The sequence below is a fragment of the Trichosurus vulpecula genome, chromosome 4, assembly GCF_011100635.1.
Source record: "Trichosurus vulpecula isolate mTriVul1 chromosome 4, mTriVul1.pri, whole genome shotgun sequence".
Lineage (NCBI taxonomy): Eukaryota > Metazoa > Chordata > Mammalia > Diprotodontia > Phalangeridae > Trichosurus > Trichosurus vulpecula.
Window position 1 is genome coordinate 184,252,949 of NC_050576.1, and position 72,089 is coordinate 184,325,037.

The following is a 72,089-nucleotide window of genomic DNA, read 5'->3' on the forward strand; positions in this document are numbered from 1 at the left end:
AAATTTTGCTGCATTTATATTTTGACCATACTTGCATCAAAGTTAATGTCTAGACTGGAAAAATGAAATAGGAATGTAGCAGATAAAGTATTCCTTTCCCAACTAAGATTATACTCTCAGGTAAATTCCTTCAGTCCTTCAGTCCTGCAGTCATGCCCTTTTTCCCCCTGACCCTGGAAAGCAGGTGTTTCCAGGTACCCCAGAGACAGAAGCTAGGGCTCTAGATCTCTGCTCCCTCAACTGACTTTGTCTTACATGGAGTAATATGTTCATATGATGAATTACAAAGTTAATTTGAGGCCCTGTTTTGTGTTAGTTGCCCCAGGTACCAAAATTACGAGTTATAGTTCTGCTTATGGATAAATCCTGGAATAAGGATTAAAAATCAGAAAGTACAGGTCAGCCTTGACATTAGCATGGCCTGTGATTTGTGTGGGTTCTTAACATTATCTTTACTTATTTGTCTCAAAATTCTTGAAAATTATAGGTTTCCCTTATCTCAGAAAAGATTGTATGAGCTAACTCATGCTTACAAAATTCTTAGAGATCTAGAGATTGCTATGTTAATAATACTCTATGTCTTTACAACACCTTTCATCTAAGGAAGTCCAAGCAATTTATAAAGTTCCGCATTCATACTCATAACACTCTCATGAAGGGAATGTGTGTGTCTGTCTGTCTTTCTCTCTCTCTCTCTCTCTCTCTATATATATATATATATGTATATATATATATATATATATATATATACATATATATATATATACACATATATATAATACATGTTACAAACTAAGTTAAGAGCAGACATACAGTTGAGCCAAGGTGTCTTGACTTGGCATTCATTTTTCTGTGACACTTTGCTCTACCATGTATATAAACAAACAAAAAGAAAGAAAAAATTCTGTAGAGCTAATTCTAGTAAAATATTTTTATTCGAGAGCCGAGGCTGGTTACATATTTGATTATAGTCTCACATCCTCAGATAGCTTATAAATGTGAGTGTATTTCTTTGGACAAGTCACTTAAATTCTCTGGGCCTCAGTTTCCCCATCTATAAAATAAAGCATTGGACTGATAGCCTCTGAGGTTCCTTCTTGGTCTCAGTCGATAGTCTTGTGATCTTTCTGCCAAAGATTTCCTGATAGTCTGATAGTACCGGAAAGTCAGGGCTTCTTTTCAAAGCACTTTATCTCTCTGACACTGAATTTCCCATTTAGAAAAATAGTACTTTCTGAAAGACATAGGCCTCTAATCAGCAAACAACAGTAATGATTTCACGATAATTGATGGGGGCCAGCCACTATCTGACAGAGCCAACTTTATTATAGTAATTTATATAATTAATATGTGTATCATGTTTGTGTCCTTTCAAATGGCTTTATGGGCATTAATTAGGGAACCCAATCAAGGTTCATTTGAAGATACTCAATATTATTATTTTCATTTGACCATCAAGGAGTCTGAAACAGTAGGTTAAATAATTAACCACATGTTTCAGCTAAGACTCAATTGTAGAACTGAATATTCTGTGGAATATTCTTTCCCTCACCAATGGTAGGACAATCTGTGGGAAATTGTGCCCTTGGCTCATGGAAATTTTCGTTGTGGAATGGTCTTTTTTCCTTTCATATTTCCTTATAATTCTGTCTCAATTAACAGCTTTGCTATTTGAAAAAAATTAACCAGAGGCCATCCAGTTAGTGGGGAGCCCAAAATTAAAATGATCTTTTTGTGATAATCAAACCTTTCTTTAAGATGTGAGGACTTACGGACTTGGAAGCAGTGTTAAAAAAAATATTCGTATACTTTTATTCATGATGTTATGCTTACTATCTTGACACTATGAGCACACCCAAATGAGCTCCATGTGTCACAGCATCCTTTTCAAAAATGAAGAAAAAAGTTAGTTGAGCTAGTCAAAATATGTTGAGGTTAGAAAAACAGGAAAAATTAATGGCTCTGCAGTGTGTGTGTGTGTGTGTGTGTATAAGATGCCCTAAATGAACACAATTTCAGGACTCTTATAGGAACATGTCTGGAAGGAGCCAGGAAGACCTGAATTAGACACTTATTTGCTGGCTATGTGACCCTGGACAAATTACTTAACATCACTAGACCCCACTTTCCTGTATTAAAGGTGCTGGCGTCACAAGAGGAAAAAAACAAAACAATCCCTGTCCTCGAGAAGCTTATTTTCCACTGGGAGGAGAGGAGGATAAAACCAGCATACAAAATAATATATAGAAAGTAATACAATGCAAATTTCAAAGGTGGAGGGGGAGTACCAGTCACTAAGGATATCAGTCCAAAAGAACAAAAAATTATTGAGCATGTTAGGACCACAAAATCACAGAAATAAAGCTCAAAGGGACCTCAGAAGTCTTGTGGTGTCTCCCTCAATTTTTAGATAAGGAAGTAGAAGCCCATAGAAATTAAGAGACCTGCCTAAGGTCACACAGGTAGTAATAGCAGAACAACATTTGAACTCAGGTCCTCTAACCCTAAATCCACCACACTTTCCATGAGAAAGCAAACGTTAATAAGAAAAGGCAATGGGAATCCTTGTTGGGAAGACGGGAAAAGGCAGCCAACATTTCTCTTTCCAGCTCCTACTTCTTTTCATGTGAAACAATATAGTACCTATTGCAGAGGTGTAAGAATAGGTATGATTACTCATCTTAAAGTCTGAAGGTTAAGGTCATAATCTAAAATTACTCCACCTGGCACCTTTTTAAACATAGAAAAATACCCTCAAGGCATCTTTCCACCTACTGGTGGATACCATTTTAAATCAAACAATTTATGGAAACTGATAATTAGGGAGAAAATAGCGTTTTACTAGACATTGGCCTAATTAAGACTGGTGTCTTGCCAATTGGTTATAAAAAGGCGAATGACACCAGGCGCTGCAAACTTTGACTCCGCGCTCTCCTCTGGGAAAGGGTTGCACATCTATCCTGACTCGCCATGTCCTTTCGTCTTTCTAGTGGGTCCCGGCGGATTTGCTCTCGCCCTGGGTCTGTGAGGCTGTCTAGCTGCGGAGCTGGCTTTGGTGCTGGAAATTCATGTGGTGGTGGCTCTGGTGTGGGCAGTAGTTTTTCTGGTACGGTGGTGGGAGCCTCATCTGGAGGGAGCTATTGTGGGAACCTCAGTGGGGGCTTGGGAAGTGGTGCCTGTACGGGCTTTCTGGGAAATGAAAACGGGTTGCTCTCTGGCAACGAAAAGGTGACCATGCAGAACCTGAATGACCGCTTGGCTTCTTACCTTGAAAACGTGAGAGCTTTGGAGGAAGCAAATGCAGATTTAGAGCAGAAGATAAAAGGATGGTACGAAAAATTTGGCCCTGGCTCCTGCCGGGGGCTTGATCATGACTATAGCAGATATTTTCCGATAATTGAAGAGCTTAGAAGTCAGGTAAGAAATCAACATTCCCATATTTTTCCATTCATTTTGACAGGGTGTAGAGTGTGGGACTTAGAGTCGAGAGGGACCTGGGTTCCAATCTTGCTTCTAATCACAAACAAGTCATTCATCCTTCCAGCCTCAGTTTCCTTGTTTGTAAAATGACAATAATAATAGCAAGGTTATTAGGGGGGTCAAATGAGAATATGCATGTGAAGCATTTTGCAGCTGTTAATGCACTGTGTAAATGTCAGCTATTATTATTATCTTAGGGGTTATTTTTCCTAAGTATAAAAGGGGAATGGCGTGAGAAGGGTATTATGATCTAGAAGGAGCCCTGGAATTTGAAATCAGAAGTTGTTGTCTTTCAGTCATGACCCCACATGGGATTTTCTTGGCAAACATACTAGAGTGACTTGCCATTTCCTTCTCCAGCTCATTTGACAGATGGGGAAACTGAGGCAAATAGGGTTAATTGACTTGCCCAAGTTTACACAGCTAGTAAGTGTCTGAGGCCAGATTTGAACTCAGAAGGATGCATCTTCCTGACTTCAGGCCCAGCAGTCTGTCCACTTTGCCACCTACCTGTAAGATACCTTGCTAGCATTTATCTACTAGGTCTCAGACACTTGGTACAGGGACCCTGACCCCCAACCCCCAATGCTGACAAAATCACAGATCCTTCCCTTGTTTATATATTGCTTGCAGAAATATCCACCAGTTTTGTGCAAAAATGAAAAAAAGTTTAACTACTAAAAAGCTATTTCAAAGTCTAAGAAAATTCAGAATGGCTTTGGCATCTGGAAGGTTATTTGGTTTTTATTTCCTAAGTCTGAAACACATCAAGTCTGTAAATAGATGCTTATCTACTCAATTATTTCCTAGATCATTTCTGCCACTGCCTGCAATGCCAATATTGTTCTGCAGAACGACAATGCCAAACTGACTGCAGATGACTTCAGACTGAAGTAAGTGCAGACACAGAAGGAAACTGGAGGGGAGGAAAGAAACAAGCTTTTTCTTTAAGCACCCACCATGTGCCAAGCACTGTGCTTTACAAATATTATGTCACTTGATCCTCACACAACCATGGGACGTAGGTGCTATTGTGGTCTGTTTCCTTCTTGGTAAAATAAGGATAATAATAGTACGCAACTTCCAGGATCATTGTGGGGATCAAATAAGATAATCATCGTAAAGCGCCTAGAACATTGTCATCGTTCGGTTGTGTCCGACTCTTCGTGACCCTGTGGACCAACAGTCCGTGGGGTTTTCTTGGCAAAGATACTGGAGTGATTCGATGTTTCCCTCTCCAGTTTTACGCTGTCAGGGGTTAAGGGTCCTGCCCAGGGTCACACAACTAGTAAATGTCTGAGATCAGATTGGAATTCTGGTCTTTCTGACTCCGGGCCTACTACTCTACCCACCGTGCCACCTAGCTGTGAGCCTGGCACATAGTAAGTGCCATATAGATGTCAGCTATTATTATCCCCAGCTTACAACTGAGAAAACTGAGGCAGGCAGAGGTTAAGTGGCTTACCCAGACTCACACAGTAAGTGTCTAAGGCTAGATTTGAATTCAGGTCTTCCTGACTCGGGGGCCACTACATTATCTACTGCACCCCCTAGCGTGTGACTTAAGTTTTTATTCCTATACATTATCTATGATGAGGGTGTTCGTGAGAGGCAAGGTGGTAAGGGAGAGTGCTGAACTTGAGGTCAGGAAGTTCTGGGTTCAAATCCAGACCCTGACAGTTTCTAGCTTTGTGATTATGGGCAAGACATTTAACACCCCTGAACTTCAATTTCCTTATCTATAAAATGAGGGTAACGATCTTTGTCATGCCTACATCATAGCGTTGTTGTGAGACATGAATGAGCTAATGTTTGTAGCTTTCTGTAAATGACAGCTATTACCACTTGGAATGCAAATTACGTCATCTGGAGAGTGAGATTCAAAACTTTTTGAAGAATGACGAATGTCTTCAATCTTTAAAAGCTCAACTAGAAGTAGTCCATATTACACAGTTGTAGCTCTCGACAAAATGCAGTATGTGAACATGAGGTAATGTAATTATACCATGAGAAATAATAAACACAAAAAGAAATATGGAAAGTTTCACCTAAAGAGGGAAAAAATGCACAAAATAATAACCACAAAAATTTTAAAGGTGTCACTGTTTGGTCATTTTTCTATCTTGTCTGACTCTTCATGACCATTTGGGGTTTTCTTGGCAAAGGTACTGGGGTTGTTTGCCGTTTCCTTCACCAGCTTATTTTACAGATGAGGAAACTGAGGCAAACAGGGTTAAGTGACTTGCCCAGAGTCATACAGCTAATGTGTCTGCCGCATAGTGGACTTTAAAAGGGGATATGAAATTTTATAGTACATTCAGGCTTTTTATCTTCTAAAAGGTGATGTTTAATAACATGCAGCTTTAATTTTTTTTAAGTTTAATACTTTACTAACTGCCAGCTTTGGTAGCACACAGCTACAATTCCAGCCATGGAAGAGGCTGAGGATGGTGGATCACTTGAGCTAGAGAGTCTGGGGCTCCAGTGGGTTGTCAATAACAAAGTCTGGCATTAATATGGTGACGCCCTGGGAGCTAGGGACACCAGGTTACCCAAGGAGGGAAAAATTGGCATGTCTTAAAAAATGGCAGGTCAAACTCTACAGCCAATCAGAGTGGAGTTGGACATGAGTAACCCCTGCATTACCAGCCTGGGTGAGGCAGGAAATCTTTAAAAAATATTTTTAAGCACTTTATTGACAAGCAATATTGTGTAGTATAAAAAGTACCTTGGGGTCAGGTCCTTTCTGATGTGCAAGTGAATTGGATTTAAGTGAGGCAGGGCTGTGCAAAGTCACCAGCCTCACTCTCTTCTCTGGAGCCATCTGGATCCAGTGGTAAGATATAGATCAAGATGGCTGGAGATGGCCCCAATGCAGTGGGAGACGTTGGCCTTTTTAAGCTCAGTTTGTCTGAGGTAACACCCGTTCAGTGATCAAGGCTAGGTAAGAAATGAGGCAAAGAATGGCCTCTTTCACCTAGTAAAAAAAAAAAAATCAATCTTGGAGAGGAAGATCCTCAGGGTTTCTGGCCAAAACAGAAACAATTGCTATTTACACTCATCTGCACCATCAGAGCCCAAACAATGACCAAATAAGGCTTGGGCTGGGATCTATCAATGAGAGCCAGAGTGATTTGGGTTTAAGAATATATGTTGTAGAAGACAGATGATCTGTGTCAGTGAAGAGAGTTTCCACACCGGGAGTTCCTTTTAAGGAGGAGGTGGGGTAGACTTCAGATTTTATTGATTTAGGGAACTCTTGGAGTGGAAACTCCCTCTATCAATGAAAACCAAAAACAGTTCTATTATCTATGGTCTTGAAGAATTGTCTGGGACCCTGAGAGATTAAGTGACTTTCATAGGGTCACACGGCCAGTATGTCTCAAAGGTAGGAATTCCTTGTACCAATGAGATCCCAGATCTGACCAAAATACACACACACACACACACACACACACACACACACACACACACACATATACACACATACATACACACTACATTATTGTATATCCAATAGTTATACTGATAGCAAAACATGAATAGGAAGTTGCTTATTGTATTAAAAGGCACCCTGGATTTGGAGTCAGGGGACATAAGTTTGAAGCTCTGTTGTTCTACTTAGGGCAAGTCATTTAACTTTTCATTGCCCATGAGTTGTTGATCTACAACAGGGGAGGGAGTTTTCATACCAGGATTTCCCTACATTGATGAAATCATAATGTGATGCCCCCAAAAACCCCCAAAATATTTTATTCACAGAATTTCATCATAAGTAAGAAATGATTCAAAAGCAGTCTCTGTATTACACTCAGCATTGCAAGAATATATAGCTAGGGATTGGGCAGCTAGGTAGGATAGCGTACAGAGTGCCAGGCCTGGAGTCAGGAATACTCATCTTCTTGAGTTCAAATCTGGCCTCAGACACTTCCTAGCTGTGACCCTGGGCAAGTCACTTTACCCTGTTCGCCTCGGTTTCCTCATCTATCAAATGAGCTGGAGAAGGAAATGGCAAACCACTCCAAGTAGCTTTGCCAAGAAAACCCCAGACGGGGTCAGGGAGAGCTGGACATGACCGAAAACAATTGAACAACAACACAATACCTAGAGATCAGGACCAGACATGTGATTTCAGTGCTATAGGGAAGAGACAAATGGGGGGACTGACTCTTATCAATTCAGGTCACTTATATTCTATGTAACTTAAATTCTTAGAGTTGTCTAGTATGCTCAGAGGTGATGTAACTTACTCAGGGTCACAAAGCACACGCATGTCAGAGGCTGGACCTGAATCCAGGTCTTTCTGGCTCTGAGGTCAGCTGTCTATCCACTATACTACATCACCTCTCTCTTTCTTCCATAGATCAGTGTGAACCTCAAACTATCTTTAGAGTTTTCCACACTAAGGAACCTCAAAAGTGAGCTTTCACTTCTACAGATTCCAACGTGTAAAATAACATGGCAAGTCAATGGTAGGTTTTGCAATCCTCTCTGCCCAGCAAACTCAATTATTTTAATATCCTTTAAGGTATGAAAATGAGCTGGCCCTGCACCAGAGCGTGGAGGCTGACATCAATGGGCTCCGCAGGGTGTTGGAGGAGCTGACCTTGTGTACAACGGATCTGGAGATCCAGTGTGAAGCATTCAATGAAGAGCTAACCTTCCTCAAAAAGAACCATGAGGAGGTAGGGTGCTCTATAGAGACACTTCTACCCAGTTCTTGATTCTCATCCCCAAGCATGAAGTTCATTTGGTAGAAATGTGTTTCCCCAAGTCATTCAGCATGAGCGTCTTCATCTGTTTTCAGGAAATGAAAGTTCTGCAGTGCTCTGCTGGTGGGAATGTGAGTGTGGAGATGAATGCGGCTCCAGGAGTGGACCTCACTGTTCTGTTGAACAACATGAGAGCCGAGTACGAAGATTTAGCTGAGCAGAATCGCAAAGATGCCGAAGCCTGGTTCAACGAAAGGGTAAATATCTCTCAGGGAACATGGCAAGTGGTAGCTCTCTTGAAGCAATCCTATTAATTATAGACAATAAACCATCTTGTTGATTCTGTTTCAGAGTGCCTCACTGCAACAACAAATCTCAGATGATGTTGGTGCGGCCACGGCAGCCCGAAACGAACTTACTGAATTGAAACGCAATCTCCAAACCCTGGAGATTGAACTCCAGTCCATCATGGCCATGGTATGTGAGTGCTGTCATCGAAGTGACTTTATTTCACCGATTTCCTCCTACATCTGTCAACTTCATATTCCAAAAAACAGAGATCCAAACATATGACACACCCCACCTCAACAATCTTCAATGGCTTCTCATTGCCTCTAGAGATTAGACTTTATTCTGTTTGGTCCCCAAAGGTCAAATTCAGAGCAATGGGTGAAAGTTTAAAAGAAGGAAATTTAGACTTGATGTCAGGAAAAAACTTTCTAATAATTAGAGCCTTCCAAGAGTGGGATAACCTGCCTAAGAGACAGTAGGTTCCCCATACTTGGAAGTCTTCAATCCCTGGGTGGACCATCCCTTGTTTGGCATGTTAGAGTGGGGAGTCATTTTGTGTAGCAGTTATGCTAGGAGGCTGCTGAGGTCCCGATTCTCATGTGCCCCACCCCCATTCTCTCCTCCTTCAAGTTACTTTGCCTTTCTTGGTATATACTTTCTATTTATGCACATACATGCAGGTTGCCTGCCTCCAATTCTAGCTGTATTCTTCATGAGGTTTTGTTATTCAGTCATTTTTTTTTCAGACATGTCTGACTCTTCATGACCCCATTTGGGGTTTTCTTGGCAAAACTACTAGAGTGGTTTGCCATTCCCTTCTCCAGCTCATTTTAAAGATGAGGAAACTGAGGGAAACAGGGTAAAGCCACTTGCCCAGGGTCACACAGTTGGTAAAAGTCTGAGACTGGATTTGAATTCATGAATCTGAGTCTTCCTGACTCCAGGCCCAGCACTTGATCCACTGAGCTTTGTATCCCCAGTGTCTAGCACCACTTCTGGCACAAAATAGCACTTAATAGAAATTTATTGGATTGAAAAAGTATAAGTAGGTCCCAATTAGTGTGGATAATGAATCCCCTGAAGCGATTGATGTGGCTTATTTATATTGGCCTGAAACTAAGTCCCATCTTTTCCATTGTTATAACTTCGATTAGTGAAAATTCAAATATACATAACTACTTCAAGCGATTCATTATTCATGCTAATACTTTTACATTTAAAACTGATCACCAACACCATTGCATTTGCATCCACAAAGCCAAGAAGGAAAATAAAAAATGAAAAAGAAGTAGGAAATTTAATTTAGAAAGATTTTAAACAAAGAAAAAAATATTTAAAATCTTACCAAGATTTCTGATGGAAATGCAAACATTTCGTCTTCCTATATTAAACAAATATTTATCGTTTGAAGATGTAGAAGAAAAAAATCTAAAACCTGTTGTTTCCATTTTGAACACTTAGTATGTTGTTTTATTTATTCTCATTTCAGAAACATTCCTATGAGTGCTCCCTGGCAGAGACAGAAGGAAACTACTATCTTCAACTGTCCCAGATCCAGGACCAGATTGGAGCCCTGGAGGATCAATTGCAACAGATCCGAACTGAAACTGAGAGCCAGAAGGTGGAATATGAGCAGCTCTTAGATATGAAGATCCACCTAGAAAAAGAAATCGAAACCTACTGCTGCTTGATCGATGGAGAAGAAGGGTAAAAAATACTTAGAGATAGAACATAGGGTCTAGATCTGGGGACGTCATTGAGGGAAATTTCCCTTCCCAATGCAGATTGCCAACCTTCTGGTGACTTTTAGTCATACAGGCAGTTGCCTAAGGCTCTGAGAACTTAGATGATTTGCCCCAGGGTCACACAACCAGTAAGTATCTGAGGCAGATCTTGAACCCAGGTCTTTCTAGCTTCAGCAGTTACATCATGCTGTCTCTGAAGAAGGTTTATTAGGCAGCAATAGGACTTGTAAAAAGAACAAGTCCTGATCAAATTGCACATTTGTTTTAGTCTGGACCTGAGTTCTCAGAACTGGAGGGTACTCCTTGTGTGGAAAGCACCTCCACCTAGGCAAAGTAACTTAACTTATCCATAACTTAAAATGGTCTAAGAGAATAAATACCCCTGGGGGGCTTTGAGACTTCAAGCGATTCATTTGTGGTCACATAGCTGGGATGTGTCAGAGACAGGGCCAAAGCCCAGGTCTTCCTGACTCCAGGATTGGCCCTCTGGATTTTTTTTTGGAGGGGGGAAGGCAGGGCAATTGGGGGTAAATGACTTGCCCAAGGTCACACAGCTAGTAAGTGTGTCAAGCGTCTGAGGCCGGATTTGAACTCAGGTCCCCCTGACTCCAGGGCCAGTGCTCTACTCACTGGGCCACCTAGCTGCCCCAGCCCTCTAGCTTCTATTCCACATTGGGTTATCCCAATCAAAAAATGATGCCAATGTTGAAAGTTGGCCTATATGTGTGTATGTATATGTGTGTGTGTATATATATATATGCATGTGTGTATATGTGTGTATATATTTATGTATGTATATATGTATGTGTGTATGTATATGTGTGTGTGTATATATATATGTATATTTACTACAACTTACAAAATGCTTCGTCTAATTTGATTCTCACAAGAAACCTGTGGGCTAGGTAGTGCAAGTATCATTTACATATGAGAAAACTGGGGCAGAGAGGTAAGTAATGTGACTTTCTGAGGGTCATGTAGCCAGGATTTGAACTCAGGTCTTTTCATTCCAAATCCAAATCTAGTGTTCCTCCCATGATATCTCATATATATTAGCTATCTATATTTGTGTAAATACAAATGCTTTCATATATACATCATATATAAACATTCACATATGTAAATATTTATATGTTTATGTACAATCTATATATGTAAATGTACACAAATATACAGACACAAATACCTATTTGTGTTTGTATATAACATATAATACTATCTATTATATATGTATATAACCAGGATTTGAACCCAGGTCTTTTAATTCCAATTCTAAATCTAGTGGTCCTCCCATGATACCATATGTATCAGCTATGTATATTTGTGTAAATATAAATATTTCATATATACATTATATAAATATTCACATAAGTAAATACACATTTGCATGTATAATCTGTATATATAAATATACATGAATTTGAAGCCACAAATACATATTTGTGTTTATATATAAAGCATATCATATAACCTATTATATATGTATATATGCAAGATGTCTCAAACTTCTTAGTGTAACTTTAAGCTTAAAGAGCTTAAAACTGCTCTAAGACTTTTGGAACACCCTGTATATGTACGAGTATATACATATGTGTGTATATACCAAGAGCTTATTAAAAGCTTCTATCACATCTAAGAAAAATAAAAGCAGGTAGCTGAATCAAATTTCCTTGATATATTAGTTTTTACGCATTTTGAAGATACTCAAATACAAATATAAAAAAGTTAAACTACCCCAGTCACAAGGAGGATTTTTTTTAATGATCTGCTGTGTATTGCATTTTTATGTCAAATTCTATATTCTACTGCTATTTTACTAGTTTCTCAATCTACCTACTCTTTTTGGTAAGTCATTGTTATTTCCTCTTAAAATATAAGTGAAGAGAAGGATTCCATAAGTTATTCATGGTCATCCAGTGGGCCAATGGAATCCTTAAAGACTTAAGTCTTTTAGGAAGCCATCCAAGCCTCCCTAATTAGTCCACAGTGCTCTGTCCTTCCTCCAACATCTGTGTCTCTCCTCATTCACTTGGCAAAACTCCACATTATATTGTTAGCTACCTTGTATTATATATTATGATGGAAAGATCCCAGATTTAGAGCCAGAAGGAACCTTAGATGTCTTATAGAGGAGGAAATTGAACTTCAGAGAATTACCCAAACATCACTGAGAATTTATTAAGAGCTTGGTATATGCCAAGCACTGTGTGAAGCTCCTGAGATTCAAAGAAAGACAAAAGCAGTCCCTGCCTTCAAGGAATTTGCATTCTAATGAGGGAGACAACACTCAAATAAATAGGTACATAAAACTCATACAAAATAGAAAAAAAGTAATCTTAGATGAGAAGGCTCCAGAAGCTAAAGAGGAGGCCCTCCAGACTGGAGGAGGGGCTAGGAAAGACCTCCTATAGAAGATGGCATTTGAACTGTCTTGAAGGCCTTCAGGAAGTTCTCGGTGGCTTACACAACTTGTAAATTACCACCAGAGCTAGGATATGAACCCTGGTCCTAGAGCTACAAATCCGTAACTGTTTCTTCTATACTAACCCTGCTCCCTTATTGTAATCTTTTTATGTATATGTGTCTTGTCTTCCCAAACAGATTACAATTTCTTGGAAAGCTAGGATTGTGACATACTTTTTTATTCTCCCATAGTGCCTGGTATACCACCTTGCATATAGTAGTATGCACTCAACAAATATTTTAATAAGTTTTATTGATAATATATTATAGTCTTGCATCATAGTCATTTCCAGGTATAGCCTTCAGCACCTCCTCCTTTGTAATGAAGAGACATGTTAAGTAAAGATGGCTTATTCACAGATGATACTTGACAATGTATACCACATTCTGCCCACATAATTCCCCATCTCTTTGCCAAGAGGAAGGAACTATGCTTTAAGCAATTTTTTGACCAATTGATCAAAATGAAGGAATTAGAACTTTGCCATGCTAAGCTATTGATCTCCACCCAATAAGACATGAGCTCTAGTTCTAATAACATAATGATTTATGAGTATAAACATTCTTGTCACAGAAGATCTTGGGTTATTCAGTTTACCTGGTAAAAACTGATCAAGTCCCCCTAAAAGTAACTGGCAGAAAAAATCCTAATGGAATTTCCATAGACTTCTTACTTACCAGATTTGTTTCTGGGTTCCCTAATGTAAGAAATAATGAGCATGGCCTTCTTTCCTTCACAGAACCTGCAAATCTGCATGTCTGAACTCAAAAGTTTATGGAACAACAAAGTCAGAAAATCAAGTCAAAGGTATTTAAGTTTTCTTTGATTGGGGATAGCCATGTGCCCAAATTTAAGGTGACTCTCATCAAGGAATTTGTCAAAATAAATGATTCATATTTTCAGGAAAGGGTATTTTTTTCCTCCACTAAGTTTATGTATGTAGTGAAGACTGGATGGTCATTATTACAGGGTTGGCTATTTGTCATCTATTTGGGAGTATTTGGTTAGAGCAAATTTGACCACATCCTAAAGATACTAAAACAGCGACTCACATAAAAGTCTTATTACCTGAGGACTTTGTCATTTCCAAAGTTTGGTATAAATCTTTGCCAGAGTTTGATATTGACATCATTTTAGCACAAACCATAGGATTAGGGGAACAAGGTGAGACGCTAAAGACATTATCTTTCTGTGTTTCAAATCCAGATCACCTAATGTCCATCTTTGACCGAGCACTAATGCTTTTGAATCCCACAAGCTCCATAATCACAGGGGCTGAGTAATTGATCTGTAGGGACAAGGAGGCAGCAGCGCCTGACTTTTAATGGCCTTACAATAGCCTTTCTCTCAGTTTGCCTATGAGCAATGATTTTGTAGTGTTTCTTAAGTCAGAAAAATTTAGAACGTCGGACTGGGGTTTGTTAAAAGCTAGCCTGTTAACAATGGCAATAAATACTTATATAATACTTTAAGGTTTGCAAACCACTTTACAAAGATTATTTCATTTGACCCTCGCAACAGCCCTATGAGGCTATCTCCAATATACAGATAAAGAACCTGAGGCTGAGGATGGGTAAGTGCCTTGCCCAGGATCACACAGCTATATCATATTGAAACCCAAAGATCTTTTTTTAGACCAACTGCTGTCTAACCATGCCTCCCTTATCTTGTGCTTTTAGGCTGACTTTGTTGAACCCAAATGTAAGACATTACATTTATATTATATAACGATTATAGAGTCATTAGTCTTGGAAAAAAGGAAAACAAAAGAACCAAGTGAGACTTCTCACTGCAGAGGAGTCCAGCTGCAGGGATCTGGTGTTCTTGGGTGGTTTTCTCCGAGTGTCATACTTGTCCCTAGGGAAGACTTCCGACAGGTTGTAATGTGGTCTGCCAGATATCTTAGACACAATGTACACCAAAAGGCTGGGATCCAATCCACAATCCACAAGCACTTATTAAGCATCTGCTGTGTGCCAGCACTGTGCTGTATGCTGGGAATACAAAGACAGAAACAAAATAGTCCCTGACCTCAAGAAACTTACATTCTACTGAGGGAAAATAACATGGATACATAAATAGAGTCAAGGGTTGGAGGGAAAACTAACATGCCAAATGACAGTATGGATAAAAAAAAAGATCTGAATATATTAGACTATTGTACTCAATTTAACAAGATGAAATGCAGCAGGCACAAATATAACGTCTTAGTTTGGATTCAACAAAGTCAGCCTGAAAAGCATAAGATAAGGGAGATATGGTTAGACAATAGCTGGTCTAAAAAAGATCTCTTTGTTCCAATGGACTGTAGTCTCTGATACAGTCAATAACACAATGTGGTGACCAAAAGAGTTAATTTGATCTCATGCCATGTTAAAAGAAGCATAGCTTTCAGGAATAAGGAGGCAATCATCCCTCTGGTCTTTGCTCAGACCACTTCTTTGTTCAATTCTGAGAACCACAAGTTAGAAAAGAGATTGATAAGTTAGAGAGAATGCAGAAACTGACAACCAAGTTGGTGATTGGCCATGCCCACATAAAAAGTGGTTAAAGGAGTTAAAGGGAGATTATAACTCTGTATCCCAAGGGCCTTGACAGCACCTTTTGAATCTTTCTTCATTAGTTCATGTGTGTATACATGGGAGGTCACAGGACCCTTGCAGTAAGAGGCTGTGGGACTCTGGCACTTTATTTTGCACTTTTAAACATCTGCTAATAAAAATGAAACTGTCAGTGTATAAAAGTCAGTCCTGAATCTACATAAGCATCAATTTTAATGAATGTATTTTTACATATGACAAAAGATACCCTATCCCAAATGGATATAATTATCCAAGGTCAGATACAAAAATAGGACTGCCTCTCAAACCCACCCCCACTCCCCATGATCTGGTGGTCTCACTGGAGCATGAGCTACATGAGAACTAATGCCATGTTTGGTTCATTTCTAGACACAGCACAAAGTACTGTGGTCACAACAGTTGTTGAGGAAAGAGATCCGAATGGTCCGGTCCTTTCTGTCAAGGTCCATTCAGTTGAAGAAAAGTCTTCTAAGATAAGCAACATTACAATGGAACAGAGGGTGCCTTCTAAAGCACCATAAAGCTGACAGGTGAATGAAGAACTTCGCTCTGCAAAATTTCATATATGAAGTAACATACCTCTGGTTGCACTCTAAGACCAGAAGTTACAGAAAAGGTGCCAGTCTTCATTGGTAGAAGTTTCTCTGCAGGAGCTTCCCTATATCAGTGAAATCACCAATCTGGTCAACCAAAAACAAATTTAAAAACAAACAAAAGTTACACAAAGAAATCATTTCTGCTCCTGAAAATAAAAGTTTCCAGAAATGTCTCTCTGTTCTTCCTTTGCACTTGTTCTTGGCATATAGACTTTTTAGAGTAATAAAAACCTTACTCTTTCTATGCTTTGATTTCAATAAATTTTCTTCTGTTGCAAGTCACTTTGGGTGATCCTGACTATTTTAAATCCCCTTACCCTACCAACCAAAAAGGATTCCAGTAAGTCTGTACTGAGGATATAATAGGAAATAAACATGGGACCTCAACTCTCAAATTCTTCTTAATTCCATGTCATCAGCATCATTCATACTATTGGAAAGACTAACATATATTCAACATCTCATCAGAGACTTAGCACTAAAAACAGTGAGGGACCACTCGCAAATGGCTGCCTTTCTCTAGCACCTATGATGGTGGTAACTGAGCCCAGCTCTTGGAACTAATTACTCATGATTTAAATAAAACCCAGATATTGAACTATAAATGAATATTCATAGGATCATGGGTGCGTGGGGTGGGAGAGACCAGTTTTATGGATGAGGAAATGGAGGGTAGAAGCAATCAACAATTGACAGAGACAGAATTCAAGTTCAAGTCTGCTGCTCTCAGAGTCCTCTTCTCTGTTAACTTAGCCATTCTGTCCACCTCTTGGTCATGCTCATGGCAAGTTAATACAAATTATGATCCCCATGATTCCATTGGCCAATCCAAAATTCTCTCCAAATGTTCTGATGACCTGGCAAAGTCATATCCTTTATGTCACACACACACGTCACTTACAAAGATTCTAATTAAATGTCAATTACTAATTTACCCTGGATTAATTAAGGTGACTCACAGCACATGGAAGCCAAAATGAAAATATGTTGATTCCCACAATGACCTTATTCCACACCCTTCACCTTTTGCTCCTTTTTTAAACCTTATTAATATCCTATCCATCCTCCAAAGCCTAATGCATATGATCCCTCTTCTATAAAACCTTTCCTGGTATGTTCCAACCTTTCCTGATCCTAACTAGTTGTTAGTGACTTCTCCCTTTCCAAATTAACTGCATTTACTTAGCTATTCATTTATTTGTATCTTCCCTCCCCTACTCACTGTAGGATATGAGATCCTTGTTGGATTGGATGGGATGAGATGGGATGGATGGGATAGATGGGATGGATGGGATAGGACTGGGCTGGATTGGAATGAAATGGATTGGATTAGACTGGACTAGATGATATTAGATTAGATTGTTTTCAGTATATTGGTTGGTTATTGTCCTTTGTTCTCGAAGAGGATCAAAGTGACATCACTATGCTAGAGTCAAGTTACAGTGTGTCTGACTGTGGCTGATCAGACCAATACAAGCTCAGAATGCTCTCTCACAGGTTGAACACAAATGTGAACAATTTGCACATCTCATGTTTCTTTTGAGCTACTTCAATTCTGCTTTGCTCATAGAACACAGCACCTTCTCTGATGTAGGCATGCCATGCTGAGAAGTCCTTGGCTAGTGTCTCTCATGTCACACAATCAATTCCAGAGTTCTTAAGAAAGACCTTGAGAGTGTCCTTGTATTGCTTCTTCCGACCACCATGTGAACACTTGTCTGGTATTCATATGAAACAGTCTTTTTGGCAAGCATACGTTTTGCATTTGAACAACATGGCCAGACCATCAAAGTTGTGCTCTCTGAAGTAGAGTTTGAATGCTTGGCCATTTATTTCAAGAAAGGACCTCAGTGTCTGGTATCTTATCCTGCCAGGTGATCTTCAGAATCTTTCTAAGACAATTCAAATGAAAGCGATTCAGTTTCCTGGAATGGTGCTGGTATACTGTCCAGGTTTCACAGGCATACAACAATGAGGTCAGTGCAACAGCTCTGTAGACCTTCAGTCTGGTAGTCAGCCTAATACATCTTTGCTTCCACACTTTCTTTCAGAGCCTCCAAATACTGAGCTAGCTCTGGAAATGCAGGCATCACCGTCATTGTCAATGTGTGCATCCCTGGAAAGTACACTACAAAAGTAAGTGAAGCTATCCATAGCATTCAAAACTTCTCCATTTGCTGTATCCAATGGTTCCACATATGGATGGTGGGGTGGTGGCTGATGGATCGCCTGTGTTTTCTTGGTGTTAATTGTAAGGTCAACATCATCACAAGCAGCAGACAATCGATCCATATTTCGTTGTCTCTCAGCTTCAGTGGCTGCATTGAGTGTACAATCATCTGCAAACAGAAAATCATGCATCAACACTCCTTCCACTTTGGTCTTGGCTTGTAGCCTTTTCAAGTTGAAGAATTTACCATCAGTACAGTAGCTAACCTTGATGCCGTGTTCATCCTCACTGAAGGCATTTGACAACATGGCTGAAAACATCATGCTAAAAAGCATGGGAGCGAGAACACAGCCTTGTTTCACTCCATTGGTGACTGGGAAAGCACAAGAGCATTATCCACTATCCAGAACACAGGCAAGCATGCTGTCATGCTGGCATGCTCTGGGCAACGAAATTTTAACATAATTGTCTATAAGCTCTCATGACTGACAGTATCTAAGGGCACAACCAGAAATAATGAGTGGAGATTCCATCAAGGAAAGTTTCAACTCAACATCTTAATTCTTTGATGTGACTGAGGGGTGAATGAGGGTAAAGAATCCAAGAAAACACCAAAGTTTTCAACATGGGAACAGACCATAGTGCTATTGGCAGCAAGAGTGAAGAAGAGATAAGCATATGTGCTGGATAGTTTAAGGAGTCATCTGCCTCAAGGCAGGGGCTGAAATCAGATGAGATCTCAAGATCCCTTCCTATTCAATGATTCTGTGATTCTCAGCAGGATTAATTTGCCCTAGATCATCAAAATCACCAGAGCACACAAGAAAAGTGATGAGAACCAGCTTTCCCAAGTTCCATATGATAGACAAGGCTGGTCCCCCTCCATTTGCCCTGCTACCTCATATAATAAGACTCAGATGGATCTGGAATCTCACTCATGTCACTACTCTCTCTCTGCTGGTCCAATTTTCCACATCCACATGAATTTCCATGTTTAACCTTCTGCTCATTTGCTGACACTTGTATTCCATTTTCAAAGAGAGAGAGCTTATGCAAATTTTAGAATATGATAAATTATCAAGTGCCTCTAACCATTCATACCCAAAAGGACAAGCTTCCAACAAAGAGAGACAGGGTGGTAGAATATAAAGAACAATTATTCCAGAGGGACTCTAGAGTCAGAGACCTGGGTTCAAATCCTACTCCTACCACTTACCACCTATTTGATGTGGGTCCAGTCACACCCTCTATGTATCTTTGTTTTGTCATCTATAAAATGAGGGTATTGGACTAGATGGCCCCTGAAAGTTAGGATTTCATTTCCCAAGAGGTTGGTACTTGGATTTAGGGGATTTCCATGATGAAATAATCCTGCACAAGACTCTAGTGAAATGAAGTCTTAGTCTTCTGGGTTTGCATAATCCATACAGCACACTAAGATATGTAGGCTTGCCATCCAAGACCCTGTATGTTTATCTTAATTGTAAAATAGAGACAAAGGAATCCTGAGTTATCAAAAGAAAAAAGCAAATCAGACATAGTCAAAGATCATAGGAGAAATATGAACACTGTCATGTATAAGGTAGATTAGACTTGTTCAGTTTTGCCCTATAGACAAGGTCCGATTGTTAAGAGTGGAGGTTAGGGAAAGATTTAAACAAGATGTAAAGAAAGACTTCCTTAGAATTTCAGATATCCAAAGGTGTCTGAAAGTGAAATGAGTTGTCTTAGAAGGTCATCGGTTCCCCTCCTTTAGAGATCACAAAGCAGGAGTTAGAAGTTATTGGAGATGTTTTCAAGGTCATTTCTGTTCCATCATAGGTCAGAATGAAGTTCCATCCAGCTCTAAATTTCTTCTATTCTATGAGACCATGAAGCCAAATTTTCATTCTGCTCATGGAATGATGATTTTAAACTTCCAAAGGTTGTAAGAGAAGAATTACTCATCCAAAATTAAAAGCATAATAATAATCTGACATTGCTCCACCCAAAACCATTTTGGAGATAACAACCAACCTAGGGGCAACCACCCACCTACGGAAATGGACCCAGCAAAGTTATTTGCTAATTATGAAAACAAAAAAACATCCAATTAGGTTAACTTGCTGAATAGGCAAGCAGTGTTTTACTCTTGGTAGGCACAATTCAGGCAGAAACACCCTAAGGAATTGGCTATAAAAAAAGCAAACCAAATCATTTCAAACACCAACACTCCATTTGGACTTCTGGACTACACAAGAAGGCTCTGCACACACACTCCATCAGCCATGTCTCTTTGCCTTTCCAGTGGTCCCAGGAGATCTTGCTCCCAGCCCACAACAGGCTCTGTCAGGCTCTCTAGCGGAGGATCAGTCTTTGGAAGTGGAAATGCTGGTGGGGTGCCTGGTATTGGAAGTGGCTTTTCTTGTGCTTTTGGGAGCAGCTCCATTGGAGGGAATAGTGGTACTTCCTGTGCTAGCTTCTTGGGGAGCGAAGGAGGACTTCTCTCTGGCAATGAAAAGGTGACCATGCAGAACCTTAATGACCGCCTGGCTTCTTACCTGGATAACGTGCGTGCTCTGGAAGAGGCGAATGCTGATCTGGAGGAGAAGATCAAGGGCTGGTATGAGCAATTTGGTCCTGGATCTTGCCGGGGTCTTGATCATGACTATAGTCGATACTTACCGATAATTGAAGATCTCAAAAATCAGGTAAGAAAATAATTTGGAGTGATTTTTATGAGCCCTTGGTGTAATGAAAAGAGTGATGAATTTGGACTCAGAGGACTTTAGATTCAAATCTCAGCTCTAATATTTATTATCTTCGTTAGAATACTTAACTTCTCAAGGTGTCACATTCCCCATCTTTAAATATGAGCAAATTGAGATAGCTTGGTGCAGTGGAGGCATTACTGGACCTGGAGTCAGGAAATTGGAATTGGAATCCAACCTTGGACATTAGCATTGTTACTTTGGGAAAGTCATTTAACTTCTTTGAAACTCAGTTTCCCTGTCTGTAAAAAAGGGGGGGAATAATGATAGGATCTACCTGGGAGCATTATTTTGATGATCAAATGAAATTTTATATATACATACATATATATATATATATATAGTGTTTTGCAAACTTCAAAGAACAATGTAAGTATAAGCTATAACTTCACCTTCCAATTAATACAATAATAAATGCTTATTGAATTCAATTGAGTTGATTTCCAACTCTAAATCAATAATCCTATTATCATTTATTTCAAAATACAGTTAGCCATAGTATCTAGCCAGAAAAGTATTTTGAGGGGCAGGGTTTTTAAAAAAAAGTTAATGCTCTTTGTTGTTCAGTTGTTTTCTCAGTCATGTCTGCCTCTTTGGGACTCCATTTGGAGTTTTCTTGGCAAAGATACTGGAATGGTTTGCCATTTCTTTCTTCAGTGCATTTTATAGATGAGGAAACTAAGGAAAACAAGGTGAAGTGACTTGCCCAGGGTGAGAGAGCCAGTAAGTGTCTGAGGCCAGATTTGAACTCACAAAGATGAATCTTCCTGACAACAGGCCCAGTGCTCTATCCATCTTACCACCTAAGCTCTCTTAATGTCCTTACTAAAGTTTAAAAACAAACCAGAAAACTTTGATATATCAACAAACATAGCTGTTTTTTATCAACCTGAACTGATTAACCCATCATGAAAATGTCTCCTAGTGAGCATATGCTTCTATTCTAATTTTGATCATTACTTTCATCATTTTAACACATGAATGGAAGAGGGAGAAAGAGAAAATGGAATTTCATAGGATTAGAAGGCCTGGGGGGGGGGGCGGGGGAGGGGCTGGCATTTGCAGCAATAGAAGCATTGTCCACATTGAATTGTAGAAGAACTGAAGTCCTTCCATTTTCAATTCAAGAAGAGGAAAAACTATACAATTTTCAATAATTGCCTATTCAACAACAACATTGTCAGGATGTCGTCAACCTTCCTATTTCTAGATCATTGCTTCGACCACCAGCAATGCCAGTGCTGTCCTACAGATCGATAATGCCAGGCTCACGGCTGATGACTTCAGAATGAAGTAAGTATGGGGAAAAGACATTCAGGAGTAATAGAAGCCGTCAAAGTTAATCACCTTGCTGATCCTTTCATTAAATATTTCTGGCTACATTATTCCCAAATTTTACAAAAGTTAAAATTTACAATGAATGTAAAGTTAGGATACTCATGGGATACTCATAGGATCATAGGGTCATGGGTTCACCTTAGAGACTAAAGTCCACTTCTTTCATTTTAAAAAATAAGCTAAATATAAAAATAAAATCCAACATAACCCAACAAACATTTGTTAGGTGACTGCTGTGTGCCAGGCACTAGGGATCCAAAGATAAATGGGAAAATGGTCCCTGCCCTCAAGGAGTTTACATTCTAATGAGAGGATAAGACATATACACAGATAAATAAGCATAAGATACTTTGAGAAGGAAGAGAATACTCGCATTTCCTTTAAGCAACCTCAGGGCAAATCTTCATCTTTTGAGATCATATGTGATTTTAGGAAATAGCCAAAAAGTCATTTGGAGCCAATCTGGAAAATGAGGTAGATAATATTGTGTCATGTTTCCAATTGTATCTGACTCTCCATGACCCCATTTGGAGTTTTCTGGGCAAAGATACTGGAATGGTTTGCCATTTCTTTTCCAGTTCATTTTACAGATGAGGAAACTGAGTCAAGGTTAAGGATCACAGAATTAGTACATGTCTGAGGCCATATTTGAACTTGGGATGACGAGTCTTTCTGGTTCCAAGCCCAGTGCTCTATCCATTGTGCTATCTACCTACCTGAGGTACATGATATTAACTAGCCACACATTTGTGTGGTATGGTGAGAGGAGTCCTAGGTCTAGAAGATCTGGGTTCAAATTCTGACTCTGCCACTTAATAGCTGTTTGACCTTGGAGAAAGTTGCTTCTCTTCTCTCAATTTTAGCTTTCCCATCTGCAAAATGAGTGATTTGGGTAAGATGATAATATCTAAGGTTAAAAAAAATCTTGAAGCGAACATAGAATCAGTACAAAAAGCGAATGAGAACACTAGCTAAGTGGGAGAGGAGAGGAAGATAAGGTTTCATGCAGGAGATGGAATAGGAGCTGAGCCTTGCATGCATCTAGGATCACTAACTGGGTGGCCTCCTACAGTGGATAGGGTACTAGACTTGGAGTCAGGAAGAACTGAGTTCAAATCATGCGTCAAACAGTAGCTATGTGACCACAGGAAATCAATAAATATTTACTAAGCACCTACTGTGTGCCAGGTACTGTGTTAAGTGTTGGGGATACAAAAAGAGGCAAAAGACAGTCCCGGCTCTCAAGGAGATCATAATCTAAAGGAGAGATACTTGACCTGTTTGAGCTTCAATTTCTTCATCTGCAAAATAAGGGGGTTAGACTCGGTGCCCTCTAAGGTACACTCACCAACACAAAATGTACGATCCTATAAGAAACAGAGGTGAGGAGGCAACGTGTGTCAGCATTGTCTCAGAAGTGCAATCTGTGGACAATAGCCAGTCATCTTCATTGGCTTTGTGGGAGAAGAGACAACTCAAAACCCCAAGGCAGTACATTCACCTTTATAAAAACTCCTATAATTGGAAACGTCAATGTGGCTAGCAAAGGTACAGGATGCCAGCATTGGATCCCCTTTCTTTTGTGGTTAAAAGTCTCCCCAGTCTATCCCAACGTAACATAAATTCCTTAATACTCATTAAGGTTTGAAAGTGAGCTGGCTCTTCATCAAAATGTTGAAGCTGATGTTAATGGGCTTCGAAGAGTCATGGATGAGCTGACCCTGTGCCGAACAGACCTGGAGATTCAGTATGAAACTCTCAATGAGGAGCTGACTTACCTCAAGAAAAACCATAAAGAGGTAGGAATTCAGTTTCCTAATTACTTTCTCCCTCTAAAAAGACAGACTGCCCATAGTGAAATATAGTGTAAACTAACTTTCTGATATTATGGAAGTGCTACTGATCCATTGTCCTTAGGGCATAAACTGGTAATGGTTTGGGGAAGCAGTATAGTACTTGGAAAGAGCATTGGATTTAAAATTGGGAGGACCTGTGTTCAGATTCCTCCTATTCCTACCCCCTCTTCCTTCACTACCACTTACCACCTGTGTGGACTTGGCCAATTATCTTCCCCTCTCTGGGCTTTTGGTTTCTTCATCTGTAAAAAAAAAAAAAAAAAAAAAAAAAAAAAGGACTAGATGGCCTCTGAGATCTGTTCTGGCTCTAAATCTATGATACTATGATCCTGTTCAATGGATGGGTCATTGTTTTTTTTCACCTAATCCCTCATGTGACCAAGGGTTCCTATTTACTACCAAAAGGAGAGCAATAGTTATAGCTCAAAGTTCACAACTTTGATCGAGAGAGCAAAAATTAATAACCTGCATGTAAGCTATACCTTTAATCTTGGTCTTATTAGCCCTGTGCTCTCATCCACCAAACTGCTCAGTCATGGAAAGAATAAACTAACCAAAAGACACTTCAGTAGAACATTGATCATGAATTCCTAGATCACATTGGGAGCTTTGCATAGTGGCAAATAGCTTTTACATATATTTTTAGATATACGTAATATTGCTTTCTCGTCATGTCATACCTTGGAAAAATAACTTTAATAAGTGTGATTACAAAGAATTAAGAATTACTTTTAAACAAGCATAAAGAAACCCATACATTCCAAAGAGGGTTGCCTCCATATATTTATTCCCAGGATGTGATCACCTTGAAGCTTCTTGGAACCTAATCTTTTGGAAATATCTTTCAATTCTTTGGCACATTATTTTGAATTTTGTCAGTAATGGGAAAATCTCATCTTCTGGGGATGGGTTTGATTTGGGGGAATGTCAAAAATTCATTGGGGGTTAAGTCTCCTACACAGAAACTTATGCATGTTTGGTATGATGTTGTTCAAAACAGCCCCGCTAAGATTGTTGTTTTGCAGTTGTTTCAGTCTCTTCATGAGAGAGACTGAATGGGGTCTCTTCATGACCCCATTTGAGGTTTTCTTGGCACAGATACTGAGGCAGTTTGCCATTTCCTTCTCTAACTCATTTTATAGATGAGGAAACAGAAGCAAATATGGTTAAGTGACTTGCCCAAGGTCACATAGCTAATATGTGTCTGAGGCTGGATTTGAACTCCGGTCTTCCTGACTCTAGGTCCGGCACTCTATCTAGTGTGCCACCTAGCTACCTATGACCCACCCAGGGACCCAGAGATACTTCACACTTATTCCAATGATGTCACCATTACTCCAACATTTTGGAAGCTCCTTTTAAAATAGCCTTCATGCCAATTAATGAATCAGTTTCGTTTTTAGTCATGCTCTAGATCTATTTGAAGATATTACCATTGCTGGTGTTATTTCTCACACCTTCACTTACCATTAATTTCTTTTCATAATGATGTCTTCCACATCTGTTCTGCAAAACCACCTCCTTCATCCTGATTAGTGTGACCCAATTGCATACGAGTGCTGAATAGCTTAAAATGAATGTAGGTTTTAGCTGGGGAATAGATTTCAGTCTCTCTTTGCAAGGAAATCTAATTAATAACTTTTTAAAGAAGTTGTACTCTGGAAAAAATAATTTGTATTATCTGTGACCAATTTATTTCAGAGTTACTCATATTCTAAACCTCAACAATGCAGGGATTTCTTAAATTTGGGCTTTAGCTGGATTAAAAGTACACCATAGTAATAGCTAACTTTATGTAGTGTTTTAAGGTTTGCAAAGTGCTTCATAAATATTATCTGATTTATATCAATACCAGTCACTGAATAAGGTAAAGTATGTTGAAGGAATGATGTATATTTAGCCTGGATACAAGAAAATTAAGGGAAGACATGATAATGGCCTTGGAATATCTTAGTGTCTGAAGCAGAATTTGAACTCAGATCTTCTTGACTCCAAGTCCAGTGTGTATACATATAAACACCACCTTTTCAGTTGTTTCAGTCATGTAAGACTTTTAATGACCCCATTTGGGGTTTTCTTAGCAAAGTAATACTAGAGTGGTTTGCCATTTCCTTCCTCCAGCTCATTTTACAGATGGAGAAACTGAGACAGAGTCAAGTGACTTGCCTAGGGTCGCACAGCTAGTAAGTGTCTGAGGTAGAATTTGAACTCAGGTGTTCCTGACTCCAGATCCAGCGCTGCACCACCTAGCTGCCTATTGTCTTCATATCTGAGGGAAATGCCTTTCTGTTTCTAGGAGATGCAAGCTCTCCAGTGCGCTGCTGGTGGAAATGTGAACGTGGAGATGAACGCTGCCCCAGGGGTGGATCTGACCCTTCTGCTGAACAACATGAGGGCAGAGTACGAGGACCTGGCTGAGCAGAACCGCAGGGACGCTGAAGCCTGGTTCAATGAAAAGGTTCATCTATTTTTTGGTTTGTTTGGTTTTTTATGTATCTGTCACTCCAATATTAGCCACAGAACTAAGACTTGGCTGCCTTTTCCGTGGTGTTTCAGAGTGCATCTCTGCAGCAGCAGATCTCGGATGATGTTGGCGCCACGACATCAGCGCGGACTGAACTGACCGAAATGAAACGCACCCTTCAAACCCTAGAAATAGAGCTTCAGTCCCTAGTAGCCACGGTAGGACATGGATGACTTCTCGTGGTCTCAGCGACCATTTTCAGAGTTCTCATTAGCTGGGCAAGCAGCAGCAGGAGTGGGGGTGGGCTGGGTAGGCTCACCTAACAGGGTGCTATGTAAGAGTGGGCCACACACCTGAGACAAGGTGATTGCTGCTGCCACCCTGTGAATAGGACAGCCAGAGGAGCAAGCATCCCCAGATCATTGCTGTCCTACCCTCTAAAGTATTCATGGGGTACAAAGCTCTGATCATCCCTCCCTAGGTATGGCTTCCATCATTTTTATATCACTTAAAAATCATCTTTGAAAAAAAAATCTGACTGCAGATGATCTTTCTGTCTTCCTTCCCTCCCCACTCCAATTCAGCTTTGGATATGTATTAATCATGCTCAAAATCCTTCGGTGACTCTCTGTTGCCTACTAAATAAATACAGAATCTTTAAGACCCTAAACTATTTTCTGTTACCTTGCTTTGCAGTTCTAGCTTATATTCACTCCCCACAATGTACCCTAATATAATTAAATACTGCTTTCCACTATTTAAGTCTCTATTGCCCCACTCAAGCCTTCCTTGACTTTTTCCTCTTTTATTTGTGTCCCAAGTTGGAAAATATACCTTGCATTAACAGTTTTCTTGTGGCTTTCCTATGTACTCATCTGGTTGTTTCCTATTACGGTTTTTCGTCTGTGTGATGTCCTCCTCTCCCACCTCCAACTATAGTAAAAAGCTTTTGATTGTCAATTCCATGAAGGCAGTGACCCTAACCACCGACTTGTTCGTGATCCTCCAGAGTGTAACACAGTGCTCAGCACAAAATCAGACTTTTTTAATCAAATTGAAAATTCTCTTGAATGTATATAAATGATGGCATGTCTAGGAGACCTTAGAGTTCAGCTACAGAGCAGAGGCAAAGCCCAGGAGTGCTTAGGATGCACCAGGGCATCTGCCCCACAGGAGCCCTGATCACTACTAGTCCCTGCTGGGACCATTGGCTATCGTCAGAGGTTCTTGGCAACTAAGAAACCATTGTTTTGTTTTGTTTTGTTTTGTTTTTCACGTGAGCTGTTGAAAAGTCATAAAATATTTGGGGTTTGACAAAGTGCAGCAAGCCTAATTTGAAACACTGACCTCAAAATTAAGGATTTTACATCTCATAATCATTTCTATGAGGCAGTGTCAGATCCTGAATTTGGACCTGGGTTCAAATCTCTGGCTCTGCTATTTAATCTGTGTGACCTTAGGTAAGACATTTTACTCCTCTCAGCCTCGGTTTCCTCAAATCTGAAATGAGGGAGCTAGAGCAGATGGCCTCTCAGGTCCCTTTCTGCTCTATCTACATCCATGATCCTGTAATCTCAAGATCCCAAGACTTGCATGCATGTCCATATGAAATCCCAAAGGCTTGCTCAAAGTTCTCAGTGGAAGAACTCTATGGATCTGAGTAAAATTCTACACATTCTTATGTTTGCCCATGACAGAAACACTCTCTGGAATGTTCCTTGAGCGAGACAGAAGGGAACTACTGTGTGCAGCTCTCCCAAATCCAGGCCCAGATCGGGGCCCTAGAGGAGCAACTGCAGCAGGTCAGGACTGAGACCGAGGGCCAGAAGCTGGAGTACGACCAGCTGCTGCATGTCAAGGTCTATCTGGAGTCGGAGATCGAAATCTACCGCCAACTGATCAATGGCGATGAAGGGTAGGTAGCAAGGGGGAACAGTGGATGGAACGCTGGGCTGGGAGTCAGGAAGGTCTGAGTTTAAATCCGGCCTCAGATGCTTAGAAGCTGTGCAACCCTGGGCAAGTCACTAAACTTCTACCCGACTCAGTTTTCTCATCTATAAAATGGGAATATAAAAATAATAGCATCCACCTCCCAGGGCTGTTATGAGGATCAAATGAAATCATATTTGCATAGCCCTTAGCATATAGTAAGCGCTTAATTAGTGCTTGTTTCCCCCCTTCCTAGGTGAAGCATACTCTATAGAAGACAAATATGTTGAACTTAGAAAATGAACCATAAAGTATCCAGAGAAAAATATGAAATGTGGTTTCATAGGTAGCTAAGGGTAGTTTGGATAGAGCATCGGACCTGGAGTCAGGAGGTCCTGAGTTCAAATCTGGTCTCAGACACTTACTAGCTGAGTGACCCTAGGCAAGTCATTTAACACCAATCGTCTTCCTCCCTCCCCTCCCCCCCACACACAAAAAAAATGTAATGCTCAAAAAGACAGACATTTAATAGATCGAATCTACTTTTTCACAGCAGAAAAGTAAAAAATGATATAATTTCATTCAGTGGCTTAGTTTTTTCCAGTACTTTAATATACTAGATGGATTCTTACCAAAGTTCCTAAGAAAATCTAATAGTAAGAGGCATCAGAGAGTGCTGGACCTGGAGTCAGGAAGGTCTGAGTTCAAGTCCCATCTCTGATATGTAAGTGGCTGTTAGACCAGGGATGAGGCACTTAACTTCTCAGGCCCTCCCCCCACCCTTGCCAAGCAACTCTCAAAAAAGACGTTACTTATAACCTTTTAATCTTATCCTAGATTTAGAGCTAGAAGGAACGTTAGAGGAAATTAATCCAACTCCCTCATTTTATAAATGAGGAAATTGCCTCATCCCTGGTGAGAATCCACTAGTCAACAGATGCCAGGAGGTTTTGTCTTCCCTAGCAAAGGGAAAGGTCTGAAGTTCAGCCTTCTAAGGAATGGTTGAAAGAACTGGGGATGATAGAAGAGAAGACCTAAAGGTAGCTGTCCAAACGATAGCTGTCCAAACATCTAAAGGGCTATTTTACTTGATTGCAGAAGGTAGAACAAGGGACGCTGGGTTCAAGTTACAACAAAGTAAATTTAAACTCAATGTCAGGAAAAACTTCCTAACATTTCAAGCCTTCCCAAAGTGGAATGAGCTGCCCTGGGAGAGGCGCTGTCCCCCTTCTTGAAGATCAAGCCCAGGCTGGACGCCTGCTCCTCGGGTGAGCCACAAAGGGCATCTTTTTCAGGAATGGGTTGGGCTATGTGACCCCTGAGGTCCCTTCTGAGTCCAGGATTTCATCACTGAGCCTCTCCCCTTTGTGATGTGCTCATCTCCTCTCTGTCCCCACAGAGCTGGCAAGTCTGGAGGCTACAAGTCTAAAGATCATGGACCTGGAAATCTGGGAAATCAAGCCAAAGGTAACTGGAATGAAAGTCTGTTTCTAAGCTATGCTAATTGAATTATATTCTGCCTTCTCAATCACACCCTGTGACCAGATCCTCCCAGATTCTAAACTCCCTGAGGGCAGTGACTGTACTTCATTTCATCACAGTTTTCCTGGTGCCTGGCCCAGTGCCTTGCCCACAGGAGAGGCTAAATGTATGTTTAATTGAACTCAAAACAGAAATATTTACACCATAATAATTTGACTAAAGTATCATATATGGAATATTATATATTATATTATATATAAATTTATATATAAACTATTATGATAAATATATTAATTTAACAATAAATACACAATTAAATAAGGAATATATTATAACAAATACTAACGGAATATGTCTTTAAGTATTTATGACAAATAATTATGCCCCACCAAAGTAGCACGTGCCCATCTTTTTAACTGGACAAATACTAATTAAAAAGTTATGTCTTTCTAATGTTTTAAGGTTTGCAATATACTTCCACCACAGTGACCCTGTCAGGCAGGTGGTATACACTTTCTCATCCCTATTTTATAGATAAACCGAAGCTCAGGCAAGCCAAGATTAAAGCCTCACAGTTAATAAGTGTTAAAGCCACACCTTCTGGTATCAGCATAGTGCTTTGCACGTGTTTTCGTTAGTTTTTACACATTTTGCACATTCTCCATTAGTTCATTCATTTATCCTGGTTCCCAGACCAGTGTTCTTTCCATTATGTCACAATAGGTGTGAAGGGTCCCTAATGGCAATACCAAGACCTTACCAGAAGTAGCAACGTCTCTCATAGAACACTGCGGATTTGTGTGACACGGAATCCAATTAACTGATATGTTTCATCCCTCATATTTATTCTGCTTCTTTTTATTTTTAAAGTTTTATCACTGTCATTTTATTTTTCAATGTAGTTATTTCCGCTTACTACACCTGTTACCCTTTCATACCTCCCCAACCACCACCATTGGATCCTTCCTTCTAACAAAGGAAAGAAAGCCAACCAATGCAACGACAATGTCTGAAAGCATATACCCCATTCTTCACTCATAGTCCACCACCTCTCTGCTGAGAGGAGAAAGGCATATTTCATTAACAGCTCTCCAAGATGAAGAATGTTCCTAACAACACATCAGAGTTCAACTGTTTTTTAGTGTTGTTAAAGGCACTGTGGCATTAGTGGATTGGAAGCTGCTCTCAAGGCCAAAAAGGGAAGACAGAAAGAAGAGGAAAAGGATTTATTAAGCACCTACTATGTGTCAGCTGGGGCAGCGAGGTAACACAGTGATGGAGCACTGGGTTTGGAGTCAGAAAGACTCATCTTCATGAGTTAAAACCGGCCTCAGCTGTGTGACCCTGGGCAAGTCACTTAACCCTGGTTGCTTCCGTTTCCTTATCTGTAAAACAAGCTGGAGGAGATGGCAAACCACTCCAGTATCTTTGCCAAGAAAACCCCAATTGGGGTCATGGAGAGTTGGGCAAGACTGAAAAACAACTCAACCATAACAATGTGCCAGACACATATGATCTCATTTGGTTCTCACAACTCTGTGAGGTACGTGCTATTTATGAATCCCATTTTGAAAATGAGGAAACTAAGGCAAACAGAGGTTAAGTGACTTGCCCAGGGTCACACAGCTAGTGAGTATCTGAGGCCATGTTTAAACTCAGGTCTCCCTGACTTCGGCCCCAGAGCTCTCTCCACTGCCTCTGTACCCCATAGAAGGCCTGAGTTCAAATCTCCCTCCAAAACATACTAACTAGTGTGATCCTAAGCAAGTTACTTATTCTCTCAGTGGGCCAGGTGACTCTCTAAGACTATAAGTTACCAAGAAATGGGTCACTAATCTATACATAAGGATTTCTGAGGGCCACATGTTGACTTAGTTTTAAAATCTATTATCTATGTTTTATTATATTTTAATTTATTTTGTTAAATATATTTCCCAATTATATTTTAATCTGGTTGGGGCATTTGGACAGTGTTGCTGGCCAAATTGGGCCTGTAGGCTGGGTATTTGTGACTTCCATTACTGAAAACCTTCCACATGCTGTTCCTTTGCTTTTACCTGCTTCATTCTGTATCACTTCAAATTGGTCTTCCCATGATTTTCTGAACTCTTCATCTTCCTTTCTCATAGAGCAATAACATTCCACTCCATCCCCAGACCACACTTTTGTTCAGCCATTCCCCAATCAAGGGGCACCCATTTTGTTTCCAAAAAAAGTGCTGCTATGGATATCTGCATGAGTTTTAGCTCATGCAGATGAGTCTTTCTGACAGTCTCTCTTTCTCACATTCCCCTTCTTGGAGCACATACCCAGTACTGGGATCGCTGGGTCATGGGGATCTCTCTGGCACTTCCAGACTTCTAAAGGTTTCTTTTCCATTTCCTCTCTAGAGTCCGGTAAAGGCATTGTGGTGAAAAAGGTGCTTGAGGAAATGGACCAGCGAAGCAAAGTCCTCACTACCAGGCTTCAGTCTCTGGAAGAGAAGGCCCCAAGCAACTAAGCATGGATGAGCAGAGTAGAGGGCCTCATGCTCAGTACCTTTAGAGAAAAGGAATTGAGAAACTATCTGGATATATACACAGCTCTAAGAAGAGAAAAAAAAATGTAGTTTTTCCTTTTAGTTCCTGACATGTAGCTTCTTTCTGTGCAAATAGGTGTGGCCCAGTTTGTTTAGCAATACACACACACACACACACACATATACACACACACGCATTCATGTAAGGTAACATCGTCTGGCATAACATCGTTTGAAGCAGCATCACCTACAATTGTGTCATCAGCGTAGGCCAAAGATGATGATGACTACTCAACCTGACCTCATCTGTTGGAATTTCTTAATACTCAATAAACTTTCTCCCTCTTGCAAGTTATCTTTGGTGCCTTTTGTTATCTTATCTCCAAAATTCATAGTTATAACATATGCAGCATGAGGTAGTAGAGAGACATGTCTTTGCTTCCAGGAAGACCTAGGTTCAAGTACCATCTCCAAAACGTTCTGGCTGTAGGCGTCTGGGAAATCTCTTAATCTCTAGGCCAGTGCTGTCAAACTCAAATAGGAAAGGGAGCCATTAATGGGGGGCCATTAGGAGGCAGTTAGGTGGCTCAGGAGTTAAATAATTTACACAGGGTCACACAACCAGATGGCATAGTGGGTAGAGCACTGGGCCTCAAATCAGGAAGACCTGAGTTCAGATTCAACCGCACACATGTACTAGCTATGTGACCCTGGACAAGTCACTTAACTTCTGTTTGACTTAATCTACTGTAAAAGGAAATGGTAAACGACTCCAGTATCTTTGCCAAGAAAATCCCATGGAGAGTGAGTACATCAGGGTCATGAAGAGTCAGACGTGACTGGACAACAATGGGAGCCATTAATCTGTACATAAGGATGACTACCAGCAGCATATTGTCAGTTTTAAATGTAACATTATCTATATTTTATTGAATTTTTATTTATTTTGTTAAATATTTCCCAGTTACATTTTAATCTGGTTCAGGTGCAACGGGCCATATAGGCTTTCAGCAGGTATATTTGACACCTCTGATTCTCTAAGATTACAAATGGCAAAAAATGCCAACTTGCCTGGAAAGAGGGATTTTCCCCAATCAGAACTCCCCATACCATTGAAATAATAGGCCCAGCCTCCAACATATGCAAGCATATCATTGTTTTTCATTTCTATGAAGTCATTATGAATAATTTATCTATTTTCCCAACATCATTCTGAGACCGTCCCAATAATTACAAGTAAAATCAATTCAGTAAAAACAAATCTGCTTCTATTCAAAGTCTCCCCCTTATTGAGCATGGTTTGTCACTTTAAAAAAAAAGAGATATTTCCCTAACGTTTTCCCCATGGAATCTCAAGTTTGGAAGGAAACTTTCTAGTCATGCAGTCAACCTATCTTCCTGTATCCCCTTGAAAACATCCATGACAAGGGATCTCTGTCTGAGTTACTTTCATAATAGAATTACAAAACTTTTTTTTTTGATTACAGGATTTATTTGTTGGTTAATTGTTTTTTGTCTGGCCCTGTGATTTCACAGTATAAAGGAATATATTAGGAGGAAACTTCCTTTATCAATGTAGATTGGCCACATTTTTGTAACTTAGAGCCTTAGGAATTTGTCTGGGACACTTGAGAGGTTAAGGGACTTGCCTATCACAACCAGGATGTGTCAGAGGCAAGACTTGAATCCAGGTCTTCCTAATTCCAATGGCTGCTCTCTAACCATTACACCACACTGCCTATCAAGGTTCTGAAAGTAGTTTTCATTAAAGCAGAAAAAAAGGTTGTGCTTCCCAAGGTAGTTACGTGAGTTCTCAAAACAAAAAAACATATGATATATACAGAGAAATTTAAAAACACATTGCAAATCTAAATTAAAACAAGTCTTATTCAATCCTTTGGTATCCGTGCTATAATGAGTATTCATTGAAGAAGGAACTGAACACTTATTAAGCACCTACTATGTGCCAGGCATTTTGCCAAGTGCTCTACAAATATTACTTCATTTGATCCTCACAACAACCCTTGGAGGAAAGGGCTACTATGATTATCTCCACTTACAGTTGAGGAAACTAAGGCAAATAGAGGTGAAATGACTTGCCCAGGATCACAGAGCTAGTAAGTGGCTGAGGCCATGCTAGAACTTAGGTCTTCCTGATTCCAGAACCAGTGCTCTACCTACTGAGGCACCTCACTGCCTTTTTAAGAAGGAAATTTGGAATTTACTACATATTATACAGTTACCCATTCCACATCAACACTTTCCCCCTTCCCTTAATATATCATAGGTCGGCATAAGAAATTAAATGGGAATTTGGGGGGAGTTTTGTGGAAGCCACAGATGACATGCAAAGACCAGCAGATGACACAGAAAAAGTTTAGAAACTCAGAAATGCATGAAACATATGTATCATTTATCAGTGTATTTCATCTTTTAATATTATAATAATTCAGACTTCTCTGGTACAAAGGTGGGACAAAATATTTTATGCAGATTTTCCCTTCCCTTCTCTTCCCTTCCCTTCCCTTCCCTAACCTCAGTGATATGGAAGGGAAAACTGTACAGTATTGATGAGAGACAGCAGGACATGGTGATTAGAAGGCTGGGTTTGGAGTCAGGGAGATCAAGTCTAAGTCTTGCCTCTGATACACATTAGCTGAATGGCCACAGACAAGTCGCTTCCTCTGTCAGGGTCCCTGGGAATTCCCTAAACCTTTTAAGTGACAGACACATTGCCAGTTTGTATCACCAGAGGGAGTTTTGATACTAGGAGTTCCCAATTCTGATGAAATCACAGGTTTGGGCCACTGAAACCACCCAATAATGCTTCACTGGTAGTACTAATGGATTTTGAGTTCACTTGAATTTAATTGGGCAAAAAGTTGGGTTCTTAAGCTTTTTTATGTCTTTGACCCCTTTGCTCTTTTAATTGCATAAAATAAAACACAGACTCACAAAAGAAGTCAATTATATTGAAATACAGTTATGAAAATATTTTTAAAAGCAAATTTACAGAGCCCAAGTTAACAACTCCTCTCTAAATGAAGTGGCCAATTTTCTTTTTTAAGAGGAAAGTAAGGTTTATTGGAAGAATGAGGAAAATAAAATATGTTGCAAAGCAGAATCCTTAGAAAAGAAATAGAATGTCTCTCAAAGACCCTCAAAAATTCCCGGTCAGTTATAGTCCCCCCCCCCTTATTGTATTTTTACATATAAAACAATATAAAACATTTTTAAAAATTCTGAGTTCCAAATTCTCCCCTTTCTCCTCCACCACCCCTGCCTCCCAGAGGCAGACAATATGATATTGATTATCCGTGGAAGCAGCCAATTTTCAAGGGGATCATGGATCACAGATGTAGCACAGGAAAGTATCTTAGAGGTGATCTAGTCCCACTCCCTCATTTTACAGAGCAAGAAACTGAGACTCAGAGAATCAAGAAGAACTGAGTTCAAATGCTACCTCAGACACTAGCTGTCTGACCCTGGACAAGTCATTTAAACTTATAGTGCCTCAGTTTCCTAATCTATAAAAGGGGGGGTGAAGGGATTGGTCCGGAAGGTCTCTAAGGTCCTTTCTATCTCTAAATCTATAATTTAAAACTCATTGGCTCAAGGTCACACAGGTAGCAAATGGCACAGCTGCCAGCCAGGTCTTACAAAATGCTTGCGAAACATACTGTGTGGGAAAGAAAATGCATTCAGTGTGTCAACACCGCTCCCTAGTGAATTTCAGTATTACCTACCTCCTAAGAGCAGCGATGCCGGCTCTAATTCCTTCACTGTTTTAATTCGCTTCAGGTTTGACTCACCACGGTGTTCACCACCTAGCACCCTACCTAGTACTCAAAGCTGGGGCTTAATCAGTGTTTCCTCCCCTGAATTGCAAAAGAATTCCAGCAGACAAACTGAGTAGGGAACCATCTCTAAGCACTGCAAGCAAGAAATACAAGCTGAGGGGAAAAAAACAGTAAAAAAAAAAAAAAACACCCAAAAAGGAGGTGGAAAAGAACTCATCACAAGAAAAACATCAGAGAAAAACCAAAAAAGAGACTGAAAAAAACTAACAACTAACCAAAGAAGGGGCTTCAAGTCAATAAATAAATGCTATGAAATAAGAGAAAATAGTGTGGAAACCTCGGGAGGGAAGGGAAATCTTGCAGCCACCGAGGGAACCTAACAGTCATGGATGAATAGTCTTGCAATAGCCACATCGAACTACAGATAGTTTGTTTGAATTGAATTACAAATAGTTTGAAGAATTTGTTAGTGATTTGAGGGGAGGGGGAAGATCTGGTATCAATTTCTAAAGTAACTAAATTGTAGAAAATCATACCAGCCTTTTTTAGATTGACCATAAAGTGGGAAATCCCTGAACAAATTACGGTATAATGGAATATGATTGTTCTATAAGAAGCGATCAAGGGGATGATTTCAGAGAACACTGGAAAGATTTGGATGAACTAATGCAGAGGGAAGTAGGCAGAACCAGGAGAATTAGTTACAGTATAATAAAAACTAAACTGCAAAGACAAACAACTTTAAAAGACTTAAGGTCTGATCCATGCAATCAGGATTCCAGAGAATGGTTGATGATCAAAACCAGGGGCGGGGAACCTGCAGCCTCAAGGCCACATGTGGCCCTCCAGATCCTCCAGTGTGGCCCTTTGACTGAACAAATGTTCTGTGAAGTTTGGATTCAGTCAAAGGCTTCACTTTGGAGGACCTAGAGGGCCATATGCGGCCTCGAGGCCGTAGGTTCCTCACTCCTGATCTAAACTGTCTACCTCTTGACAGAGGGATGATGGTTCAAGGTACAGATTGAGAAATATTCTTGGATATGGACCACGTAGAAATTTGTTTAATTTGACTATACATATTTGTTATAAGAGTCTGGTTTTTTTTTAAGTGGGGGAAGTGGGAGAAAAAAAAATCATTTTTTGTTCACTGAAAAAAAATTTTTTTAGTCACACCAGGCTTTTTCAATACACTTCAAATAACAATCAACAGTAGCATTCACGGAAGACAAAGCTAGCAAAATAATACATAAGAAGGATGCAGGATTCATTTCTAGGAAGAACCTGTGTGGTAAGCTTTGGATTCATATTATTTAGTGGTTTTATTTATTAAGCTTATTTGGACAAATATGTCAAACACAGTCTTGTGAAAGGTACAGTATAAAAATATGCAATACAATGGGATCTCCCCAAATATTAACTCATAAATAATAAATATTGCTTTAAAATGAGCTAATTTTGCTGTTCCTCATAAATAACTCTTATCTCCCATCTCTGTGTCTTTGTATACAAAGAATATGTGTGTGTGACTAGAATATACTGTTTCTTCACCTCTGCATCCTAAATAAAATCCCAAGTTTCCATCAAAGTTCAGCTCAATTGCTAATAACAGCTGGCATTTACACAGTGCTACAAAGTTTGCAAAATGCTTTACAAATACTATCTCAGTTTAACAACCCTGGGAGGTGGATGCTATGATTGTCCCTATTTTACAGATGAGAAAACTGAGGCAGACAGAAGTTAACTATTTTACCCATCATCACACAGGTAGTGTCTGACATGGGATTAGAACTCAGGCCTTCCTGATTCTAGGTTCCTCACGGTAGTCGTTGTGCTATCTAACTGCTGCCTTTTCTGATTCCCTAACTACTAGTAGTTCCACTCCACCCAAAATATTACCTTATGTTTATGGATTTATTTTATACATATTTACATAGGTACATATTATCTATCCTAACAAAGTGAATTTTCTTTGAAGGCAGGGTATGTTTCTTTTTTTCCTCTGTAACTCATATATGCATATACATATATGTGTGTGTGTGTCTATGCCTGTGTATATGTATGTATATGTCTATCTACGTATGTGTGCGTATATGTGTATTACTATTGTTGTGTCATTTCAGTTGTATCAACTCTTCATGACCCCATTTAGGGCTTTCTTGGCAAAGATGTGGTTTGCCATTTTCTTCTTCAGCTCATTTGACAGATGAGGAAACTGAGGCAGACAGGGTTAAGTGACTTGCCCAGGGTCACACAGCCAGGAAGTGTCTGAGGCCAGATTTGAACTCAGGAAGATGAATCTTCCTGATTCCAAGCTCAGTGCTCTATCCAGTGTGCCACCTGCTGTAATTTTAAGTGCTGGCTACACTAAGACTTTTGGAGTATCCTGTATTTGTGGATTGATTGAAGATACCATAGAATATTCCCAAATTGATCCTATTCTCCCTTCTAATTTTGGAGAATAAATGTAGGACTGGAGGGAAGCAATACTGATATCTCTCACTTGGCATGACTCAAATCCCTGCTGAAGTGTTAGGAGCTCAGAGCTCAAATGGAAAGAAACCATTACTCATCCAAAGCTAAAACTGCCAATACGATGTATGCATTGCTCCACTGTGGGTCACCTTTGTTGTAATAAATATTTCCAAGGCACCTATCATAAACTTAGAGCCCAGGAGAATAGAAAATCAAGTAAGAAAAATTACATGCAACTGTTTCCTGGAAAAGTCCTAGGGGGGAAATGTTTTTAAACTGATGAATGATCAATAGAAAAGTATTAATTAGAAGTACAGAATGTAGGATCATAGGATAGCAAAAATTGACTTGGAAGGAAGCTTAGAAGCCATTAAGTCTTAACTCCATCCTTAGAAAGGCAAAGCAGCAGAAGCCCAGAGAAGGCGTGACTTGCCTAAGATCACACAGTAACTCAGGCAGGATTCAAGTATGTCTTCTTTGCTATCCATTATATCTCTCTGAAGACTTATCGGTCAAAACATACCCAAAGAAGACTATTCAATGGTTTGAAGAAGGATTGACTGGAGAGTATCTTTGGTAGAAATAAAGAATCAGCAAAATTAGAGGCTTCCAGCGTGTTTGGACAGCATGGCATGGTGCACTTCGTTAAACCTGAAGTCAACCTGGGCTTGACTATCAGCTCTGTCACATCTTACCTCTGTGAGGCAGTGGTAATCCACCCATATTCTGCCCTGATCAGACCATATCTGGGGTACTGAGTTCAGTGATGGGCATGACAGTTTAAGAAGAGCATTGATAAGCCTGACAGCACCCCAATGACAGTGATCAGCATGGTGATAGATCTTGAGTCCTTACCATCTGATGACTGATGAATGTAACTACCAAGTGCGGCCCTCTGACTGAATCCACACTTCACAGAACAAATTACTTTAATAAAAGAATTTATTCTGTAAAGTTTAGACTCAGTCAAAAGATCGCATCTGAGGACCTAGAATGCCACATGTGGCCTCCAGGCCACAGGTTCCCCACCCCTGGAGAGAGTTAGACGGTGAGCCTCTTATGAGCAGGGATTATTTTATTCTTTGTACGTAAGTACCAAGTACAGTGCCTGGCACATAGTAAGTACTTAATAAACACTTATTGGTTGATTGAGAAGACTCAGTGGGGAAACAGTAACTGTCTTCAAAAGCAGAGGTGTCAAATATTCAGCCTCCAAGACACAAGTCCTGAGTGCCACTGGAAATAAATTAAAATGTAATTGGGAAGTGTTTAACAAAGTAAATAAAAAATATAATAAAAATATAATAGATAGTGTTAATTTGTGGTTTTCTAACTCAATATGCACCTGCAAGGATGTGTTTCTATTTGAGTTTGACACCACTATTGTAAAGGGTGTCATATGGAATAGGGCAGAACCAGAAGCAACAGGTGGAGGATGCAAAGAGGAAAAGTTCAGTATGATTTAAAGAAAACAAATTCTTACAGTGAGACCCATCCAAAGTGGAATGGGCTAACTCACAAGGAAGTCGGATCTCCCCCATCCCCACCCCCTTGCTTCCATTTCTCAGCTTTTTTGTGTGTGACAGGGACAATCTGTCTTTTATTATTATTATTTGTATTCCTAACCCTTAGGACAGTTCCTGGCACAACTAAACAAAGCAGCTAGGTGGTGCAGTAGACAGAATGCTAGGCCTGGAGTTAGGAAGACCTGAGTTCAAGTCTAGCCTTAGGAATTTACTAGTTGCATGACCCTGGACAAGTCCCTTAACTCTGTTTGTCTCAGTTCCTCATCTGTAAAATGAACCAAAGAAGGAAATGGCAAACCACTCCAGTATCTCTGCCAAGAAGACCAAAAATAAGTGGAATCACAAAGAGTTCAGCACAACTAAAATGACTCAACAACAGAAACATCTTTGATTTAACAACTTCATTCAAGGTCTTCAAGCAGAGGCTAGATGACAACTTTTTAGATATGTTATAGTGAACATTTGTGTATGGATTGGACTAAATGGCCACTAAGGTCCCTTCCAACTCTCAAATTCTGTGATGTCGCCATCTATCTCTTGGGGGCTTAGTTTTGTGGAAAGATTTCTGGAAAGAAGTGATACTTGAACTGAATCTTGTACAGAAGTAGGGGCCCCAAGAGGTAGAGTGAGGAGGGAGAACATTCCAGGCCTAGGAACCACCTATGGGACACGAAAGTGGGAGGTGGAATGTATAAGGACCAAAAAAGAGGTCAATTTGGATGGACTGTAGATTACACGAAGGGGAGTCTGTAAAATGAATTGGGTGACCACTCTGGTTGGAAATCTGTGGTTGATCTCATGATAAAAGGAAGAGATCAACCTTCCTTTACAAAGAATTCAAGTTTCTTTTTGTAATATAAATGAATATTGCTCCTAGCCTTGTCCTTTACCTTCCTTCCTCTTCAAATGAGACAATCTTTGTAAAGATTTCGTACAGTTTTGCACAATTCCTGGCACCTTGTACGTACTTAACAATGCTTCCCCCCATTTCCTTTGAAGAGCCTCCCTGTACACTGATTTATGCTCCTGCTCCTTTGTCCCTGGTTGTCGCTGGTGAGCTTTCAACCTTACCTTACCTTAGTCTGAGGTCCAACATGATGCTTTCTTGCCATCTCTATGCTTTGTTGCCATGCCTGCCATACCTCTTCCTTCTTCCCTTTTTAGAATTTGAGCTTTCCAAGGGCAGACTGTCTTGCTTTTTATCACCATCACTTAAAACAGTGCTTGGAGTAAATCCTTAATACCTTAATACCTTTTTAAAAATTTAATTCATTCAGTATTGAGCAAAAAAACTATACCCCAGGAATTGTGCCATGTGCAATAGATATAAAGACAAAAATGAAAGTCCCTGCCCCCCAGGGGTTTACAGTCTGTTGAAAGAAAACTATATACATATATATATATATATGTATATATATATATATATAATGTGTGTATACAGTTAAATTTTTAAATACAAAATTAATACAAATTTTTAAATTTTTATTAGTTAATTTATTTTTAGTCTTCAACATTCATTTTTATAAGTTTTATATTTTCTCCTCCTCCCTCCCCCCTTCCTCCCCAAGACAGCCTGTGATCTGATATAGGCTCTACATACACATTCTTATTAAACATATTTTCATGTTAGTCATGTTGCATAGAAGAATTATAATGAATGGGAGAAACCACAAGAAAAAAATAGTCTGCTTCACTCTGCATTCAGACGCCACAGTTCTTTCTCCAGATATGGATGGCATTTTCCATCATGAGTCCTTTGGAATTGTTTTAGGTCCTTGTAAATGCAAATTTTTTTCTGAAAAGGGGGAGGACAGAACAGGAAAGGTTTCCTGTAGGAGCTGGCAATTCATCGGAGCTTTAAAGGAAGTGAAGAATTTTTTAAAGTAAAGAGGACAGCATTACAGGCATGGGGACATGGCATGTACAGGGGATGAGATGTCATGTATAGGGAGCAATAAATAGACCAGTTTGAATAGACCATGCAGGGAGTGAGGCGGGGAGTGATATGACATCAGTCAGGAAAGATAAGCTGGAGCCAAATTGTGAAAGACCTCAAAGGACAAACAAGGGATTTTGTATTTTATCCCAAAGTTTTGGGAGAAACATCTCCTCTCTGAGTTCATGTAGTAGATAATTGCTGCCACAATATATTTACCATGATACAAAAATCATAGACGTAAAAAACCTAGGTTTTATTATGATGCTAAAGCATAGGTTCAGGCCTCAGAGAAAACAATAAAGCTGAATAACCATTAGGATTGTAACAAGTCTTCTTATCGGTAAAATTATGTTAGAGTGACAGAGAAATAATTCTTCTACATATTGCAACCCTGTACATTCCTCTAAGGCCATAAAAGTTAAGGAAAAGATAGCTCCATAATCCCATGTTTCCTTCAATGTCATAAAAATTGGACAAATTTAAACGGCGTCATAATCTCATACATACACAAACCTGGTTAAACAGACTTTATAGGTCAACTTAGTCAGGTTATAGATTAAACTACATTTAGAGGGTTCACAGATAGGCTGCTTAAGGGGAAGATTTACATGTTAACAAGGAGTCAAGGACAGTTGAGTTTCTGACTATTACTCTAAAGAATGTTTGAGACTTTCCCATGGGATACGTTTTGGTCAGGTGAGATTTATATTAACAGAAGACAGGCTTTCAATTAACCAAAAGTTACAGCAAGAAGAAAACTAAATCTCCCTCTATGAGGGAAGCAACTTGATGTGTGAATACAGTTATCCCTTCCACAATGGGGAGAAGGGTGGTGGGTATGGGGCCTCATGATCTGGAAAATTGGAAAATCACATAAAAATTTTTGGCCCTCCCTTCATACCAGAGAAGGAGTCCAATTTTTTTCTTTTTCTTTTATGGGGTATTTACAGCACCTTATTGTAAAATTTGGGTTAAGTATTTGATCATAAGCTATGCATAGGTCAATGTTAAGTAAAAATACTTTTTCTGTGTTGTCTGCTGGCCTTCCCTAGTTGTCTGCAGCTTCCACAAAACTCCCAAAATATTCCCATTTAATTTCTTGTGTGGACACAGGATATATCAAAACTGCCAAGGGGAAAGTCTAGATGTGGAAAGGACAACTGTGAAGAAAAGAGGGGCAGATGGAAAAGGTGGTCTGGAATTTGAATCAACAAGGTTTAGCAACTGACTATATGGATAGTGCAGGAAAAGGAAGAGTCAAGGCCAAAGCCTAGACTTCAAACCTGGGTGACTGGAATAATGGTGGTGACTTTGATAGGGAAATTAGGAAAAGGGATAGATCTGGGAGGAAAGACAGTATGAAAGTCCATTTTGGACCTGCTAGATTTGAGATATCTGTGGGATATAAAGCGATATCCAAAAGTCACTTGGTGATATGAGAATGGGGCTCAGAAGAAAGACTATATATAATTATAGTTATAGATAACTATGTAGAGAAAATATATATGTATTTATAATATATACCATATATATATACACATATATATACATATACATACATACATATATATATATATATAGTTTCTGGGAACCATCAGCATGGATATATTTGAACCCATGAAAGCTGATGAAGTCTCTGAGAGAGTATAGAAAAAGAAGAGAGTCCCGCAAAGAGCCTGGTGGACACCACATTTAGGGGGACTGAACAGAGAAGTTGATCCTCCAAAGGAGTCTGAAGAGTAGACAAAATAGAAGGAAAGAGAACCAGGAGAGAGCAATATTAAAAAAAAAAACAGGGAAAAGAAACATGGTCAACTACGGTAAATGCTAAAGTGACCAAGACAGGTAAGAATGGAGCAAAATGCCATTAGATTTAGCAATAAAGAGATCATTAATACCTCAGAGAGAGCAATTTCAGTCAAATGGTGGGAACAGAATCCAGAATACAAGGGAATGAAAAGTGATTGGGGGGTTAGAAAGGAGCAGCAGTAAGTCTAGGGAGCTTTTATAGGAGTTTGCCTATGAAAAGGAGGGAAGAAATGGGATGATAGCTTGAGAGAATGGTAGTCAAAGGAAAGGTATTTTTTTTAATGATGGAAAAGATCTGGGCATGCTTAAAGAGCCAGTGGATGTGGAGAGTTTAATAATCAGGAGGAGAGAGGGTGATTGAAAGGGCAAGCCAGTGAAGGATGGGATCAAGGGCACAAGAAGAGAGGCTGGTGTTTGCAAGAAGAGAGGAGAGGGTGGGAGCTGATGCTGAAATAATTTGAAGTATGTAATTAGGAAGGAGAGGGAGGTGAAGAGGGAAAATTGATTGAAACGAAGTACTCTGCTGAGAAAGGTATAGGGAGGTAGTAAATCACTTGAGAAGAGGTTTAGAGCAAGAATAAAAGAAATTAAGATGTCATATATTTAATCGGGATTATATTTAGAAATATCTATTATTTCACTGATACTTTTCAAGGGAGCCATAATTAGGGAAGGGAAACTGGCTTTGTACTGGGATGCCTCCAAACTTAAGGGGAGTTGTCAGCGTTCATGATCTTTCAAGATGGTAGAAACAACTGAGCTTATCACCTTATTAGCAAAAATAACTAGTGAAAATAAGAAGCTGCCAGAAGGCATGTTTCCTCCCTCCAGCAGCTGCACCCCAATCGAGCCCCTTCTCACATCACTTGTCTCTGATCCCTCCCTTGGGAATGGCCTCATGTTTTCCTCCAGGGCTTTATGTCCTGAAGTCTGAGTTTATTTTCCAAGCCCCTTCTCCCCTCAACTTAAATATCAATTAGAGGGGCCCCTTTGTGCAACTATATTCGATCTGGACTGTGTTTCATAGTACTTCTCCCAGAATTACTAGCTGTGGCTCTGTGAGTAAACAGTGAAAATCTCCTTCTGCTACTAATAAATTATCGAGGCAATAAAACTGAGAACCATAAGGAAAACAAAATAATCACACACACACACACACACACACACAGAAGAACCAGAGAAGATGACTCAATTCCAATGAATTTGTTGCTGAAAAGGAATGCTCTCAAATACATCAGGGACAGAGACTGGGACAGGGACAGGCCTCTCCCCTCAGCCATGCAGAGCCCTGGGCTCCCTCCCTTCAACAGCAGCCCTGACTGACATTCCTGCCTGGTAGCATCCTTGTTCTGATTCTTGGCTTTGGGGCTAGAAGAGCATGCTTAGGCTCGTCTCTAGCCGCAGAACCTAAATCACTGCTTTGGGATTTTGAAGTTCTAAGAGCCATTTTTCTAATAACTTACTCTTCCAGTGTTACTGACCTAAACTAAGCACTCTTTTGACCATAGAACAAAGAGAATATGTACAGATGATGGTGAGGACAGCATGGCAGATTGGAGAGAGAGCACTGGACTCGGGGGGCTAGAAGACCTGGGTTTGGGTTCTGCCTCCTATACTTATTAGCTATGTAAACATGGGCAAGTTTATTTATTCTCTCTGAGCTCCTGGCAACTCTCTAAGACTTATCCAGTTTTGAATGTTTTTTGTTTATCTTTAACAGACTGACATAATCATTTACTAAGTGCTTATAATTAAAACATTCAAGATGTGCTAACTTTTAAGGATTTGGCAATTTTCCAGAAGATTCCACTAGAGCATTGGAGATGCGAGGAGTTAAAAAAAAAAGATTGAATTCTATTCAGTTAATTGCCCCTTGAGATAGTCAAAATAAGAACAGAAAGGCATAAGTTCACAAATACGAATGTTTCAATTATAGCCAAAGATGATATATTTTAGTTCAGATGTCTACCTTCTTCAGATACAGAACATAATACAAACTAATTGCTACTCACTTGGTTCTTATATAAAAAGACATTTCACAGAATTCAGCAATCAAGTCATGCTGTCCCATTCTTACCCTCCTCTCTTCTAATGCTCCCAGTATTTGCGCAGTACTGAGAAATATATATAAAGAAGAGACTGACACTGGAGCCATAATTATTCTGCCCAGTGAGTCTAATAAAGGTTTGCAAAAATATTCCCCAAGAAAACCCCATTCTATAACACAGTGCTCAAGAGTATGCTGGATCCAGCTCTAACCGGCTTCTGGGCATCACTATTCAGCATGAGCATTTACATCGGAAAAATTGAAAATGTGGGTAAATCATGGATTTAAGAGGAGAGAGGCAAAGGGAGAAATATAATGATGGAAGATTAGCATTAAAAAAAGACATCAGAAATTTTTATTAAGGAAGTGTGATTCTAGTGTATATGATCATCCCTATGTCTGCTGAGATGGAGTGAAGAAGTGGGTTACAAGATTTAAGGACACTGAGGAATTGGGATGTCAGGGAGTCTGAGGAGGGGATAAGGTTGTAAAGAGTTTTAAATGCCAAACAAAGTACTTTATAACTGATCTTACAGGTAACAGGAATTTATTGGGGGAGAAGGGGTGATGATACAGACTTATCCATATAGGAAAATTACTGCTATGTGGAAGATGGGATAAAATTTAAGTTAAGGAGAAGCTAATGTGCTTGTCCAGGTTAAGAGGAGAAGAAGACATGAACTAGAGGGTCAGAGAGAAGAGGATGTATACAAGAGATGTTACAGAGAATAAATTACTAGATTTTACCATTGAACCCATAGGAACTGATGAGATAAGCAAGATACAATAGAATGAAAAGAAAAGAGAGCCCAAGACAGAGCCTTAGGACACACAGTACCTGTGGCATCAATGGAAATCCAAAAACTGAGGAGAACCAATTAGTTGGGTAGGAGGAGAGCCAAGAGAGATCAAAATCACAAAAATCCAGAGTGGAGAAAAAATTCAAGAGGAGAATGTGGTCAAAAGGGTCAAATCCTATAGAGAAGTCAAGAAGAATGAGGATCAAGAAAGGGTCAATTAGATTTGACAATTAATTAGCAGCCGGAGAGTTATAGTTTCCCTCTTGCCACATGTGGATCCTGCAAATGTGCTTTGCTCCTATCTTAAGTTTGAACTCACTCTTCCCATGGACCTAAGTATACTTTCCTGAAACTGTGACCCAGGCATTGAGGAGAACATGTTTTGTACCAAGTGTTATTATTTAGCTATCCTAGTAAATTCTTTTGCTAAAAGCCAACAGGGCCACTGGCACTTTCTCAAACACTTGGGAAAGGTTTTTTGTAGGAAGTGGGAATTTAGCTGGGATCTGAAGAAAGCCAGGAAAGTCAGGAGGAGAGAGAGTATTCCAAGCAAGGGAGATAGCCAGAGAAAATACCCATAAGCTGGAAGAAATGGAGTATCTTAATTGGGAATATGACAAATTCAATGTTACACTGCTAAGAGTAGTAAGCAGCCGCCCTCTGGGGACATTCAACACGTGTCAGTCAATAAAAAATTATTAATTGCCTAGTATATGCAAGGTGCTGTGCTCTCTGAGGAGCTGCCCTCAAGGAGTTTACATTCCAGTGGGGAAAGACAACACATGAAAGAAAGCTGAAAGGTTGAGGGGGAGAAGATGGAGAAAGACTGAGGAATGCAGCCAGATGGGAAATGTAGAGATGGCTGCGTGGGGTACCCTCCTTAAATGGAGGCTCTGGGAGCAGCTCTCCACTCTCCAATCAAAGTGTGAGTTCTAGGGCTGAAGTGATCTTCTAAGATGAAGAGGTTTCTAAAGCATGATGGGAAAGTACTGAGGAGTGCAACTAGGTGGGAAATGAAGAGTTGGCTGGCCCGGGCACCATTCTTAAATCACAAGAGTGAATACAAGTTGAGGGATTGAACCTACAAGGAGTGATACTGATTGGATGACGCTAAGCAGATCACCCAACCTCCGAGTGCCGCAGGCAACCCTCTAAGACTATGAACTGTAGAACAGTTGCTCATTTGATGGATTAGGGTGAGTTCCCTCATTAGGAAGCCTCCCACATCAATGAATTCACAGATGCAGACAATAATTAAAGTATGTGAATAAATAGGCAGACATGACAAAATTAACAGGCATCACCTCATTTACAAAATATGACTTGGAACATTCAGTCTCATACCTATGATTAAAGGCAAAGTCTGGTACAACAAATAATATTCATTGGATTAAGAGAAACTTATGGAAACAAACCAAAGGTACTACCCTAATTAGAGTGGCATCCTTGTTGGAGAGTCACAGGAAGGAGGAATAAGTTTCATGGGAAATGTGGTTTAATTATAACTTTTGCAAAACTTGACTGATGGTGTGTAAAGGTAAAGCAAATTTGATGGAATTATACTAAAAGGTAAATAATTGCTCATCAAGGATTTTTTTAAAAGGGGGAAAATGTTGCTTTAATCTACCCTGCTGCATTAAGAAAACAATTTAAATCACCCCAAGGAATTTTTCTTTTCCAATTAAACTAAGCCAGTAGAATATTACAGGGGCTAGCTAGGTGATGTGGTACATAGAGTGCCTGGCTTGGAGTAAGGAAAACACATCTTCCTGAGTTCAAATCCCACCTCAGACATTTACTAGCTTTGTGACCCTAAGCAAGTCACTTTACCCTGTTTGCTTCAGTTTCTTCATTTGCAAAAAGAACTAGAGAAGGAAATGGCAAACCACTCCAGTATCTTTGCCAAGAAAATCCCAAATGGGGTCATGGAAAGTTGAACACAACTGCAAAATGACAGAACAACAAACAAAAAATAATATTATAAAGGCAAAACTGTTTAATTCCAAATTTAAAAGGCAAAACTTCCTTACAGAGATGGAATTTGCTTTGGAGAACAGAGAAAAATAGAAGCCACAGTGGATTCTGAATGCCAAAAATATAAAATAAAACATACTTCTCACATTAATATCACTGTCGCACTTAGAGAAACTGGATAGATTCACTTGTAATATCTTGTCTGTCTCCCTTCAAGAAAAGAAAGGCAGAGAGGAAGAGAAGAAGGAAGGAAGGAAGGAAGGAAAGAAGAAGGAAAAGAAGAAAGAAAGAAAGAAAAAGAAAGAGGAAGAGAGGTAAGAAGGAAGGGAGAAAGAAAAAAGGAAGAGAAAAAAGAGAAGAAAGAAAGAAAGAAAGAAAGAAAGAAAGAAAGAAAGAAAGAAAGAAAGAAAGAAAGAAAGAAAGAAAGAAAGAAAGAAAGAAAGAAAGAAGGAAGGAAGGAAAGGAAGAAAGAAAGAAAGGAAGGAAGGAAGAAGGAAAGAAAAAGAAAGAAAGAAAAAAGAAAGAAAGATAGAAGGAAGGAGAGAGGAGTTAAGTACTTGAATAGAATTCTAAATGAGATATGATAGGTCTCTGGTGATTTCTGAACGAGAATAGAAAACAGCATATAAATATATTTCTCAGGGGCAAATGGCACCACTATAAAAACTGATCATGTATTAGGGGATTAAAAACCTCACAAATAAACACAAAAAAGGAGAAATATTAAACACATTCTGTACTTACCACAATGTAATAACAATTATATTCAATTAAAAAATTGAAGCCAGGCATGATATCATATTCCTGAGGTCCCTGCTCCTGGAGAGGCTGAGGCTGGTAGATCACTTGAGTTTAGGAGTACTGAGCCACAGTAGAGTAAGCTTTTGGGTATCTGAACTAAGCCTGGAGTCAATATGGTGAGTGTCTGGGAGACAAAACCAGTCCAGGTTGAAAAAATGGAACAGGTTAAAATTTCCATGATGATCAGCATTCATATTAGACCCATGAGTGGCCATTGCACTTCCTGGGTAAGATTGGAAGAACCCCATCTCTGAGAGAGAGAGAGAGAGAGAGAGAGAGAGAGAGAGAGAGAGAGAGAGAGAGAGAGAGAAAGAGAGAGAGAGAGAGAGAGAGAAGGGAAAAGTTCATGACCAAACAAAGGATAGAGGGGATCATAGAAGAAAAAGACAATTTTAATTCCATAAAGTTAAAAAGGTTTTTCACAAATTAAACCAATGCAGTTAAAATTAGAAGAGAAATAATTAATTAGGGGAAATTTTTATAACAAGTTTCTCCAGTAAAGATCTCATATCCTAGTAATATGAAGGGCTCATTTATATCCATACATAAAATATGCCCCCAATGTATTGCCTAAGGAACCCTATCTGTGCCCTGATAAGCCAAGACATGGTTTAAGAATGGCATGCGTATTTGTGATCTGAGATCTAACTCGCCTCTACAGAGATTAGAAGAAGGACAAAAGACCCTGCCTGAACCACCAGTATGTTAAATAAGGCAAATTCCAGAAGTAACACCAAGGTTAGGAGTTTCTTTCCTCAGACTCTGGTCTTGAACGAGGTGTTTGACTAGAATTATATCTATTTGCCCCAGTCAGATATTGGTACTCTAGGCCAGCAGTGTCAAACTCAGATGGAAAAGTGGGTCACTAAATCACACATAAGAATCCCTGCAGGCACATATTGACTTTAAAAAGTTAAAGCTATTGTGCAGTGTCTAGCACATAGCAGGTGCAGGATAAATGCTTGTTGACTTGACACCAGGGTAATACTATAAAAGACAGTAGGGTCCTTAGGGAGATAGACACCAACTAGAAGGGGATGGATAGAAAAAATAGTTTTGATAGTGATAGTAAGCTTGTGTGTCAAGACTTGGTATTATCTATTGGATGAAGAAAAGCCTCAGAGGTGGGGAACCTGTGACCTCAAGGCCACATGAATCTGATTCAGTCAAAGGGCCGCACTTGAAGATCTAGAGAGCCCCATGTGGCCTCAAAGTCACAGGTTCCCCACCCATGGGCCCTAACCTATATGTGATATCTTATTAACCTGAGTGCTTCCATGGGAGCTGAGGACCATTTCCTTTTGATGTGGATTCTCATAGACTATAGGATAGAGTATTGGCTCTGGAGTCAGGAAGACTCCTCTACCTGAGTTCAAATCTGGCTCAGACACTAGCTGTGTGACCCCAGGCAAGTCACTTAATCCTGTTTGCCTCAGTTTTCTTCTCTGTAAAATGAGCTGGAGAAGAAAATGGCAAACCACTCTAGTATCTTTGCCAAATGGTATCATTAAGAGTCAGACACCACTGAAAAAAGGACTGAACTAATAGATTATAAAACTAAATGTTTAAAATCTTGTTAATAGCCTGTTTCAATGTTCCAAAAACATTAACCACTTTGCGTTTGATATTTCAAATTAAAAATGAGTGTTTTCAAGGTAATTCAACTAATTTGCAAATCATTTCCAGGAGGATATAATTCCAAGCATGGAGGATATAATTCAGTTCAGTATTTACTGATCACCTGCTATGGGTATGCTAGGTGTTAAGGATGCAGCGAGATAAATACAACATGTTTCCTACTGTGAAGGGTTTGGAAACCTATTGGGCTGAGAGAGGGGAAAGGTTTACACCAGAAGCTTCAAGGGTTTGAGGTCGCCTGCTTAAGAGAATCAGGAAGTAGGCTAGAGGTTGGTTGGCCTTCGATGGGATAAAATTGGCCTAGGACCACGGAAGAAGAGCAGTGGTAAGGGTCTGATCGTAAGATTTAGTGAAAGAACATACACTGATGAGTAAATGCATAGTGTATCTAGGGAGTGAGCTCATGGTCAGAGTCATTTCAGTGGCAGTGGGTGGAATTCATTAGCAAAAGAGTCAGCACCTTTCAGAGAAAAGAGAGGTGCTCCAGAGGCCTGTCTATGCCCTGACAAGCCATGACGTACACAAGAAAGACTGTATGCAGGAATCAGGCTGTGGCCTTTTTGCTAGCTCCTCCCTTTATACAGACATACACAGAGGATGCGTGTCAAGAGCTGTGTGCAGGGACTATAAAGTCAGATTCTGTTTCATATATTTATTATTCAGTCATTTTTCAGTCATTTCTGATACTTCATGGTCTCATCTGGGGTTTTCTTGGCAGAGATACTAGAGTGATTTGCCATTTCCTTAGCCAGCTCATTTTACAGATGAGGAAACTGAGGCAAATAGGTGAAGTGACTTGCCCAGGGTCACATAGCAGTAAGTGTCCGAGATCAGATTTGAGCTCAGGAGGATGAGTCTTCATGATTCCAAGCTCAGCACTCTGTGCACTATGGCACCACCTAGCTGCCCCTTGTGTTTCATATGGCTTATTCAAATCTGATTTCTGAGCTACTCATGGTTTCTGTTCAGCCCCGACCTGTCAAAGGGCAACAGGATGGCTTAGGTCAAGGGGGTCTCATAAAAATGAGGTGATATGAGAACATTATGACATCTGCCCTCAGAAGCTTATGGTTTAATACAAGAGTTCTTAAACTTTTTTGTGTCTTGGACCCCTTGGGTAGCTATTGAAGACTATGGGCCCTTTCTCAAAATAATGTTTTGAAATTAATAAAATAAGATACATAGAATTTCAAAGGAAACCAATTAAATTGCAATATAGCTATTAAAATATTTTTTAAATCAAGTCCCCAGTTCCCAGTTGAAGAATCCCTGATCTTGTAGAAAGAAATAAGGTACATCCCTATATAAATATAGGACCATATAGAGTATAAAAGTGAATCAATCGATTGAATAAGAGTAACCAGGTGCCCAGTGAATGCACAACAATCAACCAACAAGCGTTTAAGTGCTTACTATAAGCCAGGCACTTTGAAAAGTGCTGAGAAGACAGCTGAGAAATGAGAAGAAAATTTAAAATATTTAAAATTTTAAAAATTCCTTTGAGGAGCTCATGTTCTAATAGGGCAGATATGTAAAATACAAGGTATGTACAAGGAGATAGGAGATAGTCTCAGAAGGAAGGCAGGGGAGTAGGCCAAGGGAATAACCTCCTACAGAAGCTGAATCACGTATATAGACTGCTGGAGTTTTGAGTTTTTGCTCATCTCCTGAGCCAGGGAAACATTGCATGATTTGGAGATGGCAGCAGAAATTTTAAAAGCCCACAAAAAATCAGACAAACCACTAGGAGGATGGAGGGAGGTTAGAGGAAGCCTTCCCCCAGAGACCTGGCATACGGGCAAAAACAGTAATGCAAATAAACACAGCTAAGAACAGTTTTGTGACTGCAGGGGAACTATGGCTAAGATGAAGTCATTCCCCCCTCCTCCCCACTCCCGCCCCCGCCCCCGCCCCCGCTTCCCTCCCTGCCCCGAGTTCCCTGAGCGAGAAAAGTGGATGTGTACTGGAGAATGTAGAGGAAATGATAGCCATTTACTGCCCACTCTTCCCCACTGCCCCAGTTAAAGCTGGGCATGACTGAGGTAGTTCACGTACTCTGCTAGAAGTTGTGTTTTACTGACTTAGTCTTATTTCTCAGAAGTGTCTGTGGTGGAGTCAGAAGTGCATTTCTGAGGGTGCAGTTGGGGATGAGAGGGAGCAGGACCAGCCACTGACTGGAAAACTTTTTTGTCTCTGAGATCATTGGCCCATTTATCTAGTTTTTCACTAATTATGACCCCCCCCACAAAAAACGACCCATTAAAAGAAGAGTTCAGGACAAGCCACTTCCAATATACTTGTAAGCTTAGCTTTCATTGTGACCTGGCTGAAATAGCAACACCTAGGATTATGTTAGGGCTGTAGAAGTAAAGGTGCTGACATGACCAACAAGAGAGCAGGCTAGATATTTTTCCTAATCTTCCTTAATATTCCGAAAATCACCAAAACAGGAGTTATGCACCAGTTATAGAACAGTTATAGTCGAATGGACAAAACAAGATAGCAACAAACCTGTTAAAAAGCTTTATAATTAGCACTGGACATTGCTGGTCTTTAAAGAGTTCATTCAGTCCCCACCCCCCACCAGCTTTCACACTCATACTGGTGGATACAAAAACTAAAGACTAACTCATAGGCTATTGTCCAGGACCCAGACTCCTGCTAAAGAGATTTCTAGCACATCCCACCCATTAACCGTTCCTTCCCACAAGGTAAACAGTGATTCTGCCAAACCCCATGAGTAGGAGAGGAGGAGAATTGGACTGCCCTATGCCTGGAGTAGGCCCTAGGTTAGGACTCCTAAGTCTATAAGGACTCAACTCAGAATCTCTACCAACACTTAAAAAAAAAGTGGCAAACACTGATTCAACCCAGCCAGGGAAGGAAAGGGCAAGAGCCAAGGAAGAAACTAGGACACCCAGGGGCCAATGTACATGGTTATACCTAGTCTGAAGGACATGAAACTGAGGTCCAGATGTGTCCAGTTCTATCCTGCCAAAAGCTAGTTAGGGCAGAGACCAAAACTGGTGAAACATAAATTCCCCCAATGTGGGAGATGGCCAAGGTGACTTGCAGTCCAGCCCCAAGAGTGTCCCCTCTCAACAGGAGAGCAGTCACAAAGTGAATGATAGGGAATATAAGAAGCTAAACAACTAAAGATTTCAAAAAGAAGAAAATTTAATGTAAAACCTAAAGTACAAACAGATAAATCAACAGAGATGCTCCTGTAACTGGAAGGATGAGTACTAAATCCTCAAAAAGAATATAGAATCCTTGTAAACTTTACAAGACAAAGCAAACCAATGCCTGATGAAACAGAATCCTGTGGACTCCTAGGAGATCATGGAAAAACAAGAAGAAATTCCAGAATGGTTCAAAAGACAAATTTATATAAGAAATTGGAACAAAACAAAGGTCAGAATATGTAGTTTTCAAAGGAAAAATAGTTAGATTAAAAAAATTGATTCCATAATAGTGAGTTTATCCCAAAAAAATTGGAAGAGAGAATAACAGATTTGGAACACAAAAATACTGAATTGAAGGAAAATCTGGCAAAAGAGAAGCAAAAAAGTAAAAAATTTTAAATGACACTGATAGCCCTACAAGCCAAAGCTATAGGCCTGGAAGAGAGGATATTCAGAAACAACAAATATCATTGGTTTCCAAGAAGGACATAACAAATCAAAACACATGAATACCAGAATACAGAAAAGAATACCCCTCCCAAAAAACTGCCCAGAACTTATGAATAAAGAAAATTAAGTACCAGTCAAAAGATTCCACCAATTGCTTCCAAAAAAGAAAAAGAAGAAAAATCTATACTACATGTGGATCTGGAAGGAACCTTCAAGGTCATATTCCTTCACTTAACAGATGAGGAAAATGAGTCCCAGAGAGTTGAAGTGACCATCCCAAAGTCACACAGGTAGAAAGTGATAGGGCTGAGACTTGAATCCAGGTCCTCTGATTGCAAGATCAGCACATTTTCCACAGCAACATTATTTTCAAAATTAATCTAAAAACCCAGGTATTTATCACCAAACCAATTTATCATCAAAATTAGAAATTAGCTTTCCTTACTCAGACTACATATAATATTTTTTCCACCTCTTGTTAGGCACTCAATACATTCTTTTTTCTAATAATGATGTGTGGCTCCTCACATGGTGCCACACATGCGCGCGCGCGCACACACACACACACACACACACACTTGCTTAGCAGTTCTTTTGAGAGAAGGGACTATATCTTGTTTTCCATCTTCCCCTAGAGTTTACTATAACATCATACATATAGCTGACCCTTCTTAAGTGTTCACAAAAATTCATTGCTGCTATTGAATAATACTGAAATGATGATAAAAGGGGGAAAGTAGAACAATCCCTCTGAATAAAAACCAGCAATTGTAATTGCATAGAAAAGAGACAATGGGAAGGAAAAGAAAAAAAAATGCTTGCAGATAAACGAAAGCAGATGAAATATTCTTTAAATGTTCTTTTGGGAGGTGAGTAAGGAGATGAAGAAAGATGCCAAGATCAAGGCTCTGAAAGGGGCCATTTATCTTAACCCACTGGCTACTTCTTGGGAGAATGATTTATACCATCAACTGGCACAGAACATCTTCCATAAATGACCTCACCTGACCTAACAATCCTTGCTTTCAAAGCTAGTCTGTTAATTTGCAAAGTCAGGTTTACATTTCCTTTTTCAAGGAGAGCCACAATGCTCTATTTGTGCCCCCAAATGAAAAGAGGGTAGGCATATGATGCTACTCCTAATTATCATTGGATTAAAAAAAAGGACTCTGCCTGAGGACTCACTACTAAGTGTAGTAAATTGGATTCTGACTAATTCTGACACTGTGTATAATTGTTTTGCCTGAGTGGCACAGGAGAAATGGGAGGCCTCAGGGCTCTAAAGCCCACCTGAATACCTCATAAAATTACAAAGAGTGTGACAATGCAGTTCAGACAAACAGAAGGAAAGGGGGAAATGTGGAGAAATAAGAGATTATGGGATGCTCACAAGCTGAAATGTGACGATGATGCCCATTTTCCCCCACCCTTGCTAATTTTTTTCAGTATCAATTGACCCAGTAGGGTGAGGTTAATTATGAGAAATTCATCCACTGGGGATTAAGAGGTAAAAGGACAGGGATGGAATTGAAAGAAGCAAAGAAACACCCTAAATATCTGTATATAAGGATGGCCTGATCAGGGCAGTCTTCACTTCCATTCCTCACTACCGGGACAAGGTTGACCAGAGTGCATTATGTCTTGCCTCTTGAGAGCTTCTTCCCAGGCTGAAAGTAGTGGTTGTGGCAAAGCCCACAGCAGTGGAAGCAGCTTCAGCAGTAGCAGCAGATGTTACCTGGGGAGTGGCTCTGCTCGGGGCTTCGGAGGCTCCAGCAGCTGTGGAACCAGTGGAGGCTTTGCCAGTGGGTTAGGACGGGGCTTCGGAGGTGGGTTCAGTAGCAGCTCCCTAACAGGAGGCCATGGAAGTGGCTCAGGCTCCAGTGCTAGCTTCAGTGGAGGCTTTTACAATTACTGCGCTGGTGTCGTGAGCAGTGGTGCTACTGGCAGTTTGGGCGCCAGTGATGGGGGCCTTCTCTCTGGAAGTGAGAAGCAAACCATGCAGAGCCTCAATGACCGCCTGGCTAGCTACCTGGACAAGGTCCGTGCTCTGGAGGAGGCCAACACTGATTTGGAGATCAAAATCAAGGAATGGTATGATAAGTCTGGGGCTAGAGATGATGAATCTAAGAAAAACTACGACAAGTATTATCAAATAATTGAAGATCTAAGAAACCAGGTAAAGTGATAAAATCTCAATATCTTTTTCTTCTTTTTCTATGCCATAAAAATTGCAAAAGTAATAGATTTATTAATGTTTGCTAAATAATAATATTTTGTAGCATGACATAAAATATAGAACAGCCTTGAAGTCAGGAAGATCTGATTTCAAATCCTGTCTCTAACACATAATAAGAATGATCATTTTTATAACACTCTAAGATTTTCAAAGCCCTTTATAAATATCTAAGTTTATCCTCACAACATCTCTGAGAGATAGAGGTTGTTATTATCCACTTTTTACAGTCAAAAAAACTAAGGCAAGTAGAAGTTAAGTTACTCACCTAGAGTCACAGAGCTAGTATCTGAGGCAAGATTTGAATTCAGGTCTTCTTTACTCCAGGCCTAGTGCTCTATCCATTGCACCATCTGGCTATGTGATACTGGGTACTTTGCATCCTATGCAATAACCTTGAGCCTTATTAAAGATGGGTCACTGACTTGCTCAGGTAGAGAAAGTTTCCATAGAGGAAGCTCCTCCACATCAGTGAAATCATAGACGTGGACCCCCCCAAAAAAAAGTTTCCTACAAAATTAAAATGTTAAACTTTTATCAGATAAAATTGTTATATACTAGTTATACATATATATAATTTAACATATTAAAGACATTAATGATACAATATAATAACATAATGTTATATGAAAATATGTTATACATGTGAAAATTGTTATTCGTGCTATATTCCTACATTCATCTTCCCGGACCGGGAGTCAGGAGACACATAATCCTTTATATTTTACTGATTTGTGTGACTTTGGGCAGATCCCTTCGAAGTGGGGATGATATGATAAAAATCCTATAGGACCCACTTCATGGGATCATGAGGATCAAAAGAGATGATTCATTGCTTCGTATCTTTTGAAGTACTATGTAAATTTCAGTTCCATTACCTAAAATATCAGAAATACAGATATTAATTGGTAAAGTTTTTTTTACATTGCAGGAAAGTATTTCTTAGCTAAGGCTACCTTAATAAACTAGCACCAAGGAGCTATGTGGTATCTGGAAATATGTAGCTTTATTTTTTGAAAATTTTCTAGATCATTGAAGCCACCATTGACAACGCCAAGATCATCACACCGATTGACAATGCTAGGTTGGCTGCTGAAGACTTTAGAATGAAGTGAGTTTATTTTCAACTGTTATTTCTAATAGCAGTTTTTAAAACTAAAAAAAAACCTTCATTATTTTTCATATACCAAGGACTAGAGAATTCTAGTGAAAAGTCAGAGAAAGAGTGATATAGCAAAAAGAGCATGGGCTTGGCATCAGTTTCCTCATTTCTAAAGTAAGAGGGAAAAGTCTAAATGACTTCTAATGTCTTTTCTAACTTTAAAACCAACAGCATCTAATTAATTGGTCACATAAATTTAGACAACCCTACATAAGAAGAAATTGCTAAAGAATTGAAATGTGCATTCTATTAGAGAAATTCCAAGATTATACAATCTTTTTGAACCTTATTATATATAATCTTGTGGCTTAATCACTTAGTATCTGATGATGATGATACATCAGTGCATAAGATGGGAAATAAAGGGTGATGAGTTTGATACTCCTCTGGAGCAGCTGAGTAAACTATAAGGTTGATAAGACAGCATAGAAAAAGTCAGAAGACCTGTGTTCAAATCCTCCTTCTGAAGATGTTAACTACCTGTGTGACCTTGGAAAAATCATTCAACTTCCCTTGGTCTCAGTTTACCCATCTGAAAAATGAGAGGGTTGAACTAGATTGTCTTTGAGGTCCCTTCCAGCCCTAGAGCTATAATCCTATGAATACTTTGTAAATGAAATTGAAAGCTTTAAAATAATTCAACTAACTGAAAAATCACATTCTGCACATTTTTTAAGGTATGAAAATGAGCTTTGTGTACGGCAGACTGTGGAAGCAGATACAAATGGCCTTCACAAAGTGCTTGATGAATTGAACATGACCACATCAGATCTGAAAATGCAATATGAAAGCTTGAATGAAGAGCTGGTTTACCTCAAGAAGAATCATGAAGAGGTAGGGAGAGAGTTGAAAACAACATGGGACAGCCCCTGGAATCCCAGGAAGCTAGGTCCCTCCCCACCGCCCACCCCTGCCCCGTTGCTCCCTTCCTCAGTCATCAGTCTGCTGCAACCAAAGATCTCATTCTGCAGAGGGTGTCTTCCCACTGGCCGAAACAGACTGCCTCCTTCACTCCCACCATGAGCTTCCTAGCTTAGGTCGTCAAACCACATGGGACCCCTGGGATCATCTGGGGGCATTGGCAATGAAGGTAGCTAACTGCTAGGTGCACTGGACGCTGCTGTCGCCACACTTCTGCCCATCATCATCTGAGTAAACTTAACTATAGCCTTCTCTCAGTCACCATCCTGCTCTGCCTTCCTTCAAAGTTCCCTCCAGTCTGTCCAGTTCCTTCTTGCTGTCATTTATGGGCCTCCATGTCACTCTCTCTCCTCCCCAGTATGTCTAGTAGCTGATACACAGACTTCTTCTCCATCCCAACATCACTATTATAATGGCCTTTGCTTTTTCCCTTGCTAGGAAATGAAGAGTATACAGGGAATGAATCATGGGGATGTCAACGTGGAGATGAATGCTGCTCCAGGAACAGATCTCACAAAACTGCTGAACAACATGAGGGCCCAGTATGAGGAGCTGGCTGAGCAAAACCGTAGGGAGGCAGAAGAGCAGTTCCGCAAGCAGGTAAGTCAGCAGCAACTAAGCAATCACAGGGCAAAGACTGGAGACAGGCAATTCACACATCCTTTATTCCATTCTCTCTTGCCTCACACGTGCCTGTAGAGTGCAACCTTGCAAGCACAGATCTCCACCGATGCAGGAGCAGCTGACTCAGCCAAGAGTGAGATGTTGGAGCTGAAGCGGACTCTTCAGGGCCTGGAGATCGAGCTTCAGTCCCTAATGGCCATGGTAGGTGAATGCCAGTCCTGACTTTAAACTTCTTGAAATTGTTTTGCATGCATTTCTATTATTCTGCAGGTAAGGAGATAGAAGGCAAGGGTAATCTATATCTAGATAGCTAATGCCATAGGTAAATCTAGGGTGTGAGAGACAGAGACTAGGAGATAGAAAGGCAGAGACAGAGAGAGAAAGAAGGGGGAAGGGGGAAAGACAAACAGAGACAGAGAGAGATAGAGAGGGAGAAAGTGCCTGAGAAAGACAGACAGAGAAGAAAGAGGTGGGGAGAGAAAAAGAGACACGGAGAGATACAGAGATGGGGGGCGGAGGGAGAGAGAGAGAGAGAGAGAGAGAGAGACAGAGAGAGAGAGAGAGAGAGAGAGAGAGAGACAGAGAGAGAGAGACAGAGAGACAGAGAGACAGAGAGAGACAGAGAGAGAGACAGAGAGAGAAACTCAGACAAAGCAGGAGAAGCAGAGAAAGACAAAGGGGGGAGGCTGGAAAAGAGAGAAAGAGAAGCAGAGAGAGATAGCCAGTTTCATCCTCCCGATAGTACTCATCTTCTCCTCTTAGAAAGGTGTGACTGCAGAAAGCACCTACCTCTGGGCACCCAGACCCAAACTTCTCAATGACTGAAGATCTCTCGAGGTCATTAGGTAGCCACCAGACTAGAAATATCCATCCCAAGATTGCTGTTCAGTTACCTATCCTCAGGAAAAGAAACACAAAGCAGAAGATGGAGCTAGGAAATTGAAATCCAATCTTAGGCTGCCTATGTACCAAGACATTCTCTTGTAACCATTTGCATGTAGACATTGTAGATGATTCTGGGAAGGGAGAGAGAGAGTGAAACCCACATCCTCCACAAGAACTCCAAAGGAGAGCTATTAGAGTCGCCAGCCACACATTTGAAAGAGAGGAAGTTACAGTGAAAGTGGAAGCTGTCTCTTCTTTAATTCTACTGATAAGTTGCTCATCATCTTTGACACAGACTTTGGTGAAAGAGATCATGGTGATGAGCCAGCAGCCTCTGGCTGCACATATACTTATTTTTTTAATAAATTTGTTCTTTATTTGTAGTTTACAACACTCAGTTCCACAAGTTTTGGGGTTCCAAATTTTCTTTGCCTCCCCCAACGCTTCAAGATGGCATGTAATCCAATGTAGGTTCTACACACACCTTCACATTGAACTTATTTACATAATAGTCCAGTTGTAATGAAGAATTATAACCCGTGGAAAGAATCATGAGAAAGGAGAAACGAAACCAAAAAAAAGTAGGAAAAAAAAAGAGAGAGCAAAAAGTTTGCTTCGATCTGCATTCAGACTCCATAATTCTTTCTATGGCTGTGCATAGCTTTTTCCATCATGAGTCTTCTAGAGAATCCAGGGTAAAAGTCCATTTCCAGACATGCTCTATGAGGTGGCCACCACAGTCCCCGATCCAGCAGTCAAAGCGGCTTCTTTTATTACTCCCACTGTATGAGCAGGTATTGATCAGCATTAGTAGAGGGAGTTTCTTTATTAGGAGTTTCCTTTGCCAATAAAATCACAGGTTTGGTTGAAAAAACTACATACATACATATATATGTGTGTATACACACACACACACACACACACACACACACACACACACATACACACACAGTTTTAAGGCTTACATAATGCTTCCATACAAGAGCCCTATGAGGTTTTCCTTAAATGTGAGCAAAATTCAAACCAGTGCTAGAAGATGGAAAAGCAGGCACTTCAGGACTAAAGCTTATACCACTTGGCTTTCATGGTACATCATAAAGGCAGTATGGTTTAGTGGTCAGAGTTCAAGACCTGGAGTCTAAAAGACCTGGGTTTAAGTCCTGCCTAAAACAACACCAATTGTGGAATCAGCAGACCTGTGTTGGAAACCTAGAGCTTTCCCTTAATATCTACCTGACATTGGCCAAATCACTTCATCTCTCTGGGCCTCAGTTTCCCCAAATTAAGGATTAGACTAAAGGTCTCCAAGGCTCTTTTTCAGTTCTAAATCTCCAATGAAATCATAGGTCCTTATGTATAGCTTGCCTTGTGTCGGATACCTTACCCTCATTGTATTGAGGTATCAAGGAGATACTTTTCACCACTGAGACATGTATATATGTATATACATATGTATATACATATATATGTGTATATATATGTATATGTGTATATATATGTATATACATATATATGTATATACATATACATATATATGTTCAATGTCCATTAATATTTTTCCTATGTTTTCAATGATTTCATTTTTATATTTTGTGTGTGTACATGCACATATTTGTAGCAAGACTCCCTGGAAGGCACCCTCGCAGACACCGAAGAAAGCTACGTGGCAAGGCTCTCCCAAATGCAGCTTCAGATCAGTAGCCTGGAGGAACAAATTTGCCAGATCAGAGGAGAGGTGGATTGTCAGAATGCAGAATATGAACAGCTGTTGAACATCAAGACCCGCCTGGAGATGGAGATTGAGACTTACCGAAGCCTGCTTGATGGAGAGGGGAGGTGAGTTAAATGTTAACTTCAACACTACCAATCACTCAAGTTTCATGATTTTTCTGGCCCCGAAACTAAATATCTAGCAGGTTGAAATAAGGCATTCCCTGGAAGGAGTACACTCTAATTAATTATCAATCAATCAACAAGCATTTTAAAGCATCTCCTATGTTCTAGGCCCTATGATTGGAAGGAAATTATATCAGCTTCCTCCTATTTCATTGACAAAAGAAAAATAAGCTACACCACATGCCTGGAATGTGCTCCCTACTCTCCTCCACCTCTTACAATTCCCATCTTCAAGATTCAATGCAGGTGCCACCTTCCATATGAAATCTTTCCAGATCACCATTATTTTTTCAGTGCTTTCTCTCGACACAAATTATCTTGCACATATTTTTCAGTAGAATCATATCACTCCCCAATAAAATCTAAGCTCTTCGAGGACAAGGGATTCTTGAGATTACAGGGTATCTAGCACAGTGTTCCCCTTAAAATAGGCACCAAATTCTTGCTGTTATTTAATTAAAAAACTGGTGATAATACTTTCTCTAACTGGTTCTTTTCCAGTAGTTCTAGAGGCAGGAGAGAAGTATCAAGAGATCTACCATCCGTTGACTCAGGCATGGACCAATGGAAGGGAGGTAAAGCATCTTTTTTCCCCAGTTTCCTTTCTGTGCATCAATCATGAGTAAAACCTTCATCTATTCTAACAAAATCCTATTTAAAACATAATTAGGAAACATATGTCTTTTAACCTTCATCTATTCCAGTTCTTGCTTCTTTTTTTTTTAGAGTCAAACAAAATCAGAGTGACCAGGACGATGAAAGAAGACTCTACTAGTAGCCAAGGGGTGTCATCTCAAGCTAATTATGTTTCTGGAACAAAAATTAAATAAGCAGATGCTCAGATGGCCTTTGTCACAGCAAATGAAATGACGAATCCTCCTGGAAAATGAAACAGTCTGAGCAGCCTAAGAGAAATCAGCTCAGGCCCTATCTGCTTTCCTTTTGGCTTTCTCTTGCCAAATGCAAACTTGCAAAATGTGTTTCGCTTCTTAGCCATGCTGTCAGTCAATAAACTTTCCTCCTGTTGCAAATCAAACAGATTGGGTCTTAGTATTTTGTGGTATTTCAAACACTCAAACTTACTGTTGCATATGACTATGTCCCCAAAAATGCTCCCAAAAAAACTTTTTTGATTATGAAAAATCTGGATGTAGCCTCCTCTTCTATGTTGGTAGGGTTTATTTTTTTTTTCATTTTTCACATAAATTAAGGGCTTAAAAGGCAGTTTTCACTGACAATATGCTAAGGACCCACTGGTTAAGTTTACCAAAAAGAGACAGAAATTCTGGTCACTCACTTTCGATTCAATTCAATTTGGGCATGTTTTTGGTTTTTTATTAGTTTTTTCAATTAACAGACATTTATTCTACCCCACCCCACCCCCTTAGAAGAAAAGAAAAGAAAAAATGAAACTCTTGTGACAAATATGCATAGCCAAGCAAACAAATTCCTACATTGGACACATAAAAAGAATATATCTCATCCTGCATATTTAACTCCTGACCTCCCCACCAGGAGGTAAGCAGCATGCGTCACCATCAGTTCTCTGGAACACTGGCGCATCATCGCATTGCTCAGAGTTCTTAAGTCTTTCAAGAGCATAACAGGCATTTGTTAACACAGAAGGCTCTGGATTTGGCGTTGACTCCCGGCTCTTTCAGTGACTATCTGTGTGACTTGGTTAAGTCACTTAATATAAAGGAGACTCAATTTCTTCATCTGTAAACTGATAAGTTTATACCAGAAGTTCTCCAAAGTCCCTTCCAGCTCTAAATCTATGGTTCAATGGTCCTATGAGCATATTAAGTGTGAGGCACTAATCTGGGTGCTGAAGATACAAAGACAAATCTTTTTTAAAATTTTGTCCTCCAGGGGCTTACGTTTTACTGAAGATCCAACGCTTTATCCACAGCAGTTCTCCAAGCATGGTCCATGGACTTCTAGGATCCCAAGACCCTTTCAAGGGTTCCACAAAGTCAAAACTATTTTCACGGTAATACTAAGACATTATTTGTCTTTCTCACTTTCATTTATTCATTGATAACATTTCAGATTCCACGTTGCAACTGTCCTTTAAGAAACTACCATTTGTCAAGTTTTGGTATAGTCACCAAAGGAGAATGCCCATAATTATCTTTAAAAGTTTAAAAAAAAATACTCCTACCTCTTCCAATGACATTTCTGTGTGGGTCTGGATTTCTTTCATATGCTTCTATCAAAAAAAAAAACTATCACAACAGATTGAAGGCAGAAGCAGATAGGAGAACTCAGCTATCTTTTATTAAATGAGATATTTAAGATATTTTTAAAAATATGTAAAATGATGCCATTCTTCTCACTAATTTTTCTCATTTGGGAAAATATAGTTAGTATATACAGTATATGTACTATATATATACATATATATATATATGTACTAGGCCTGGAGTCAGGAAGAACCGAGTTCAAATCTGACCCCAGACACTTACTAGCTGTGGGACCCTAGGCCTCAATTTCCTCAGCTGTCAAATGAGCTGAAGAAGGAAATGGTAAACCACTCCAGTGTCTTTACCAAGAAAACCCCAAATGGGGTCACAAAGAGTCAGACATGATTGAAAGCAACTAAACAACAACAGTTAATTTTCGTAATTGTTTATGCCAATATGTAATTATAATTGTATGTACTATAGTCTATTATTAGTTATCTTAAACAGATTAGTAAATATTTTACATTTTATCTTTTAATTTCTAATATGGTAAATATTGATAGGTATAAGCCACATGTCACATGTTGTTACTGTTCAGTCATATCCAATTCTTTGCGACCCCATTTGGAGTTTTCTTGGCAAAGATACTAGAGTGGTTTGCCATTTCCTTCTCCAGTTTATTTGACAGATGAGGAAACTAAGGTGAACGGGATTAAGTGACTTGCCCAAGGTCACACACATAGTAATTATCTAAGGCCAGATTGAAATTTAAAAAGATGAGACTTCCTTTCTCCAGGCCCAATACGCTATCTACTGTACTATCTAGCTGCCCCATAAGCCGTATAAACAAAAGGTATTTGAGGTCTATTCTAAATAATTTTTAAAGGGCAACATGGTCCTGGGACCAAAAAGTTTGAGACCAACACAATAGGCTATCTAGGTACCATTGTGTTCCCAGTACTCTAGAGAAAACAAAAGCATAGGATGCAATGTGTACTCCTAGGCAGCTTTATCTAGTGGGAGAGAGAAAAATAACAGTGATGAAATACTTGGAAAACACTTGAGTAGTTAAACAGTGGTTCACTGACTGTAGGCATAATAATTGTGTGGAGAAGGGAGAGATCGGTAAAGGATGAAGCAGTCAGAAAAAAGCTTCCGAGAGAAAGCAGCCTGCTTCTGGTGCTTACCACTTGTGTGACCTTGGGCAGGTCATCTTCATCTTCCTCAGTCTTTCATCTCTAAGATGAGGACATAAGGTGACTAGATGATCTCTAGGGTCCCTTCCAGCTCCAGAACCAAGGGATCCTATGAACTATGCCTTAGAAGTTCATACCAGATCCTAGCTTTAGAACTGAAGGGACCTCGGAGGTCATCTAGTCCAGCTCCCCCATCATTTTTTAGAGGAGGAGATTGACATATGTAGAGGTTAATAGGCTAGTTCATAGTCACATAGAAGATTCACAATTTGAACCCAGGTCCTCTAGTAGATGCCAAAGCCAGCAGACTTCCACTGCTCCACATGGCCAGGAGTGTTGGTGTTACTGTTCATTTGTTTAGTCACGTCCAATTCTTCACGACCCCATGCACCATAGCATGCCAGCCCCTTCTGCAGCCCACAGTCTCCCTAAGTCTGTCCAAGCTCATATTTGTTGCTTCCATGACATCACATCTATCTCATCCTCTGCTGTCCCCTTCTCCTTTCGCCTTTAATCTTCCCTAGCACTGGAGTCTTTTCCAGTGAATCCTGTCATCTCATTATTTGGCTGAAGTACTTAAGCTTCAGCTTTAGTATTTATCCTTCCAATGAATAGTCAGAGTTAATTTCTTTAAGTACTGACTTATTTGACCTCCTTGCTGTCCAAGGGACTCTCAAAAATCTCTCACACCACAATTCAAAGATTCTGCTATTCTCAGCTTTCCAACTGTCTTAACCATACATCACTATTGGAAAAAAAAACTATAGCTTTGACTATACAGACTTTTGTCAGCAAGTCCAGATTTTCCAAGAGGGTAGAGGTTCTTAATCTAAGATCCATGAAACAAGGCATCCATGAACATGAATGGGAAAAATTTCATATTTCTTTCAAGACAATTGGTTCCTTTCGTAATCATAATATTTCATTTTATGCATTTACAAACATTATCCTGAGACGTCACCCATAGACTCCACCACAGTGCCAAAGAGATTCATGACACACAAAAAAAACCACTAAATACCCATACTCTAGTGGGGGAAGAAAGGGAGAAGAACATTCTAGTCAGGTAAAAAGCAATAATCGGAGTCAGAATGAGCCTAATAATAACAGCCAAATGGTAGTTTTAAAAGTTTGCAAAGGCCTCTATTTCCACATATCTCATTCAGAGCTGAACAAGGTGACTGATACTCTCCCTTGGTGAAAGTATCTGGGTTGCATATTTCTTTCCAGTATTCTCATTATCGTTACTCCCAAAGGTGCTGCTTTGCCACTCAGGGAGAAAGACCTAAGCCACATGGGAGGCCTGGTGCCCTAGAGCAACAGGAGGACCAGTAAGGACATATTAAGGTCAGGACATATTAAGAACTAGATGGAAGATGGAAAAAAAAATGTAATTGCAGCAAACTTTTATATTTTAATATTTTCAATATTTCTTTTCCTAGACCATATTGGGACCTAGGGGCAAAGGGAAAATGTCCATACTAAGAAGATATCTTGGGCAGGAAAAGCCCTGTTTAGGGCTTGTTTAGGCTTCAAGGCTTACTCAGGCTCTGAGTGCTCTGTGACAACTCAAGTAGCCCGCCACCTTGTGGCTAAGTCAAATATTGCACTCAGAGCCTATTCAAGACCCTAGACCGCATTTTTTATCCTATATGATAATACACAATGAGTCAATTGTTGCTGTTTGGTTATTTTTCAGTCATATCCAATTCTTTGTGACTCCATTTGAGGTTTTCTTGGCAAAGATACTGGAGTGGTTTGCCATTTCCTTTTCCAGCCCATTTTACAGATGAAGAAACTTAGGCAAACAGGATTAAATGACTTGCCCGGGGTCATATGGCTAGTAAGTACCTAAAGCTAGATTTGAACTCACGAAGATGAGTCTTTCGGACTCCAGTTCCAGCGCTCTATCTGCTACACCACATAGCTGCCCTCAATGAGTAAATATCTCAAGCAAATATCACATGGGCATTTGACATTACATCTTTACTCCCAGAGATCTCTTACATTGTTATTCTCCAATGCACCATGGCTAGGAAATGCCTACTTCCAGCTCTTCTGATCCTTGTTGCTCAATACCACCTTGTGCCTAGGAAAAAATATCTTTCTTCTGCTTCACTCCTACCCGGTTCATCCATAACCCTTCCCACACCCTATCCCATTCTTTCCCCTCTTTCCATTGTGCTCTCTGAAAATTTCTTCAATTATTAGCAAACTCCCTTTCACCCTAGATTGCCTCCTCTTATATTCTATCTGTCTTCTTGGCTGCTTGTTCCTTCCCTCACACTCCTAATATAGGGGACCAAGAGGAAGAACTGGCATACTCCTTACTCCTTACTACCACTTTCAGACTCATTATCTGCCATTACCACTCAGCAACCACCTCTCCCTCTTTAAAGTTCATTTCACCCGATACAGAATCTTGTTACTATAATCTACGATCTTCCATGTCCTTCTTTCTTAAGTTCAATAGTCGATTCACAGTCTTCTATGTAGACGGAAAAGCCCTCCTTAATTTCTATAAATTCTATATCCAGTTCACTTCAGTAATATACAGGAGTGGTCATGTTTTAGTCAAGTACATCCCATTTAACTGAATTTGCCTCGGGTGCAAAATTCTCAGTAAAGGCCCTAGTCTCATTTGATCTTCACAAGAACCCTATAAGGTTAGTATTTTTATATTCCTTTTAAGGATGAGAAGGTTGGGTGTGATAGCTCATGCCCATAGTCCCTGCTACTGGAAAGGCTGGAGCTGATGGATCACTTAATTTCAAAAAGTTCTGACCTTGAGTAGCACTAAAATGTACAGAATGTCCACATTAAGTATGGCACCGATATGATTAACCCCTGGGAATAGGAAGGCCACTAGGCTGCCTAGGGTGAAAGATCCCAGGATTGAAACAATGCACACCAATCAGCAATAGAGTTGAGCCTATGAGTGGCCACTGAGCTTCTCGGGCAAGTCACTTAACCTCTTCAGGTCTCAGTTTCCTCATCTAATGTAGGAAAATGAATAAAATGAAGAGGTTGGCTAAGTGATCTCTAAAGTCCCTTCCAACAAAAATTCTATGATCTTCAAAGTTAAGCAGTGACATATAGATTGAACATAAAAACTCCAGAGTCAGGCAAAGGAATTTGTACTGACTAATCAAAGAAAAGAGGAAATCATAGAGGGTTCTTGAGTAAGGAGGTTGATATAGCAAAAAGTAATGTTTTGAGAAGGTTAGTGTAAATTAGAAACATGGTACAAAATGTCAGGGATGCTAATCAAGCCATTATTTTGGTGACATATTCATGAAGTAATGAGAGCCTCAAAAAGGGTAGTGGCAAAAGGAATGAAGAGGAAGAGACAGAAATATGAACAATAAGAAACTGCTAGCAATATTGATCTCAAGGATGAGGAAGAAAATCCCCAAAGGACTTTAAGGTCTTGGGTCTGCAATGGTTGGTTGGTTTTGTCCTTCATTGTTGAAAAAGACCCAAATGACATAACAATGTTGGGGTTAAGGTACAGTGTGTCTGTCTGTGGCTAATCAGACCAATATGAGCTCAGGAGCCTTTACCACAGGTCGGGCACAGATAGTCCACATGAACATTCGGAGTGGAGATGGCTCTAAATTAGCACATCTCACATTTCTTTTGAGATGCTGCAATTCTGCTTCACTTATAGAGCATAGCACCTTCTTTGATGAAAGCATGCCATGCTGGGCAGTCCTTTGCCAGTGTCTCCCATATCACACAATCAATTCCAAAGTTCTTCAGAGAGACAGTACTAGAGAGAGTACTGCAGTACTAGAAACATGACAGTGCAATGACAGAAATATGAAAGTTGGAAAGAGAAAGTAAATATGTTAGTACTTTAACTAAAGGAACTGCATTTTTTTTAAAAAAGAAAGAGCAGCAGCTGAAGTATATCATGAGTAATTATGTGATGTGCAGAGGGATAGAATTTAGCTAAGGCATTGGGGAACTATGGTACTACAGCTCCCTTACATTTACCTTTTTATGTTTCTCTTGACCCTCAAGGTTGTATTTCAAAGTTTCTACTCAGCTATGGTCTTTTCATCAGGGATGCTTAGAAGTCCACTATTTCATTAACAATCCACTTTTTCTTCCTCTAGGATTATACTAAGTTTTTGCCGGGTAAGTTGTTCTCAGTTTCCGGCTTCTACTTTTTACTTTTTGAATTATCATAGTCTATAATCTTCTCTCCTTTTAAGCAGTAGCTGCTAAATCTTGTGTGATCCTGGCTTAAATTTTTTCTTTATAATTGTTTGTGTTATTTCTCCTTTGACTTAGAAGTTCTGGACTTTTTACCTAGGAGTCTTCATTTTGAAGTTTCTTTTAGGAGGTGATCAGCAAATTCTAATACCTGACATTTTCTTTTATTTTTTTCAAACATTTTACTTTTTTCTGATATTTCTTTTCTCATGAAGTCATTAATGTCTTTTTGGTCCATTCTAATTTTCAAGAAGTCTTTTATTTGACTAAGATTTTGTATCTTAGTCCTATGAAAAAATACTCTAAATCATTATACATAAAACAACCTTGAGGTATCATTTTATACCTATCAGATTGGCTAAAATGACTAAAATGGAAAGCAACAAATGTTGGAGGGGATGTGGAAAAATTGGGACACTAATTCGTTGTTGGTGGAACTGTGAACTAATTCAACCATTTCGGAGAACAATCTGCAATTATGGCCAAAGAGTTATTAAACTGTGCATACTCTTTGACCCATCAATACTACTACTAGATCTGTTTACCAAAGTGATTAGGGAAAAAGGAAAAGAACCTATATATTCTAAAATATTTATAGCAGCTTTCTTTGTGGTGGCAAAGAACTGCAAATTGTGGGGATGCCCGTCAATTGGGGAATGGCTGAACAAGTTGAGGTATATGATCGTGATGGAACACTGCTGTGCTATAAGAAATGATGAGCAGGATGATCTTAGAAAAACATGGAAAGACTTGCACAAAATAACAAAGAGCAAAATGAGCAGAACCAAGAGAATGTCATATACAGTAACAGCAATATTGTTTGAGGTTTTTTTTTGGAGGGGGGAAGGCAGGGCAATTGGGATTAAATGACTTGCCTAAGGTCACACAGCTAGTAAACGTGTCAAGCATCTGAGGCCACATTTGAACTCAGGTTCTCCTGACTCCAGGGCCCATACTCTACTCACTGCACCACCTAGTTGCCCCTAGAAATATCGTTTTAAGAACAACTTTGAGTGACTGAGTCATTTTGACTATTATAAATACTCAAACTAACTACCAAAGACATATGAAGGAAGAAGCTATCTACATCCAGAAAAAGAACCGGTCAATATATAGAATGATTTTACATACATACATACATATACATATATATATATATATATATATATATATATATACACACATATACACACATATTTGTGTCTAATGGTAGTCATTTCTAAGGTGGTTTGGGGGGAAGAAAAAAGTTACATGATAATTTTCTTATATATTTAAAAGGAATAGCATGTCGTACATGATAGATTTGCAGTTTAATGTGCAATTGTCTTTTTTCTATTCTACTATGTTATGGAAAGGCTTGTTTTATTTCTTAAGTTCAGAATTTTTAAAAAAAAGATTTTTTTATCTCTTGTGCTAACCTGTTAATTTTCTATCCAACTCTCTCCCCTATATCTCTCATTTCTTTTCCAATTTTTTCTTCTTTCACTCTCATTTCATTTATCATTTTAACTATTTTAACTGTTGCTTCATTTCTTCTAAGAATTACAACTGATTCTGCCAAACTGTATTTTTCTTTGAGAGTTTCTTGCTAAGTGTTTTGGATTACTCTTCTGTTCTGTGTGTATGTTTTGGAAATTTGTGTCGTCATAATAGCTCTTTATGTTTTTTGTCTTCTCAGTCTTCCAGCCTTACTTCCCAAATTGGAACTTTGTGTTAAGTCTAGGTTCTCTGCATTTCTGGTGGTACTATCATGGCCATAAGGCCATGTTTAATCTGTCATACGTACTCCTGCTAAGTCCTTATTTTTTTTTGTCCTGGAGCTGAGTCCTAGGTATTCTTTCCCAGTTAAAGTGACAGATCTATGGCCTCTACACCTAGGGGTTGAATTCTAGGTCTCAGATACCCCTTCTTCCTCCCAGAGATCAGAACCACACTACTGAGGTCCTG

At 39.6% G+C, this 72,089-nt stretch overlaps 3 protein-coding genes across 3 annotated transcripts; all 3 read left to right on the forward strand.

Annotated features, from left to right (window-relative positions):
* The first annotated feature begins 2,970 nt into the window (after positions 1–2,970).
* Positions 2,971–15,795, forward strand: KRT26 (keratin 26). Its single transcript, XM_036755877.1, has 8 exons — positions 2,971–3,417; positions 4,291–4,373; positions 8,009–8,165; positions 8,288–8,449; positions 8,544–8,669; positions 9,973–10,190; positions 13,432–13,499; positions 15,644–15,795. The coding sequence occupies exons 1-8, from the start codon at positions 2,971–2,973 to the stop codon at positions 15,793–15,795; spliced, it is 1,413 nt and encodes a 470-aa protein (XP_036611772.1).
* Positions 15,796–20,307: 4,512 nt separating this feature from the next.
* Positions 20,308–32,359, forward strand: KRT25 (keratin 25). Its single transcript, XM_036755333.1, has 8 exons — positions 20,308–20,730; positions 22,001–22,083; positions 23,771–23,927; positions 26,281–26,442; positions 26,541–26,666; positions 28,146–28,363; positions 29,777–29,844; positions 32,250–32,359. The coding sequence occupies exons 1-8, from the start codon at positions 20,308–20,310 to the stop codon at positions 32,357–32,359; spliced, it is 1,347 nt and encodes a 448-aa protein (XP_036611228.1).
* A 24,095-nt stretch (positions 32,360–56,454) lies between these two features.
* On the forward strand, positions 56,455–63,369 carry LOC118847410 (keratin, type I cytoskeletal 24-like). The gene is made up of 8 exons (XM_036755869.1): positions 56,455–56,994; positions 58,080–58,162; positions 58,891–59,047; positions 59,573–59,734; positions 59,834–59,959; positions 62,262–62,479; positions 63,041–63,114; positions 63,266–63,369. The coding sequence occupies exons 1-8, from the start codon at positions 56,455–56,457 to the stop codon at positions 63,367–63,369; spliced, it is 1,464 nt and encodes a 487-aa protein (XP_036611764.1).
* Positions 63,370–72,089: the final 8,720 nt, after the last annotated feature.

Coding starts and splice junctions, on each gene's coding strand:
- KRT26 (XM_036755877.1), top strand. CDS start 2,971: ATGTCCTTTCGTCTTTCTAGTGGGTCCCGGCGGATTTGCTCTCGCCCT. Junction 3,418..4,290: donor TTGAAGAGCTTAGAAGTCAG/GTAAGAAATCAA, acceptor ATTATTTCCTAG/ATCATTTCTGCCACTGCCTG. Junction 8,450..8,543: donor AAGCCTGGTTCAACGAAAGG/GTAAATATCTCT, acceptor ATTCTGTTTCAG/AGTGCCTCACTGCAACAACA.
- KRT25 (XM_036755333.1), top strand. CDS start 20,308: ATGTCTCTTTGCCTTTCCAGTGGTCCCAGGAGATCTTGCTCCCAGCCC. Junction 26,667..28,145: donor TTCAGTCCCTAGTAGCCACG/GTAGGACATGGA, acceptor TGCCCATGACAG/AAACACTCTCTGGAATGTTC. Junction 29,845..32,249: donor TCTGGGAAATCAAGCCAAAG/GTAACTGGAATG, acceptor TTTCCTCTCTAG/AGTCCGGTAAAGGCATTGTG.
- LOC118847410 (XM_036755869.1), top strand. CDS start 56,455: ATGTCTTGCCTCTTGAGAGCTTCTTCCCAGGCTGAAAGTAGTGGTTGT. Junction 58,163..58,890: donor GCTGAAGACTTTAGAATGAA/GTGAGTTTATTT, acceptor ACATTTTTTAAG/GTATGAAAATGAGCTTTGTG. Junction 59,735..59,833: donor AAGAGCAGTTCCGCAAGCAG/GTAAGTCAGCAG, acceptor ACGTGCCTGTAG/AGTGCAACCTTGCAAGCACA.